This window comes from Xiphias gladius, chromosome 22 (genome assembly GCF_016859285.1).
Source record: "Xiphias gladius isolate SHS-SW01 ecotype Sanya breed wild chromosome 22, ASM1685928v1, whole genome shotgun sequence".
Classification (NCBI taxonomy): Eukaryota; Metazoa; Chordata; class Actinopteri; order Istiophoriformes; family Xiphiidae; genus Xiphias; species Xiphias gladius.
Window position 1 is genome coordinate 28,869,210 of NC_053421.1, and position 60,948 is coordinate 28,930,157.

At 43.1% G+C, this 60,948-nt stretch overlaps 2 protein-coding genes and 1 long non-coding RNA gene across 7 annotated transcripts; all 3 read left to right on the top strand.

The window, feature by feature from the left end:
- Window positions 1-1,816: 1,816 nt before the first annotated feature.
- LOC120783900 lies at window positions 1,817-2,990 on the top strand. The gene is made up of 3 exons (XR_005706392.1): window positions 1,817-1,898; window positions 2,698-2,826; window positions 2,964-2,990. It is a non-coding gene; the product is annotated as an uncharacterized LOC120783900 (long non-coding RNA).
- Window positions 2,991-6,032: 3,042 nt separating this feature from the next.
- On the top strand, window positions 6,033-17,562 carry LOC120784656 (zinc transporter ZIP1-like). 3 transcript variants are annotated; one of them, XM_040118630.1, is made up of 5 exons: window positions 6,033-6,129; window positions 8,471-10,040; window positions 11,927-12,230; window positions 12,367-12,497; window positions 16,205-17,562. In XM_040118630.1, exons 3-5 carry the CDS (start codon window positions 12,029-12,031, stop codon window positions 16,895-16,897), a joined length of 1,026 nt encoding a protein of 341 aa, XP_039974564.1. In that variant the 5' UTR covers window positions 6,033-6,129; window positions 8,471-10,040; window positions 11,927-12,028; the 3' UTR covers window positions 16,898-17,562. The 3 variants fall into 3 exon arrangements, with proteins under 3 accessions (XP_039974564.1, XP_039974563.1, XP_039974565.1); XM_040118629.1 differs by having other exon boundaries at window positions 6,080-6,247; XM_040118631.1 differs by lacking the exon at window positions 8,471-10,040 and having other exon boundaries at window positions 6,080-6,247.
- A 3,397-nt stretch (window positions 17,563-20,959) lies between these two features.
- On the top strand, window positions 20,960-58,473 carry LOC120784772 (CREB-regulated transcription coactivator 2). 3 transcript variants are annotated; one of them, XM_040118846.1, is made up of 16 exons: window positions 20,960-21,460; window positions 32,848-32,949; window positions 34,555-34,671; window positions 37,341-37,402; window positions 40,976-41,044; window positions 41,873-41,979; window positions 44,055-44,081; window positions 44,970-45,049; window positions 45,534-45,583; window positions 46,125-46,393; window positions 49,876-50,345; window positions 51,340-51,633; window positions 51,778-51,984; window positions 54,176-54,247; window positions 56,491-56,695; window positions 58,281-58,473. In XM_040118846.1, the coding sequence occupies exons 1-16, from the start codon at window positions 21,287-21,289 to the stop codon at window positions 58,469-58,471; spliced, it is 2,496 nt and encodes an 831-aa protein (XP_039974780.1). In that variant the 5' UTR covers window positions 20,960-21,286; the 3' UTR covers window positions 58,472-58,473. The 3 variants fall into 3 exon arrangements, with proteins under 3 accessions (XP_039974780.1, XP_039974781.1, XP_039974782.1); XM_040118847.1 differs by having other exon boundaries at window positions 51,784-51,984; XM_040118848.1 differs by lacking the exon at window positions 40,976-41,044.
- Window positions 58,474-60,948: the final 2,475 nt, after the last annotated feature.

The window sequence follows — 60,948 nt, forward strand, 5'->3', positions numbered from 1 at the left end:
ACAGGATACAGATGTAATAATCATTTAATTATAGAGTCTTAGAGGAATGAACCCAGACAGAAAACCTGCTACAAACAGGTCTCAGGAGTTTTTAAAACAAGATTAAAAAAAGTAACCACATAGTGGTGAAAACTGGTTTACATTTATTAAAGACAAACATGTTGTATCAAAACCGTATTTGACACAATCCTCAAAATTGACATTCACAATTATGAATTAAGCACCCCTTTTAAACAATGCTGTTGTGGATCTTGAATGCAGCCCACAATTGTCTTTCTTTTTTTCCTTTTATCATGTCTGTCGGACTCTGCACTGTGAACCCTCCTGAACTGGAGGCCAGAATCCACAGTGAAACCCTTCACAGTGGGCTCTTTCTGAGGCACAGAAGATCCAGAGACAATCATTCAGACTGTAAAACCAGAGTCAGATCAGTCGGTGTAGCTGAAGCAGGTTCCTGATGTCTGCAGCAGGGGAAGCCTGTGATATGGAGTACAGCCGCGAGGAGCAGGACTTCCAGCAGGTTTTTATTGCCAAGTCATTACACTGTACAAATAAAATGTATGTATACGTTTCATATATAAATTTCAATATTCCTTCCTTGTGGGATAATTCCAGTCTTTTCACAGTCTTAGCCATCATTCCTATTGTAACACAGTGTTCCCAGATCTCGAACTACAATCATACTCTGGATTTTTTTAAAGGACAAAACAAAAGCAAGACTTCAGTTGTAATAAACCAAGATTTTCCTTTAAGTTGGTTTAATTAAATGAACGCTCAACAGTTTATAAGAGTTGTAACAGAGTTAACTGAAATTGAGAGGTTTGAGTTACTAGAACATTGTGTTTGAGCAGCAGCTGCTGATGATCATCGCTTTTATCCATTTCAATTTTTTCTCTAAGTAGCAGTTTCGGGGTCAGTTGTTCAACCATTACATAGTATAAAGTATATACAAGTGATTACAGCATACAGTTCTCGTAATTTTTGTATTTGTGTAAATGGGAACAACCTCACAAAAAGACCGATGGTAACATTAAGGCAACGCAAACAACGTTGTTAGCATTTGCACGTGCTAGTGTTTGTGTTAGTTTTAGCATGTGCTGTTAGCATTACAAGCTTAACATTAGTATACTGACTAACATATGCTAATGTTGCTAATGTTAATGGAACGGCTCAGTTTTCCTTAAAGCAGTTAACGGAAACATAGCATGTTAACTATAAGTAGCATATGTTGCTAATAATCATATTCAAATTTAGTACATCTGTAGATGAAAAAACAAAAACATTTATAAAAGTCTCTAAAAATGTTACAGTGAACAGCAGTCAGCTTCTGTAAATACGTGTTAGACTTAAATCACATTTAAGTCTCCTTGAGCTAAAACCGCTGAGTTGACAGCTGTTAGTGTATTTGTGATGCAGGTACTGAACATCTGCAGGCCTAGTGACCACAATGGGCTGGACTACATTGCTGCTACCTTCCACTGCTGGCTGCAGGAGCCCGAACGCCTCATTTTTATCGCTAGGATGAACAAGAGAGTGGTAAGGACGTTACCTCGTTAAAAGGCAAGAGTTCTTGAAATGTGCATGTACCACCGGGTATCTTGTTATTTTATTCCTTGCATTTTATTCATATTCTTGCCTAAATTTTAAGTTTTTAAAGTGTAGTTTACCTGTAGGTGGCGCTGGAGTCTACACTACTGGTGGACGGTGGTCAGACAGTAGTATTTCAGGGTTTCAGGGTGGCACCTGATTTGAGAGGTTGTGGCATCACTGGCGCCCTCAAGAGGCACGTGACCGCCTACATCGCGCGCGCCACTACAGAAGTCCGTGTTGTCAGGCTGAGCCGAGGAGACCAGCCTTCACCACAAGTACTGGCAAAGTACAGACTCATAGCTAAAGAGGTGTGTCACAATGTGGAGACAGATATCTTCTCCCACCATACGTTGTGGGGACTGAAGTCCAATTTTGGGACAGAAATTTGGTCCCCACAAGGTAAACTCGTACGTTATGGCATAAGGTGTTGTTTATTTTTGATTAGGGTATAATTAGGTTGAGATTTAAGTCCAGAAATATCTCATCAAAGGTTGAAGGTACCTTGTGGAGTTTCTTGTAAACAAATAAAAGTCACTGAATTCAGTATTTCTCACCAAAACTCATTGTGTGTGCTGTATCCTTGAGGTTGAATGCATTTCCTTCCTCGTAAAATTTTGCAAAGCGATTTTTTAAAAAAGTATTCTATATCCTGCATTGCTGACATTTTTACTCCCTTTGTTGGCACATTGCTACGCTTTTTTTCCTTCATCACTACCAACCATCGATCAGTAGAATAGTGTGAAAACAGTGACGTACATCCTCATGTATGTTGTGGAAAAGGCTCATAGATTCCCTGATATGGACACACACTGGCCTCTGTCAGTCTCAATAACTACCTACCAAAAAACCACAAGTATCTATCAGTTCTTATCTGTTCTTTTGTGTAGAACCATACATCGGCCAAGAAGCAGACCAGTGAAGTGTATTGACTGGTGTTGTTACAGCACTGAATACAAACATTGGTAAACAATTTTATGCCTCGGTCCTGACCAGACATCTGTAGCTATTCAACAAACCAAACCAGAAATTTAAAGATAATAGAGTCAGTTCCGTGAGCAATGGAAAAAAATCAGGGACCCACCCTTAAAACATATTGTTCCTCTGCAGGCCATATTGTCTCTGTGCTGTGAGGCAACTGATCTTGGCCCCTTCATCGCTGAGCTTCAGTCCAAACTGTCCTGCCAGGCTGACTCCTGCCACAGTGCTCCAGTTACACTGAATCAGCACAAGAGAGTGGTAAGGACATTACCTCATTAAAAGGCAAGAGTTCTTGAAATGTGCATGTACCACCGGGTATCTTGTTATTTTATTCCTTGCATTTTATTCATATTCTTGCCTAAATTTTAAGTTTTTAAAGTGTAGTTTACCTGTAGGTGGCGCTGGAGTCTACACTACTGGTGAGTATTTCAGGGTTTCAGGGTGGCACCTGATTTGAGAGGCCAGAAGTCCGTGTTGTCAGGCTGAGCTGAGAGACCAGCCTTCACCACAAGTACTGGCAAAGTACAGACTCATAGCGGGACTGAAGTCCAATTTTGGGACAGAAATTTGGTTTTTGATTAGGGTATAATTAGGTTGAGATTTAAGTCCAGAAATATCTCATCAAAGGTTGAAGGTACCTTGTGGAGTTTCTTGTAAACAAATAAAAGTCACTGGATTCAGTATTTCTCACCAAAACTCATTGTGTGTGCTGTATCCTTGAGGCCCAGCAAACGTGTTGAATGCATTTCCTTCCTTGTAAAATTTTGCAAAGCCGATTTTTAAAAAAATATTCTATATCCTGCATTGCTGACATTCACGTCTGCCAACTTGCAGTCTTCTTTTTTACTCCCTTTGTCGCCCTCTGCAGGCCATCTTGTCTCTGTGCTGTGAGGCAACTGATCTTGGCCCCTTCATCGCTGAGCTTCAGTCCAAACTGTCCTGCCAGGCTGACTCCTGCCAAAGTGCTCCAGTTACACTGAATCAGCATCAGGCGGAGACGCTGATCCTGACCGATCATGTGATTTCCAACCTGCTGCCTGGCAAAACCATCATCATTGACTGGGAACCACTGAAGCCTGTGGAGGCCAATCTGGAGGTGCTACGCCGCAGGGGGCTGATGGTGATTGCAGACCGCGAGTTTGAACCCACAGTCATCAGCCTGTGCACCCCACCGTACAAAGTCCCCTACCGCCATGACGCCCTGCATCAACATCAATATCTTTGGCCACAGTTTAGCTTCGGTCTGTGCCATCTTTCTGGCTCAGCTTGAAGCTTTGCTGCCAAGTCTCCAAGGTTACCTTATCTTCAACACCTACGTGGATCCTGCAGTTTGGCCAGGGTTACACCAGTTCTGCCAGAACAACGCCAATGTGCTATTTTTCAAGAACTACCGGGAGGAGCTCATACTGGAGACAGACGTCTGAATTGTCTCAGCAACACTGTACACATTTGAGACTAAGCAATAAATAAAAATTAGGCTGACTTTTCGGCTTTTTGTGATTCTTTCTTCCAGAGCAAAGCATAATGCAGGTCCCACATAAAGATGTATAATAAGACTAATAATAAAACTAATAATTATAATAATATGGTTAATAATAAGAGGTTCAAGGTTTTAAGGTGATCCTAACGGGATCCCAGAGGTTTTTGTGGGTTTTCTAGTGGTCGCCAATCAGTTTTGGAGCAAATTTATTGGATCCTTGGTGGAATTCCTAGTGTGTCTGAAGGCTTTCCTGAGATTCTTGCAGTAGTGCAGAGAATCATGGGGTTCATCAGGGGTTCCTGAAGAAGCAGCATGAGTCTTTGAATGGTTTCAGGGATCATGAGGTATGCAAGGGCTGGTTGTATTTTGAACATTGTTCAAGAGTTTCATGGGCTCAAAAAAAGGTTTCAGTTGTCTTTGAGTTGAGTCCATGGGTGTTTGAGCCATACCAGTGGTTCAAGAGCACTCCTCACGGGGTTTCACTGGTCCGTCACAAGTTCTAACATCTCGTGATGGGGTACCAGAGGTACTTTGTGGGGGTTCCGGGTTTTTTAAATGGGTTCCAGGGATTCTTGATGGGCTTCCAGATATTGTTGAGGGACTCTTCAGTAAAGATGTTTGCCTGTAAACCAAAACTTTGAAAATAATAAGCAGCACAGTAGGTAAAGAATGCTTCTGTCACCATTTGACACGAAGGACTCTATTGCAGACTTCCATAATGTGGTATGGAGGCAAAATATATGAACTCGATAGACAACACTGTTCCAGTCGGTCCTGGCTCCGAACTACATGAAGAACTTATTGATTCCCTGTGTGGCTGAGCAGTCCCTTAGATCAGCGGATTGAGGTCTGCTGGTTCCTAGTTCTCGGACTGGAAGGTTCTTATTAATATTTAATATGTTACTGGGTTTTATCGTCTGACTCGTGCCATTTTATCCTTTTTTAAGATTTTATGATCACTGTGTTTATTTTTATTTGTTTTTATTTGGATTTGTTTAACGGCTGTTTTTTGTCCTTTAAAGCGCTGTGTAACTTTGTTACGAAAGGTAGTATATAAATAAAGTTTATTATTGTAATCATTATATATTGTGAAATAAATGAATTATAACTGTTACTGAAGAAAATATCAGAGATGACCTGACTGCTGCGTATATTCCACAACATAATGGCACTGTCAAGAAGGAGAGATGGCCGAGGAACAGCCAAAGAGGAGAAGGTCAGGAGAACAAACATTTAAAAAGAAGAGTTGAGGCATGAAGAGCGATCAGTTGAGGGTGAAGAGCCACGACAACATCTGAGAAGCTTTCCAGCCGAGAGTTGAAAGGCATGAAGATGGATGCAGAGGTTGCTCTGTTTCTGCTTGACAGGTGTGAAAATCATGAGTTTTGCTCTGTTTAACGGGGCCAGCAGGTCAGTGATGTTTTACCCCTGTTTGCTAACCTTTGTGAAAGGTAATCCCAACTGGTTTTTTAGCAGACAGTGAAACATTTGTGTGTCTGCCCATGGACATTCAGCTCACTGTCCAGTTTGCCAAGACATGGTGGTTGGTTGGTGAGATGTCAGCCACAGTAGCAGGAGGGTTGTGAGTATCGCCGTCTGGGGCTGATGTGCTGGCACTGAAAACAGAACTTTGTTGGCGCAGTGGGGTTGTTTGGATTGACGCATGAGTCAAAGTGCCATGTGAGGTAACGTTACACTGTTAGTTTAGCTACAAACCCACAGTCCTCTCCTCTGTCACTGGAGTTTTGTAAAAACAACCTAAACAGCTCACTTTGACTGGTTTTTACTCCGTTGGGTTTTGGATGCTGTGTTTGTCTGCATGTAGTTTGTTTGATGATGAGGTGTATGTTTATATATGTAGAGCTGTGTTTACATAGAAGCCCTAGGTCAAAGGTCGTCAGAGGGGGCCTCACAGTTTGGAAAAGGAAGTTAATGATTTATGACTGAAACCATATGCTAGTGACAGTTTTCAGGAAAACAACTGCCCTATTTCAGAGTCGGTGACCGAGGCTGGTTTCCAGAGCGGTTCATGGGCTTCACACCCTCTCACGAGCAGACCCGCGGGTGCTGGACTTGACGCTGTACGTCTTTGTAATAAACCTTTTATATGGAATCGAGAAGGTGTCAGTGGAGCCTCCTTCAACCTCTTCACATCATCAACACCATGTAGTAAACTACAATGATGTTTTATTTTATAAGGTTTGTTTGGCTTCAGCTGTGACATGCTCTGGATTCCACCATTTTGTGTGTGTGTGTGTGTGTGTGTGTGTGTGTCCAAAACCAGATCATTCTTGATTGATCTGGTTATCAACAAGAGACGCTTGAGAGATTATGACAAACCTCAATGATGAATATCAGGTGCATTTTTTTTCAACCAGCTCTACATGTGAATTCTGTTTTATCGTCTGCATAGCTGCCAGTAGAAAGATTTTTTTTTCTTTTCATTTTTTATTGCATATGTGGAAGATAAGGTTCACAGTTTATGATCTCACATGATGTTCACGTTCCTCAAATGTCATCCAAAAGAAAAAAACAAAAAAAGTCACAACAAAGCTTTGGACGATGTTGAGTGACTCCAGTTTACTAGTGGTTTGCAAAATATAAAAGTGTATCCAGGTTTTTAATATTAGGCCAAGCATGAATATTTCCTAAGGTCCAGACTCTCCAATAAGCAATGACCATACTGTTTTTGAATTACATTTTCACTCTCATCATCGTGAGCATGTTTGAATATTTTGTGCAATCAGCCTTTTCTATGATATTTTAATTTGACCAAACTATCTCTAAATAAAATGACTTAGATGTAAGTGAAGGCATGAGTATCCTAAACCAGGTGTTTTGGGTAGAATCCTGGAGTTCTTGAGGGACTTCCTGAGAGAGCTTAAGGGGTCCTTTGGTGAATCTCAGTGGGACTGCAGGGGTTCTTCAGGGGTTTCCAAGGTATTTGAGAGACTACCTGGGCTTCTTGAGAGATGTTTCAGGGAACTCTAGGGTTATTGATGGTTTTCAATGTCCTTACTAAACTTTTAGGGATTTACGGAAGACATTTCAGGGTTCCTGAGAAGCTTTCAGGGCTTTTTGATGGCGTTTCAGGGCCCTGAAGAACATTTGGGGCTCCGACAGAATGTCAGAACGTCTTGACCTTTAGTTGTAGAGTTCTTGAAGGGCTATGAAGGGTTCTTAGTAGTTCTTAAAGGGATTGTATGGTTCTGCGGAGACAGAGTCTGGGCACTATCTGGACACTGTTTGTGCATACATCAACATAATTTTGACCTCAAGTTTCCGTAGTTATTTCACTCAGCTATTATTGTTGGTTTTTATTTTAATTTTTCAGTTTTAGCTTCAGTTGGCTCCTACTTCCCCAGTTGGTGTGGAAGGGAACCGCCTGGTCGCGGTTTTACGTTAGTTATTGGATCAATGTGCTATAGTTGTTAGCCTTAAAAACTTGTATCGTGTTTTATGAACAGTAACCCAGTAATTTCACTACTTGTAACGGGAGTTTCTTCTACATTACTATGAATAAGAATAGAATGAATGTATATAGAATGAATAGGATAGAATGAGAACGCTTGCTTGTTGATTATAGGGCCACAGTAATTAGCAATATTGCTGAAAATGTTATGTTCATTCTCATACTCTTGTAGTTATATACTATATATTTTTCAAACTACCGAGAAGGCCCCAGTCTTTATCATAAAGGCTATTTGATTTCCACTTTATGTGAAGGACTGTCGGGGTTTGAGGTGTCTTGATTGGGCTGAAGGAGTTCTTGAGTCGTTCCTATGGTATTTGAGGGGCTACCATGGACTCCTGAGTTTTACTAGGTGTTCTCCGTGGATCCTGGAGGGTCCTCTGCAGTTTCCTGATGGGGTTCAAAGGAACAGTGAGTGACTTTTCGGAGTGTTGATGGGGTTTTCAAGAGTCTTAAGGGGTTTCCAGAAGCTGTTTAGGCTCTTTTGAGAGTCAAAGGACTTCTTCAGGTTTCCAGGATCACCTCTGGCGATTCTTGGGGATTTTAACGGTCCCCAGAGGTCTCAAAGTATTTCCAGAGGTCAACATCAAAATAAGGGATCACATAATTTAATTGGTCATTTGATATAAAAATCTGTGCCGAGACAAGATGCGGGGAAAATACAAGAAATACAAGACACAGGATGATAACACTACTGCACAGACAGATTTCCTATTTTATGTTTGTGTTGACTTTGACCATTGGCCCCTGGAGCCTGAGCAGATTTTCACAGCTACGCTTACCTGTCAAAGATAGAGCTAGATCACCTACTTCATCAGATACCTCTGGTGGTGTTTTCATGATTTTTCAGGCGTCCTGCTCTAAGATGTAGAGTTGTTCAAGTCGCCAAAGACATCTGGTATGTACCTGTATATATTTTTCACACACATATGCAAAATCCTCCATTTCAGTCCGGTTGGTGAAGCCTGTGAAGGTTGGTACGACGTCTTTAGTACTGCAGCCTGCGAGGGACCAGCATTTGCAGACACTCGGCCTTCAGCCCTCCACCTGACGGAACGCGGGGGCTCTGGCCTCTGACTGTTGGTGATGAAAAGCGACAGACACGCAGGGCTGTTCCAGGATTCGTGCTCAGCTGTGGCATCAGCAGCTGCTCGGTCCTCCTCCCGGCTGCGGCTCGTCATCAGGTTGGACACAACACCACCGGGAAACCAGCGCTTCCGCCGTCGAAATAAGAGCACGACGTGCGGTCTGGAAGGAAAACAGGCCGCGTTGGCCACTTTCCTGCTACATGCTCAGACTAAACTACATATCGACACTGTAACGCCAGCTCCACTATTTTTGGAAGTTTGCATTCAAGAAATCAATGTACAGCACCATCTATCATGAAACCGTACGTGTTGTGTGCTGACAGATGTCAATCAATTTATATAATATATCGTTTATATATAAAACTATATATAATATTTATAGTGAGTTATAGTGATAACGTGGGATGGCTTTATCTTCATAGAGAAAAGCAAAATTTCCACAACATCAAACCGATGTTTTACAGGCCCCCTAATTGTTTGGAATGACCTGGTAACACGTTCCTTTGTTTAGCATTTTAAAGCAGTTCATGAACAGCTACTAACTGGTTTGTGACAAACTGTAATGTAGTTATAAGCAGATCCCAGTGTTTTTACTGACGCCTCCGTCACCGGCTCCAACTCCACCCGTGGACACGCGTCAGCGGAGGCTGCTGGAGGAACAGACGGCGAACGACAACGCAGTGAAACACGGGATGGAGTAACAGAAAATAGGTTTTCATAGGACAAATCATGTACATTAATAGACGCTTAACGCGGCATACAATACACTACAGTGTCTTATAAACCACTTAACACACTTAAAGTTTAGTGTTTCCAAGGAATGAATGTGAAAGTGTAAACTCATAGAAAGATCCATGAAAAAACTAGTGTGTGTTACAGGGGAAATGGAGACAGTATTCAGCTGGTAAACTTCCAGATAATTACATCCCATCAATTCATAGCATAAACAACACGCTAAACATGCAAAACAACAAATACATTCAATTTTTCCACAAGTAAACACATAAATTCCATATAAATATATATGGAGAATAAATCGACAACTTCTCATAGACTGAACAAAACGACTGAAAATCAAAAGGGAGTCTCTGATTAACAGTTCTCTGCTAAATAAAACCAGGTCACGTCATATTTTGAGGAAACCTCTCTGGGAATTAAAAGGAAAATAAGAGCATGTTTCGACTCCATCTCTGATCATGGCGGCAAATGCGCACAGGAGGCTTTTATTTTGAAAACAGGAACCGTGCTGCGTAACTGTGTTGCGCTTGACGGCAGCTCCAGCATAAAGCGAGATCAGCTGATGGGAACTGACTCACCACTTCCCGGACAACATCTCAGCTCATCGAGCCGAAAAAACTACTCAGTAAACTGGATTTGATTCCTCTGACTTCAATAGAATCCGGTTCTCCTGAGGAGGGTCAATCCGGACCAGGTAGGACTGGAGATTTGGTACCGAGCGGGAAAATGTCAGAAGTGGCTCTAAGTTTCGCCAGAGTTTCCATGTCTGTAGGAAAGAACGCATGCGGCGCTCGTTCCGGCCGCTTTGCCGTGTCTCCCCCCGGGGACCCGGTTCTCCTGCTCAGGTGTGCTGGAGACGTGATGGGGGATTAGTCGACTGGCTCTCAGAGGAGGATCCGGCGGGGTTTGAGTTCCCACGGTCCGGTTAGAGAATTCCGTCGGACCCGGTCGGCGGTTCAAACTGAGCAGCGACATTCATCTGATCTGTCGGAGTTGTTGTTGTTGTTGTTATTATTATTATTATTATTATTATTATTATTATTATTATTATTATTATTATTATTGTTATAGTAGTCACAACCTAAATCCTGTAACTCAACATATTCATGGGAATATGACTATGAACAAATCATGTTTTCCAGCCCTAACAAAGCCTTTTTGTATTTATGTTATTTCTATAGAGACTAATTATTATTATTATTATTATTATTGTTGTTATTATCACTATTACTCCTCAGTACCTTGAACTACGTAGACCTACTACGCCTCGGCCCCCCCCTCGGTCTGGTTGTGGTCTGTGGTCTTTCTGCTCCTTTATGTGGAGAAACTCTGGGTCCCAGCTGCAGTGACTTTGTTCACATTTTTCTACCTTTACAGAGGAATTTTATTTTTGTTGCCTCACGTACAAACATCCTGAGGTTTTCTCTTGAATTCTCACATCTTCATCCTTCCACTTACACCTCAAACTCTCTCTCTCTCGCTGTCTCGCTCCCCTGTCCTCCACGGCCGTGTTTAAATTTCGTCCAACCCTATTGCCATATGCTGTATGAAGGGACGTAAGACGTCCAAATCCAGCTGTTACCACAGCACCTAAAGTAGGACCGATTTTAAAGACTTTTTCTAAGCTTAAAAAACATGGCCGCCGGCCGCTCAGCTGCCTTCGCTCCGCCAGAAAACGTTTGTTCACCTGGAAGAAATTAACGGTTAAGAGGAGGTTTTACTTGGAAAAAGTAGCGGATTTGAGAAACAGAATTTGTGAATACAGTCGACATGTTAAAGCCACCGTCCACGAGAGCATCAGAGTCGGGCTCAGGGGGGGTTTCCTTGGACAAACAGAAAAGACCGATGCGGCAGCTCTTCAAACTCTTTCCCTCCTCGACACTGTTAGAAAAACCACAAACCGTGCTTTGCTCCGGTTTTCCTTTGGTGCCGCTGAACGGTACCACAGAAAACATGGCTCTTAGTGCTGTTAGCCCCGGCGGATGGGGGGGGGGGTCTTCATCTTTGTAAAACCGTACAACTCGCTGGACTAAGAAACCTGCTGTAAGAGCAAAGTAAAGACGGGCCGACGCTGGAGACCAGTCTAAAACGTCTCCAGGTGCAGCGAGGCTCAGCTGTGCGTTAGGCTGAGTACAGGTAACTCTCCTCGGCACGTTACCAACGTGTTGCTACCGAGACGTGCCGCGCTGCAGTCAATCTCAGAGCACAGCGAGTGCTGGAGTAAAATCTCTCAAACATCTCGTTCCACCGGCAGGGAGCAGAGCACCTGGACCCGGCCCGAACTGTGCACGAGAGGGAACCAGGCAGCTCCCTTCAGTCACTTAAGGAGGACCCTCATCACGAGACGTCCTCCCTGGACCACGAGTGTCTGTAGATGAATCTCACGGCAGTCCATCCATTGTCGTTGAGTTATTTCAGTCGGGACCAGTATCCCTAAATTTTAGAGGAATGAACACGGGTGGATATGGCGAGCTTTCGTGGCATAGAGGTCAAGGGTCAGAGGTCACAAGGTTTCAGGTGATGGATGAAACTTCTGTCAGGGTCCATGCCTGGTTTTATCTGTATTTTGTTTTCTGGCAGACACTCATCTCCATGTGTGAATCCATGGCGGCCGTTTGAGGTCTCCTCCCCCGCTGCCTGACTCAGAAGTGACGGAGGAGGTGCAGAGAAACCAGATTAAAGATGTCTCTCGGAGGTAGAGTTTCCTCCTCCGTCCTCCGGTCTCCTGGGAGGGAAACGGTGGCTTTGCAGGCCAACCCGGCCGACATCCCCGTCCTGGAGATCAAACTGGGAGCGCTGGTGGTCCTGCTGTCCGTCACGCTGCTGTTTGGATTCGCCCCTCTCTGCATCGTCCGGGGGGCGGGGCGCTGCAGCATGGACCCAGGTGAGGAACCGGGGGAAGCTGGTCTTTGTAGGGGTGAAGGTTCAGCTCTATGGGTCATACTCGTAGATCCAATGCTCCAGTCTGCACAGTGAGTCCGCAGCGGGTGTCAGGCTGATCCCAGTTCTTGGTCTTGCAGATATGCGGCGCAGGCTGCTGAGTTTGATCAGCTGTTTCGCCGGAGGAGTTTTCTTGGCCACCTGCCTGTTGGACCTGCTGCCGGACTACCTGCAGGGCATCAACGAGGCCTTCAGCAACGCAGGAATCACAGTAAGACCCGACAAGTCCAGACTTCAGACCGTTTAGACTTGTTAATCCACATGCAGCGACATGAACACGTGGGCCATCGTTCACATGTCAGAAAACCATAAACGGCCACAATGCTGCGCTGACAGAAAGAATCGCGGTGCCTCATAAAGACTCACCTTTCTGCTGAGTCTGCTCTCACTGAGCGGAGACCGCTGAGGCCGACGACAGGTCAATGACACCTTTTTTACTCTTGTGATAAAACCACTGAAACCACTTTACCTGTGAGATGTTAAAACGTAGCGTCAGAGACAGTCAGCAAAGAGACTCAGTTAACATTAGCTCACGCTAGCCGCCGTAGCCACTGGTCATACCAGACGATCTGAGGCTTCAAGCCAATAAACCTCTGAGAGTAATGAATTCAGTAAGGGGTCCTTTTACCGGTCGAGAACTCTATTATTTCAATTATTTCTTCTTTCAAAAGCGACATGGTCTGGTTTTAAAGTTCAGTAGGACACCGTCAAGAGAGGGATGAAATTAGTTTAAGAAAAGTACAATGTTCCACCTTCCATTTATGTATATTCTCTAAATCATTTACTGTAAAGTATAAATGTTTCTAAGGCGACATTCACTCTTCCAACACCACTGGAGTTTGCTCTTTATTAAAGAATCGAGCAAGAGAAGGAGAAAAATAGTCAGTGTTTCCCAACCTTTGGCCTGTGACCCCTAAAAATGAAGCAGCGTCTACGACGATATCAGTGTTTGTGAGCGGTTTCAACCAAATATGGATTTCTGTTTCCTCGTTCTGCCTCCTTGTCTGCGCCGGCGACAGCCGTGGCCGGAGGCATCGTGTTTTCAGGTTCTCCGTCCATCCATCCATCTGTCCGTCTGTCGGTCCATTCGTCTGTCAGTTCATCCGTCCATCTGTCAGTCTTTCGGTCTGTCGGTCCATTCGTCTGTCAGTTCATCCGTCCATCTGTCAGTCTTTCGGTCTGTCGGTCCATTCGTCTGTCAGTTCATCCGTCCATCTGTCGGTCTGAATCTCGTGGACGCCATATCTCAGGAACGCCTGGAGGGAATTTCGCCAAATTTGGCACAGACGTCCACTTGGACTCAAAGATGGACCGATTAGAATTCGGTGGCGAAAGGTCAGACGTCACCGTGACCTTTTTGGCCATAGCTCAAGAATTCATATGCTCATTATGACAAAATACACTTAATACCTTTTTACTAAATTCCATCAAAGTCTTCATTACATATATTATATGAGTCTGGACAGACTGGGATGTAAACTGCAACTTCACTGGTTGGCCGAGGCAGACAACTGCAAGGTGGTGATTCCAGTTTTTTTTCAAACTCCCGATGAAGTTAAATTATCCAGTAACTCACAAGATAAAGGCAAAGATTAGAAAAAGGTCTGAAAGAAAAAGTATGTTTTTATGGAGCAGAAACCTGCTTTACCTGCTTTGCATGCTCCCCTTTTCAGTCAAGCCCTCAGATTTATCTTAATTTGGAATTTTGACCTGATGATGGCGCTAGATGAAAAGTCATGATAACTTTAGTGATCCCCTAATTTATTAAAGGTATTATCCTGAGGGGAGCACAAACATCAAACGCCAAATTTTCGTGACAGTCCATCCAACGGTTGTTTTGACATTTCACTCAAAAAAAATGTCAACCTCACGGTGGCACCAGAGGAAAATTCAGGGGATCACCAAAGTCATTATGATTCATCATCTGGGTTCTCTGGGTGTCTGTAACAAAGTTCATGGCAGTCCAGGAACAAAGTGCTGGACTGACAGACGCTGCCGTCTCCGGAGCCACGGCGCTAGCGGGACTAAAAACGTGATTTTTAATGTGGCGTTTGTGAGAACTGGGTTTGGATGGGAGGAGGGTGGCTGAAGGTCACTGCTAAAAAGAGATGCTGCTGGGAAACTTGTTGTTTGTGTGTGAGTGAGTGTGAGTGAGTGTGAGTGTGTGTGAGTGTGTGTGAGTGTGAGTGTGTGTGAGTGTGTGTGAGTGTGAGTGTGAGTGAGTGTGTGTGTGTGTGTGTGTGAGTGTGTGTGAGTGTGTGTGTGTGTGTGTGTGTGTGTGTGTGTGTCCAGAGGGGCATGTTTAACGGGAATCACTCTCCTACCTCCCAAAACAAACTGCTGGATGAACCTCCAGCAGCTTCAGTGCTTCCAGACACAAAAATTAAAGACTCCAATGACGCTGTGTGTGTCTGTGTGTGTGTGTGTGTGTGTGTGTGTGTGTGTGTGTGTGTGTGTGTGTGTGTGTGTGTGTGTGTGTGTGTGTGTGTGTGTGTGTGTGTGTGTGTGTGTGAACCTCTTCTCTTCCCGTCCATCTCTGTTTGTTTTCAGGAAGTTGTAAATTCATCATGACAGGCAATAAAGTGCTTTTAATTTGAAAAAAAAGAAAAACGCTAACATTTATTGAGCTTGTAATTTGTTTTTGTTTTTAGTTTTTTTTTTAGTTTTTTGTGTTTGTTTTTTTTGCCATTGGCCAAAAAACATTAACGCAGCTTTAATTAATTGACTGAAAAACGAGTAAGAATTGAAGCATACGGTGCAGCAGCACCAGCGTTTGGATTTAAGGAATAAACGAAATGTAGTTTTTAAAAGTACATTTTCGTCATTTTTAAAATGGGAAACAACTGGGGCTCCATAATTTGACCTCCTTATGTCTGCTGTCTGTGAAAGTGGCGTTTGTATTTTTGACACCAAGTCAAGACATTAGATGAAACTGACTGTTTGTGTCTGTGCGGGTTTTTCTTCGTCCTTATCTCCGATCTGAATCTTCTCCACATCCGCTGGTTTCCTCTCCTCAGCAGTTTGTCGTCCTGTGTTGACAGAGATGATGACGGCAGATCGATCGCTGCAACTTTACAGACATTAGCAGTTGGACATTTAGAAAAAGCGCAGAATACTGTCTTTCTATAAGGCTGCATCAGAGAACGAGAGGAAGTTGTGAATCACTGAATCATGCTACCGCTACTTTTTAAAATTTGAGTTGTGTTTCATCAGATCTGCCGTTTTCTAGAAATGAAAAACTTTTTTACTCTTAAAATGTCCACATTTCCCCTCTGATGTTAGTTTCTGCATCAGAGTATCTGACACCAGAACCTCTTTAAGAGCTTCAGCCTAAAGGGAGGGTTCAGGTTTTTGGAGACCAGTCAGACGAGACCGTAGGCCAGGTTATAGCTGGTCTGTTCAAGCTGCATAAAAAGCCCACAGTGCGAAGACACTGTCCTCCCGGTTCCAGTCTCTATGCTGGGCTACGTTAGCCGGCTGCAGGTGCTGGCTTCTTACTTAGTGCGCAGTCGTTTGAGTGGCATCAATCTTTTCATCTAACTCTACCTCTCTGCCGGAAAGCAAATAAATCTGTTTACCTAAAACTATTTCCGTTATGTGGTTCAAATGATGGCCAAAAAAAATCCACATCAAAAGTCCTCCAATCTTTTTCTTCCCCGCACCTTAAATCATTTGACGGTTTCTGAGCCACGGTGGTTTCCCCCAGTTTGTTCCCCCTCATCTCTGCCCAGGCTTTGCCCTCGGTCTTTCAGATCTGAATGTTCTGTCTTCGGCAACAATAGGAAGGTGCTGGCGGGTGACGAACCCAGACTCCAGCCTCCAGAAACCTGCGTGAAACCGCAAAGACCCACCAGACAGGGTTTTCTGCAGTTTGGGATTAGAACTGGTCTAAACTGTGCTCTTCTTCTCTCCTGACAGCTCCAGTTCCCTCTGCCTGAGTTCATCGTGGCCATGGGCTTCTTCTTGGTCCTGGTCCTGGAGCAGGTTGTCCTGGCCTTCAAGGACCAATCATCCGTATACTTAGAGGAGCGTCGGTCTCTGTTGGTGGACTCCAGCATCCAGACAAACGACAGGAACAGTTACCACCACTCCCATCACCAGCGTCACGGACCAGAGGAGGCTGAAGGCGGGCACTTCCACGTGGACTTCGGCTCTCAGTCCGCCCTGCGAGCCTTCATCCTGGTCTTCTCTCTGTCTCTGCACTCTGTGTTTGAGGGTCTGGCGGTGGGGCTGCAGGAGGAGGGGAAGGAGGTGCTGGAGATCTGCCTGGCGCTGATGATCCACAAGAGCATCATCTCCTTCAGCCTGGCCTTCAAGCTGTCCCAGAGCCGGCTGCGGCGGTCTGTGGTTGCCGGCTGCCTGCTGCTGTTCACCATCATGTCCCCGCTGGGCATCGGCCTGGGTATCGGCCTCACCGAGACCAAGGCGCTCCCGCAGCACCAGCTGGCCCGCTGCACGCTGGAAGGGCTGGCGGCGGGAACCTTCATCTACATCACCTTCATGGAGATCCTGCCGCACGAGCTCAGCTCCCCCAGGCACCGCATGCCCAAGGTGGCCATGCTGCTGGTGGGCTTCGCCCTGGTCACCGCCGTGCTCTTCATCAAACTGTAACCATGGCGACGCACGTACACAAGCCTGACAACGAGCTTGTCCGTCTGACGCCATGCACCAGAGTGTTCTCGGACAAGGCAACAAACCTCTGCCTGCTCATCCATCACGGTCCGCTAAAAGCTCCAAGTCTGTGTTTCAGAAGATCCCAGACCTGAACACAGGTTGGGATAAGGAAACCAGTAAAACCAGTCCCCCTAACATTTTGGAAAATAATTCAGATGTTCCATAAATAGATATCGTTTCTACTCTCTGTGCTTTTTAAGCCTCAGTCATGTACAAAGCTGGAATACCAAAGGGAAAAACAGGCAATGGCCCCAGAGGCCTCAGGGGCTCCAGGGGCCTCAGGGGCTCCAGGAGCTCCAGGGACCCCAGGGCCCCGGGGGCCCCAGAAGCCCCCAGTTTACTCCACATCATTTGGGTCGACATACTTTAATTGATCACAGATCTGAAGTAAAACATCAGCTATAACAGGTCCTCCATCCTGCAGCTTGTGGTCCCGGTCTTGAAGAGGGACTGTGAACCGCTTCTTGTAAAGTGTTTTATCAAATTGCTTCATTTTTTTTCCTGTTTGACAAGTAATGGAACAGACAGGAAACCTCGAGCAAGGTCGTACGAGTCCGTCATAAAAGAACTGTACGGCTGCAACCAGCAATTATTTTCATCATCAATACGTCTTATTCTTCAATAACTGATTGACTGTTCAGTGTATAAAATGTCAGAAAATGGTGAAAGAGACGCCTCGTTATTCCAGCGAAGCCCAAGTGAACGTATTCAAGTAGCTTTTTCTTCTCTGACCAACGGTCGAAAACCCAAAAATGTTGAGTTTAATTTCATAGAAAACTGAGAAACTTGAAAGTATTCACATTGAAGTTTTGGCTTTTTTTCCCCACAAAAAATGACTCAAAAATTAGTTTTCTGTCTGCCGCTCCGTCGTGGATCCGTGTTCGGTTGGTTCCAGATTGGCGCAGCTTTGCCAACAAATGGACAGACACATTTCAGGAAGACACGAAGGGGCGATACTGAGACGTGAAAGTCGTGGGTTGAAGAGAAACTCAGCATCTTCTGCTCCATATCAAACCCGTCGGAGGAGCGGCGGAGAGGTGGATTCTGCGGATTCCAACGTTGATTTTAGACGGAGTACTCCTTTTAAGTTTTTAAAGTATCTCATGTGCAGAAACCAGAGTCTGCACAAAGCCCGACACGTGGACAGTTCAGAGTCCTGCTTTCCAACCAGAGACGTGGGACGGATCTGAGTTTCGGTTGCTCTGTGATCGAACCAACAGGATGCGGAAAGTTGCCTACAAAGGGTCGACAGTGTTAAATTTATATATTATTTTAATTTTTTAATAATCTATTGATTATTATTTCAGTGTTGTTGCAAAAGGTCAGAAAATGGTGAAAAGTATCCAGTACAACCTCTGAGACCCCAAAGTGACGTCTCCGAATGGAACAAGTCTAAAAGCCAAAGAGATTCACGAGAGCAGCAGGAAACGGACGGCGTTTGTTTTTTTTTTTACGCCTGACACAGGACTTCAGTGATTTTGAGTGACCACGCGTAGCTGTTAACCTTTGCCAAACTCCAGACGTGTGCGTCTCAGTAGAAGCAGCTCGTCGGTGGCCACCCGTCCCCTCCAGTCCGAAACGCTGATTTCGCGAGCTAAAACCGTTCGGAGGATATTCTTCAACTAATCCTGAACCGTCAGGACAGCGACACGTTTTAAACAAAGACTCTTAGAAATGTATTTTTCTAAATCGTATTAAGAACCACAATATTTTAATCGTTGTGATGAATGTGTGAAACACGCGTAATGTTTTGTATTGTGATGATACGTGAAAAAGACTGAATTAAACATAGTGTTTCAGATCGTACAGCGACTGAGATTCTGAATTTGTTTTCGAATGAAAGGTTTTCACAATTTATAAAAGTATTAAAGGATTTATCCTCATTATTCCTCCATAACTTTGTCTTCCATGAACTATAATTATTTTTAATTATTAGCTTTATTAGAATGAATATTGTGTCTTGTGTAAAATCTCTGTCCTATTTTTGATAGCAAAACTTTTCTGTTGATTTTGAAAAGAAAAAAAAAAGCGGTACATAAAAACATTAACTAAATGGTTAAAACACATTGTCATGTAGTTGTGAGCAGTTATAAGGAGATTCAAGACAAATTTAATATTATTACAGTCGTGTTTAAATTTAGGTGGATGCCAGTTTCTCTTTTCCCCTTTTTCATAACATTCATCCAGGTTTGACTCCAGCTGCTGATGAAGACCAGGGAATGTGGTTGAAAGCTCAGGAAAAAACTGGTAACCTGCACCTTGAGTCGGGAATATTTTATTACCAAGGTCAGTCAGTTGAAATTTAACACTCAAGTTTTTTTTTTTTTTTTCATGTCCCTACAATATGTAGGTCCCCAAGACCAGGAATGGAATTGTGGTGTGTAAACAGTGAATCTGTTATTTATTGATTATCTATTTTGTTGGATTAAAAGTGGTCAGATTGTCAGTATTGGAATCCACAATCCGACCTAAAACTCAAAACAGATTCCCATTAAAATATACGGAGGACTCGGACCTCGGTCCTCCTCCTGATGGCCTAGGCCCCGATTACTGACCTCACAGCCCCACGGACGGATCACCGGACGGGTCCAGCAGGCACGGGGTGTTTACACGGAGACTGGGATTATCTGGTTTTAAAGTCCCGGGGCTCGGTTCACGGAGACGCGAAACGACCACACGGGGTGTCAATCTGACTACGAGGAGACGTGAGGTTAACTGGCAGGGAGGCCTGTTACCCTCCCACCGGTTTTACTCGCTGGCCTCCTCTGATCTCGGGCTGAGTCGGCCCACGCGTTCTCTCCAGGAAATTCGTGTGTTCTTCCGTTTTAACCGCCCATCAACACATCACGCTCATTAACACTTCTGGGGGCACGGGGGTGCACTCCCACCAGCCCCTGACCCTGACCTCTGACCTCCCCGCGGGAAAGGTGGCGCGGGCGAAGACGGGAACCCGCGCGCGAGGATCTCCGAAGGAACTACATTTTGATCGCGACACTTTAATTGACCCAGGAAGTTGACTTCAGCGGCGTCTGCTGTTCGCGGTGCGGCGGCCGGGAACCGCCGGCAGGTGGCGCGCTGCTACTTTCTCCCCCCCCCCCGACAACTCGAAGCTGGTCTGCGGGCGACAGGACGACTCGCTCCGCCGGTTTAGTCGCTAGACGGAGCCGTTCTCTGCGAGGGGGCGTTCCCCGCTCCCCGCTCCCCGCGCGCCTCGTACTCTTTTAGCCTCCGACGGACCCTGCAGGTGAAAAGCTGTTGCCATAGAGACCGAACTACACAGACCCGACACCCGCTCCCTCCGGATATCCGACATTTCCGACGTCGATTTCTAAAGGCTGAACCAGCTTCTCTTCCCCCCGGTCACACATCAAACTGATATTAGCTTGACAGACACTGATACTACATCATGTTGACGGTTGGTAGGTGGCGAACGAGGAACGATGCAAGGTGCCTGACACGATATCCAGGTGCAACCATTTTAAAAACAGGAAGAACTTCATCGATAGTTTGGGAAAATATCGACAACATGGATTAATTTACTTTGTCATAATTTTCCTAATAATCGTTTCCTTTTATCGAGCATTTGAAAATGACGAAGAAGACAGTTTTTAAGAATATTACGTTTATTTATATTTTTTTAATATACTATTTAGAGTTGGATTTTTTCCAGCATGTAATAACATGTTACGGCTTTGTCTCATTTTATCATTATCATCATCACTTTGTTTGTTTATTTATTGACTTTTATAAAACTTTCAATACAAATGGAAAAAAACCGTATAACAAACTCTTGTTTTTGTTAGGATTTCCTTTTTACATTTTTTTTTTTTAATTTATATGTTCGGGGTCTGGAGGCTGTTTGTTTTCTTTTTCTTTTGTATACGTATGTATATGTATATATGTGTGTGTGTGTGTGTGTGTGTGTGTGTGTATTTATTTATTTATTTATTTTAACTCCATCAAACTAAACCAAACCACAGAGATTCGACTCAACGCGTGGAATTAAACAAGGATGTCCATGTTTTGCTGTTATTGCTTGGGTACAACAATCATGAACACTCATATAAAATGAATCGAGTGACATTGAATTGAAGAGAAACGGAATGTTTACATTTTGTGCAACTAGTGTCGCTATTTAAAGCAGAATTACTCTCTCTACTCTTCATTGTCCTTAGTCTGAAATACTGATGTGGACACACTTCGGTGCCCACTGGCTGACGTTTCTGGTCCCTGGAAGTAGGTCCAGAGTGAGAGCTCTTCACTTTCTCGCCTCTCTTTGGTGAAAATCATTCCACTACGTCAAGTCGTCCCGTCCGCTCGGTGAAGATGTCTGCGACGGGTACAGGCGGCTGTGGACCCGGACCCGGACCTACCCCTGGCACCGGGTCCGGGGCTTCAAACCCCCGAAAGTTTAGCGAGAAGATCGCGCTGCATACCCAGCGGCAGGCCGAGGAGACGGCCGCCTTCCAGGAGGTTATGATGGACATCACCTCGACCAGGGTAAGTCTGAGACGGAGGCAGGAGGAGGAGAGCTGCCCGGAGGAAGAGAGGCCTTGCCTGGGCTTGTCAGGCTCCAAGATAACGTTATCTGTTGCCTCTACATGTCGCTCTGCTTAGATTTGGTGCATTTACAGCGAATAACCAATCACGAAGACAAAGTCTGTAGTTTTTGTTAAATGTACAGTGTCAGCAGAAAAAGTTGTTGCCTCTTGTTGTCCATTTCCGATACGTCGTTAGCATAGTTAGCAAGCAGTAGCTACGACGGCTAACTTGGCTTGTTTACTATGTTACGTGAACGTCGCGTCGCTGTCACCCTGTTTGCCCCGTTACGTTCGGCTCACTGCGGGGAAAACGTCCTGCTGAACTCCCTTTCAAAATCTGGCGCTTCAGTGTGGCGTTGCTTATTTCTCACGCATATACTTGACGAGTACAAAGCAAATTAATACAGTTTGTGAACGATGCTGTTCTGGTAAATTCGGCATTCAGTCGAGGCACACAGTAGCAGTTCATTTTCATGACAATCACAGCTAACTTTTTAAAACCGTCTACGCCTCTCCTATAGTAGCTAACAGACAACGTTAACTACACGCAGTAGAAGGGTGTGTGTGTGTGTGTGTGTGTGTGTGTGTGTGTGTGTGTGTGTGTGTTGTTTTTTCTAATTGGAGCTATCCCGTTTTGACTAATATACTCCAACGTTGTACTTTACGAACGTTAAGTTGGGATCTATCTGGTAAACATCCTTAACGACAATGCCTACTGCATAATTTTCCTTTGGCGTTTGCGGCTCTTTGCGGCAGGTGAGGACGTGATCATCGGGGTTTATGCTCAGTTATCTCTCAGGTGTCGTTATTTCAAGTCCCTCCACTTCCACTAGACGGTCAGTCAGCGGCGTCAACACCGGGGATTCAGCAGTTGTCACGGCAGTTGGCCCAACCAGGATGCGATGGTTGGGGTCTGTCGGCTTCAGGCTCCTGCTAAAGGAGGAAGGATTATTGGAATCATTTATTTATGGCACTAATTACTTAATGAAGACTTAATGGACTATTTAAAAGTAGGCACTAGGGGAGTATGTTAAAGCTTGACTCCGGGTAAAATGTTGGGCAGTTATCTTGAGTCCTTACAGTGGAACATTTAGGGACATTGACTGTCAGCTAAGCTGTTGTTTGTGTGTGTGTGTGTGTGTGTGTGTGTGTGTGTGTGTGTATTTTTTTGGTCATGTATCGTGTAAAAACCAAAAATAACATTTGCTAGTTAAAGCCGCACAAATGCAAAGCGTGTGTGCTGGTTTTTCTTTTTCCTATCTGCATGTCAGAATAGACAATGAACCGGAACAGAATCCACCAACTATATCAGGTATGAGAGTAGGCGTCATGTGATGTTTTGTGAATGTGTGGGTTGACAGGTAAACTGTTGGGCCAATCACAGCCTGTGTTTACTTCAGCTCGCTGTGATCACCTGCAGTCTTGCTTCCCCGACACAGATTTGGTCTCAGGCGAGAGCGTTTCTTCTACACAGACAACAGACACGTAGACAGGCGTAATCCTCTCTGCGGGGATATTTTTTGGATTAATATCACTGAGTTTGCTGTTGTTTATATTTATCCGAAAAGACACAAGGCTTGGGCGATATGTTGAGAGTTTGTTGTCATGTTTATAAAGTGGTGCCTCTCCCTTTACTATCTCTGTGTATTGGAGCATTGCTTGCAGTGCTGTAAATCAATATGCAAGACCGCTTTTTTTCCATTCCGGATTTTTATAGGCTCCTTGCATCAGTGTGATTAAGTACTTTGATGTGTCAGGTATTGGACTTGCTGGATTTAGCGAACCAGACATTCTTGGCTGGTTCTTTTATCCAATAATAGTCAACAGAAAATTAATCAGCAGCTGATTTGATGATCGATTCATCTTCTTATTAATTTTTTGTAACATTTGCTGGTTGCAACTTCTCAGTTTGAAGGATTTGCTGCTTTTCTTTGCAATATTTGAGAGTAAACTGTTTCTTAATGGGTTCTAGACTGTTACACGGCAAGCTTTTTAAATACAAAACAAGTTTGAAATTATAAAGGGCATTTTTCACTGTTATCTGACATTTTATTGACACAACAATTAATCGAGAAAATAATCCCCAGCTCTATCGATAAGGATAATAATCGCTCGTTGCAGTCGTAGTACTATACAGCACTGGACGAGACCGACCGACACGATAACAGCCTTAAAGTGGACCCTCGTATCAAATCTAGTTATAAGACCTGCAGTGTTTTAATTAAATTACCACGCAGCAAATCTGAAACCAGGCAGAACATATTACAAGGAAAAGCATTGCGTTTTTGCCCCTGGGGCAAACTAGCAGGCACTTAACGAATGAGCGATAAAAGAACGAGTGATAAACGTGACTGAGAATCTGACTGAGCGTTCACCAGCTGTCAGTGCTCAGTACCCCAGAGTGTTGAGGTTTTGCCCCACGGCCCTGCTCATAAATGTTTGTGATCTGAGTGTCAAGGAAATGACCTGAGTTATCGCTTGCGTCATGAATTGTTCAGCTCGACCTCTGGAAGACATATGTCTTGGTTCTTGATGGCAGGAAGAAAAAAGTGATGCAACCTGGTAATGTTTTTTGTTTGTTTTTATTTTTATTTTATTTTTATTTTTTATTTTTAGCAGTAGAAATCAGCAGATCCACTGATATTCAACACACATAAGAGGGAAGTGACTCCAAAAAAAGCAGTGGAGCTGACTTCCTAAATGAGATGTGTTGAAGTTGTATCGGCTGGTGAAGCAGCAGCGTCCCATCTTCATTAACCCGTGTGTTACTGATGCAAAGCTGAAATCATTATCCCGCTGTTATTAAAGACATTTTCCAGTAATGATATACAGGACACGAGTGGCCAGTTTATTAAATACACCTGGCTAAAACTGATGCGGTCTAACCCAGTAGCCCGGCAATAAATCCTTCCTTCACGACAGACACAATGTTCGGTTTTTGTTGAAAGTGTGCTGCGTTACACCGCGAGGTGTTTCCAATGTTTTGTTCGTCCCATTTTATGTTAACGAGAGAAGCATAAATATCAGAAAACTGGTGCTGCAACGAAAATTAATCGGCAACTATTTTGATAACAGAACTACACAGATAACTGAATAACTGGGTTTAATCGTGTTGGTCGATTTTTAAAACAAGCGGCTGCTATAAATCTTCTCGGGCTGTGGAAAATTGTAACAAGCTTTTTTTTTTTCTTTTTTTTTAAACTTTTTTTTTTTTTTTTTTTTGGGTCGATTAGCAATGCCATAGTGATGCTAACATAATAACACAATACAGTTAAACAGCAGCACAAGCTTAATACAGCTGTTCAGCATCTGATCTCAAAGTATCTTTATCACACTAACCCCAGCCTGGTGTCTGACCTGCAGTGAGGTAGCGAGTTATTCAGATGATCAAAAGGTTTTATTTTTTGGATGAATCAGACAGATCCTGACTCATCCCGCCTCGCTTTTTTTTTTTTTTTTTTTTTTTTTTTTTGAGATTAATGGACCAAATGATTCATCGGGGTCTTGCACAAGTAATTGATAATAGAGCTGCAACGATTAGTCGATTAATCAAACACAAGAAAATGGATTGGGAGCTATTTTGATTATCTAATAATTGTTCTACTAATCTTCTTTTTTTTTTTTTTTTTTTTTAAACAAAAAGGGCAAACAATTCCAGCTTCCAGCTTCTGAAACGTTATGCATTTCTTTTTTGGTGGTAAAAATGATAGTAAATTGAATATCTTTGGGTTTCGGACTGCTGGTCAGACAAAACAAGACGTTAGAAGACGGCACCTTGAATTATGGGAAACGATAACGGGCATTTTTAGCTGTTTCTCGACATTTTATAGACACAACATTTAGACTGATCGAGAAAATAATGGTCAGATTAGTCGGTAATGAGAATTAAGTCGTTTGTTAGTTGCAGCCCTAATGGATAAGTTTAATTAGTAATGAAAAAGATTCATGTCAGTCACAGCCCTCTTTCAGATTCATTGTCTGAAAGGGGCTTTTGACACACACACCAGCTCCCCCTCTTCCATTTACTGACAGTACCCCCCCCCCTTGGGGCTGTCTTTTCTTAGAATTTGTCTTGCCCCCGTCCTTTACTTACACACACACACACACACACACACACACACACACAAAAAGCAGCAGCAGCAGGAGTGTGTGGGTGGTCCAATCAGCTAATAGCATCAGGGTGTGTGTGTTGGTGGCAGCAGTAGCTCTGTGTCGAAGCTGTTCAGTATTGATATGCAGTTTCTTCTCAGACTGAAACATCACACACAGTTTTTATTTTCTGCTGGAAAGAACAGAAATCAGAGACGCACAATACTGCGTTTAAAACACAGATTCAGTGCGACTGTAAAGTTTAAGGAAAGTGTGATAACATAACATGGCTTCATCAGCACATTTGTTATAACGTTGGTTTCAATGGCCGATGCGTTACGTGTGCAGCGACTGTTCTCCAACTTGATCCGTACTCTTTCATCTGATGGTTTCATCATCAATACGTCAGCTATCGACTGATTGCAGGTTATCACATCTATTATTTAAGTAACGGCCGCAAGCAATGATTATTTTCAGTGTCAGTTAACCCGACAGTGATTTTCTGAAAAACAGTTTGAAACCTAATGGCATTGGGTCTACAGTGATGTAAAACGGAGAAAGGCAGGAAATCCTCACATTTGAGAAGCTGGACCCAGAGAAAGTTTGGGTATTAACTGCTTGAAAAATGACTTCAATGATTCATCGATTTACAGCTGCAACTGATGAACATAGTCGCCGATTAATTTTCTGTGGATAGCGTAATCGATTAATCGACTAATCATTGCAGCTCTAATTTAAATTACAGTGATGCTTACTCTTTATCTACTTAATGTTCTGTCGTCTAAGATGATGAAGTTTATTATTTTATATTTTTTTTGAATATATCAATCACAAGATGTTCATGTTTGTGTTTTTAAAAATATATCAGCGGCTGTAGTGTTACTAGGTTTTGGGGTTTTGATTATCGATTATTGATATCTCTCTCCGCCTCAGAAATCCAACCATATCATATCTGTCAGGTTGCAGATATGACGTTTAATATCTCAGTGGTGAGGAAAGTTGAAGACGATACTTTGTGCGTGTTCAGAAGTTTGATGGTATAAATGGTTGTTAAAATATTACTACACACTGTGGTTAGAGAACCACCGTCAGGTCACATGTTCTGATAGTCAGTCTGTCTGTCGAACACTGAAACATTTCAAACAAAGTTTTAAAGGTTAAAATGGAAACAGTGTGGGCATATTTTTACTCATTTTATCTGTTGTTGGGGTTTTAATTTAAATCAAGCGTGTCACTAAATGTCTGTGCTTGATAAAGCGTAGATACTACCACCTTGAAAATATGACTTTCTTAATCACTGTGGTCCAGTTACATCATTTATTTCCATTTATTTATTTTTTATTTTTTTTTAGTTTTCAGATGGGTTAAAGACACTTCTTTATTAGAGTCATTTTTCCTAATTCTTTGGCTCATAGAGTCAGTAGACAAACTTTTAATTAAGTCTATTTTAAGAGGTTTTTCTTCTCACAGGCAGAATACTGACTTCTGGAGCCTGAGGGAGGAACAGGGACTTTCAGAGGTTTCACTGGTTTGGTTAAATTGGATTTAATATGTTGCACACTTCAGGCTGCTGTCTTTGTATTCCTCTGTCCTCACTATTAAGATAGGAAACTGTCTGCATGATCTGTAAAAGCTATGTTGATCCAGAGAAGGTTGACCTTTTGAATGGTGTCACCACATCAAAATGTATTAATCCTTCCATTCATCTATACATTTTTTGCTGCTTAGCCAGGTCTGGGTCGTGTAAAATGATTAATTAGTGATATTAGTAGGATTTATTGTTATACACAGCTGGGAAGTAGTGAGAGAAATGTGATATAAATGTCAATGAATTCATCCCCTTGGTAAATAATTCAAGGCCATATATCCCAGATTGGTTTTCATTGATGTCTTTCATACCTCAGTCGGTATAACTGGTTTTAAATTTCGTTCTGTGTGGTATTAAACAAGACTAGGTCAAAACCTAGTACAGCTAGGTACATAAGTATTTGGACAATGACTCAGTTTTTATAATTTTGCCTCTGTCCACCGCCACAATCCATTTGAAACGAAGCCATCAAGATGTGATTGAAGTGTAGACCTTCATCTTAAATTCAAAGGGTTCAACAAAAATGTAGCATTAATTGTTTAAGAATTACAGTCATTTTTATACATACTCCCTCATTTCCAGAGGCTCAATTTGTTTCTAGGTGCTTTTGTGAAGAAAAGTCGCTAAAGGGTCCGAAAATCAGTAAATCTAACAACAGATGCGCTACGTTCGCAACGCTGCCTGTAAACGACCCCCTGATGACGCAATAGAAAGTGTTTGTGCCAATTCATTTTGAAAAAGCAACAGCCAACTGGGAAACTCCAACAATGGTGTAGCGTCAACACTAAGTCAAGCGGCATTCAGCTGACCAAAGGTGTAGCTTTATCGCTCAGTCAGTCAGTCAGTCAGTCAGGGACATTCATGTTTATAGGGCTGGTCCCGCTGTTGCAGTGCAGCCAAAAAGTCTCAAAAACTTTAACCTGGTGAACCCTGCAGAAACTCTGTTCAAAGTGCAACACACACCAGCCATGACAAAGTGAAAAGTAGTCAAGGTACAGTGGGCGGGATGTGTCCAGCCAGGCAATGAATGCGATAAAATTGCTGCTTCCATACGCAGCTGACCTGAGTTGGTGCTGGGGAACAAGGCAGCGTCCTGAGATGCTGACATGCATCAGTCCACACTCTCATGCATGAAAATGCTGCTGGTGTGTGGGCTGATAAGGGAAAACAATGCGTGCCGTGGTTTTGCTATGTGTCTTACGGTGCCTGATGTGTGTTGCAGTTGAGGCTTGTTTAAATTTTGATTTTATTTTAGTTTTTATAGAAGGTTTATAAAATGATGTTCTAACATTTTATAATGGGAGCTTTGTTTAAAACACAGCTAGGTTAATCCGCTTGTTTAATCGAGCTGTGTTATGTGAAAGCTTGATTTTTCTCTCATTGCTCTGCAGTTATCTGATTTGTGCCTTTCAATCTGGTTTCAAACTTTAGATTTTATGTTGCTCTGCTCGCTAAGAGAGCGCGGCTCTTGAATAAGGTGGGGAGACTTCTCATGGAGCCATCTTCTCCAGACTGGTTCAAGGATTCAAAGGTTGCTGCTGTCCACCATATTCTTACTGTGTGTGAATAAGCAGTCATTGCGTGTTTGTCACTTTGAAAGTATTGTGTTTCTGTATTACATGCATTGCCCTGCATGCAAACAGTGGTTACTGTCTGTGTTTGGAGTGAACAGTTTGTAAGTAGATGGGTTTTTGTATGAGTCACTGTGAGTTTTGTTTTTCTGTTTTTTCTTACCTCTGCAATTGTTTTAACCATCTTTAGCATTTCCGAAGCTTAAATGTTGGAAACTTGACAGATTTCGTTGATGTGTTTTCTGGAGTTGGTGTAAAACTTACCGGGACAAAAGATAAAGCCTTTAAAATGTATGCGTTCGTGACAGTTGGAACAAGTGGAGACAAGTAAATTTCCAGCCTATAGCGTAGACAATGGAGCTGCTCAGAAAATGAGTCAGCTCCTGCGATTTGTCATTCTCCCCCGTCATATCAAAGCTCTTAGTCGGCAGTTTCTCAGAGACCTACATACTCCTTCTCAGAGCAACTCTACAGCTAAAGCCTTTATTTATTTTTTTTTAAAAGGATGATTAAACCTAAACTTGACTGTGGCCAGACCTCGTCACTCGTCCACCGGTTTACTTTGGAAATGATTCGCCTCTCTGGACAATGATTACTTCACTGGCAACGGCAGCCTTTCAACAGCAGGACTCACACAATAAAGCTTTTATGATGGCTACTGCATTAACATGGGCATCGAAGCAGCTTTCAAACAAAGCTGTTAATTTGAGTTTATTAAGTGTATAAAGGTTCTGTACTGCTCGCCAATGCGTTTAACAAACAGGATTTTGCAAAGAACCAAGGACACACAAAAACAGATAGAGAACAATGACAGGAGAGACTGGAGATTAAATGAGTTCATCACACACTCAAAGAGACTGGGCCAACTGTGTATGTGTGTGCGTTTCTGATCGCGCCCACATGCTGTTAATATACCCGTATTTATGGGTTTGCAAACTCCTGTCTCTTAAACTTCTCTTATGTTTTATTTATTCAGTCCATTTATAGTTATAGGGAATCTGGTTCACAGCAGGATTAAAACAAACCACACAGCATTAAGTGACCGTCACACACAGAGCGGCCTCGTTCTACCATATGAAGAGTCCATACTTGCTTCAGAGGCTGTGACGAGAAGTCAAAGGTCAGAGGTCAGCGGTCGAACTTGTTTTGTCGCTATCTAAAGCTCCGTGGTCTCTGAGAGCTTTTTTTCCACCTCTCGTCCCATGTTGTGATTCGAACGTGACGCAAAAAACACTGTAAACAAAACAAAACAAAACAAAAAACAAACAGCAATTAACTGTTAATAAGTAAAGACTTTCCCGAATCCTTTGCATCGAGGTTTACCATCAGTAAATCGCCCAGGGCCTCGCGTATCATGGCTGACACGATGTCTGCCCTTCGCACGGTAACAGTACCATACAGGGTTTTTCGTCAGGAGGCACTGCCACCGCACCTCCCATCTGATCACAGTCGTGGATGACAAAAATCCAGCTGGTTAATCTGACGATTATTTTCTCGATTAATAGTTTTGTCGGTAAAATGCAAGAAAACAGTGAGAAATGTCTGCAAGCCCGAGGCAGTGTCAGCACACTTTGTTTTGTTCAACCAACAGTCCAAAATGTAAAGAAAATACTGAATTTAACATCAGATAAGACCAAGAAAAACAGCAAATCCTCACAAATGACAATCTTTGAGATGGTTACTTTAAAAACGGCTCAAACGATTAATCGAATATCATTGATCTGTCGATAGAATTGCTTGTCGGTTCAGTGTGGTGTCCGACCCACCCGACTGTGACTGACGTTTGAACTGTTCTTTTCTCTCCAGGCCAAACAGATCCGGTAAAATGAAAACGGATTCAAAGTAGAATCAGAGCAGCTGGAAGTGAACGCACTGTAATTTATCAGCCACAAAACGAGGCTGACCGTAAGCACCATGTGAAATTCTATTTTTCCTGTTATGCGCTTCTGTCCGGTAAAGCGCTTCAGAGGAAGACCAGTATACCGATGGTGACTCCAGGTTTCCTTACTGGTCTAATGTTGTGCTTCTGTGCCATTGAGGTTTGAATTCAGCAGTGGGCCTTAAAATCAGTTGAACTTTCTGCAACGCCTCATTTCCTGCATTTTGTCAGCTGGTCATTTAAGCTTTCTTTTATAAAGTAATGACTGAGCCCGACTGGTGCTGCCAATTTTGGGGCTTCGAAGCTTAGGGAGACGAGGACAAAATTTCGACTTCAGCGTTGCTCAGCTGTTACTTACACTTCTCAGGTGTTTTACCAAACTCGTATTTTTGTGATTTCAGTTTCCTTCCGTACATCTGGCACTCGACTTTTTCGGGGATCATCTTCGGATACGTGGACGTTATTCCAGACGCTTGACCTTGTTTCCACGTCTTGCTAGCGTAGCTGTAACTTGTAAGCCTGCCACGTGGTCACGTGTTGCTGTCCCAGTGTCAGTGCTGCTAATGTCAGATGAGAGCTGTGACGCACAAAACTATCACTAAGATTAAATGTCCTTGTCTGAGATTAATTTATAATAATAATAATTAATGTTGATACATAATGAATAATGCTGGATTAGTATTTTTTATTTCGTGGGCTAACTGGGATTTTGGTGTTAATGCATAATGATAATAATGATAATAATGATAATAATAATAATAATAACAATAATAATAACAATAATAATAACAATGCTGCTCTCGGACTTTCAGAGGTACCCACACACGGGAAACACACTACAGGAAGCAGCAATAAAAACATAACACAGGTTTAGGAAATTACCAGTGGATTACCACAGCAGACTGATAAGAATATTTGTACAGATTCATGAATACTTTTACCCCACTGCATTGTCTTAAAATCAGCAGGAGCATCAGTGGACGTCTCTTCAGGCGTGTTCATCAGAACAACCCAGACTCCATCACTGTGGAGCATTGGTTTTTGTTTTGGAATCAGGCCTTAGACCCGATTAGCCTGTACATTGATGTACAATGATTTTTTTTTTTCTTTTTCTTTTTCCCCCTGGTTTTTCTTGTACAGCTATGGATTATTATCACGACACTGCGACCCCTAACCCTTGGCATACCTACTGCTGCTTACTTTCCTATATGCAGTATTTAAGCAATTGTTAGTCAGTTATGTGATCTGCGTACGATGTGTTGAATTGTTAGCCTGGAGCTAACATTGATCCGCGTTTTAATGTTGGTAACTTCTGAAGCGATGCTGCTGCTGACCTCACTGTCAGTCACTAAAATGTGAACGATTGCAGGAGAGTCATTTACGCTGTCTGCCAGAGGTGACCTCAGAGTCCAGCTCTGAACAGTGAGGTTAGGACAGGTTGCTTTCCAGTGGACGTCGTCTTAAGGGACAAAATCTAAAGAGTTTCTGGTGTCAGAGACGTTGGGTTCTAACTCTGATCGATCGATCAACTTCATTCTCTCCAAAACGAGCTTGAGTGTGTGTGTAACAGGAAAATATAGTACATATCAAAACATGCGGTTAAAAAAAAATTACATAAAAAAAAAAATTGGACAAAATAAAAAGTTTTAAGTTTATATTTATTTTTAAAGTTTTTTTTTTTTAAAGTTTAAAATATCTGGGGATTGGCCTCAAAAATCCGGTTGTGGTCACGTTGTAATTGACAACTTTTTTGCTTGTAAACTTCAGCTTGTTTTCCTGGGGAACACATATATGTACAATCTGTTGATAACTTTGTCATTCTGCTTGTCCATGCTGTAATTTTACTGTGTAGCTCCATTCTGTACACACATCATCCATTGCATGTTTTACCATCCTGGAAGATGGATCCCTCCGATTTTTTTATTAATTTTTTTCATCCTGTATGCTCCACAGATTGTAAATCCCCTTGAGGCAAATTTGTTATTTTGTGATATTGGATTATATCAATAAAATTGACTTCAACACTTTGCCTATGATCTGACGTCATGTCAGGCCGAGGGCAGTATTACAGCTTTATAACTGACATGACGTCAGTGCAGTAACAATATCAACAGTTTCTGGGTTTTAATCTTGGTCAGGAACTGATTGGTTGTGTTCCTCATCTTTAACTGTTCCTTTCTCTTTTTTCTTCTTCTTCTTGTCTGTCTTTGTCGCGTCAGCTTCAGGCTCAGAAGCTCCGTCTTGCCAGGAGTCAGGGTCCTTACTACGGTGGCTCGTTACCCAACGTCAACCAGATCGGCAGGAACCCTCAGGACTTCCAGGTGACAACCACCACGCTCCCACTCCTCCCATTTGTGTTTCTTTTGTTTTTATTTTTTGTTACTGTTGGTACTACATCTTTCACTACCACTGCCATTTCTACTGCTACTACTGCCCCAACTGGTACCACTACTACAACTGCAGGTTGTGCAGCTACTGTAATTTGTACTGCTACTGCTACTACTGCTCTTAGTAGTTACAACTGCTACTTCATCTGATACTTCTTATACTGGAACCACCATTCCTACTTTGAGCAGTAGTAGTTTAAGTGATTTGGTATAAATAATACTTCTGTTAGAGCTACTACCACTACTACAGCAACGACTGCTTTTACCAATGGCATCACCACTATTGTTGTTGCTACTACAACAACTATTACGTCACCTAATGTGAATAAGGAGAATGTGGCAAAAAATAGGAGAAGAGGAGGAACAACACTAATTAAGGAATAAAAATTCAGTTGTTATCTTTATCAAGAAAAAAAGCAGTTGTTGTGTTTTGGGTTTGAACTTGAGGTGTTCTGAGGACACAGTCTACTGTGTCACCGCAGTCTGCAGCCGTCAGCTCTTCATCTCTGAGTCATCAGAATTTCCCATCAGCTCCACAGAGCCAAGCTCGTTCTGTAATGGAAGTTTTTCATCAATATCCTGGTCTCAACCTTCCTCTCCTCTGCGGATATCGCAGATGACTCTCAAGCTAGACTTGTCTGCCTTCCTCCTCCTCTGTCTCTGAGGTCAGACCAAGATGACATTAATTTGGCAGCAGGTAACAGGATGTTTTTGGCTGGTCAGCTCCAGTGAGCAGGGGAATGTGGGAGGTCGAAACCTCCACAACGTGTTATCGCTCGTCTTCCAGGTTTCGAATTTCCAAGAAATTACTCTGTGAAGGCAACACTGTTAAGGAGCAGATTTGGGAGAATGGTCCAGCTGTTGGCTTTTCACCAGCACACGAATGACTGGAAATCACAGATCCTGATCTATGGACTGTCTCTCCACCAAAGTTCAGCCAAATCTGATGCAATTCTAGATGTCTCACTGACAATGAGCATATAAAGCTTTTAATTCTTTAATTCAACGTTCTAGCCATCGGAAAGGCCTAGAAGATGACAAAATTTCCCTGACTGTCATGGAAAGTAATTACGCTGTAGCACATAATGCTGTATTTTACCAGTCCTCCAAATGAAGGCTTTGTCCGATGTCCCCACAGCTGATGGCAGATAACATTACGGCTGCGTTCAGGAAAAAAAAAATGTAAGGAGAAGTTCTGTATCTCTTCTCTGAACACCCTAGAATAATAACGGCCCAAATGCCCCATAAACCGGTTTACAAAATCATCTGAAACAAACCAGCTCATTTTTCATAATTGAAATCAAAGTCAACCACAGTAATTGGTTTTATGGCAGGCGTGCATTGAAACTAACAGGTCTTTGAAAATGTCCTCCAAATTGAATTAGTGGCAGTTCTGATAATGAAACTGTATCACGCTTCCTCCATGTTGCTGGTTCCTGTTTTGCATTTCTTAACACCAGTTAGGGTCTTTAGAAATGTTAAATGAATGTGTGTAATCATTCAAAAACAGCCAGTCTCCTTTTCTCTTCTCTCTGTCAGGGCTCCTTCCCCTCCAACATGGAGTCCAACCGGTCGACTCGGCATCACGGTCTGGTGGAACGAGTCCAGAGGGAACGCCGTTTCATCTCGCCAGTCCGACCGTACCGCAACCGACAAGTATCCTTTAGTTCATATTCAAAATGAAAATAAAAATGAAAAAGATTAAAACCAGCAATGTGTTAGTCTGTCCCTCAACAATCTCCGACTGCCCTCCTCCCTCTGTGGCTCTCAGCTCCGAGCCCATTGGATCATATTGAAAAAATACTGTAAATCTTTAAAAACCTCTCACAAATATATCGTTTCATTTTTAAAAACTCTGTGATTTTCTAAAACAGCCGCTCAGCGTAGTTTCTATCAAACAAAACGGGAGGAAACGGTGAATTTGTCGGGGACTATTTTCAGCGGCAGATTAATCTACATCTGGTGCTGTAGTGAGTATCTGGGGCACCAGGATGGTGTGTGTGTGACTGAGTCTAAATTAACCACAGTGCGTGTGTTCATGGGGATGCACCCAGTGCAACAGTGTGGCTCACTGATGGCTTTTTAATAGTTTTTGGACAAAAATTGAGCTCTTTGGCCCAGAGGACTCAGATATATCAGGCTCTGGATACACACAGTAGTTGTTAGTAAGAGACAGTCATTGCTGATTTAAGTCTGCACATGTGATATGTAGAGAAGAAGATGATAAATATAGAATAGCATTAGACTGATCCTTTAACATCAGATATCCTCGATAAGAAGTAGATTTCTACCTCATTCATCCCCCAAACAACTGGGGCTTTAACAGTTCCACAGTCTGTGAATTCCCCTGTCAGTTTCATCTGAATCGTCAAACAATGCACTGCTGTGAAAGCTCATACAGAGATATTATTTTATCATGTGTGAAGTTTGTTTTATGACATCTTGTCAGCAGGACTGTTATTATGTGTTTTGAGGTCACAGCAACAACACAACATGCTTTTGTTCCAAAAATCCTCTGCGGGCTTCTCGTCGATCTGGACGAGAAGCCTTCCTGTATTACACGATTTTAAGGAGGCAGCAGCTGTCGTAGGGACTTGTATCACTGAGTGGACGTTTGTCTTTATATCCTAAAGAAGACACACACACACACAGGGCAGTGTCGGTCTGATTGAAACTGAAAGTTGTCGACTATAGTGTGATTGACCAGAAACGTTACAACAGAGGGTTCTAGCGGTAAAAATGACTTAAGGAATGACTTGAAAGCGACACGGAACAGTAAAGAATAAAACAGTAAAAGTTTTATTTCTGATGTGTCTAAACACGATGTCCGCCTTTTGTCCACTCATGACAGTGAATATCCTCCCATTTAGAGGTGAATTTAGAGGGCGGATTTGTTTCTCTTCTGTCTTAAATGGGAGCGAAGGAACAAAAAGCAAATTATTTCCAGTGTCACGGGTTGTTCTATTGTTTCCACTCTCCTCCGGCAGCTTTGGGAACAAATTCGTGCTGCGCTCAGGAGGTGTTAATAACACATCACGCATCACAACAAGAACGACGACAAACACAGCAAAAGTAACCATCATTTTACTACCGCATCTGTATGGAGCACCACATCCAGTCCTTGAAAAAGAACAGTGGAGGACCATTGTTGGACAAAGGAACATGTCCTGAATTAATTAGGGTTTGTGGAGAAGAGACCATTCAGACCATTCACCCCCATTTTGGGGATGTGCACCGCCAAAGCATGACAGCTCACACTACAAGATGGGTCTTGGTTTATCTTTTAGATTTTGTCTGATAATAATTTGATGAATCTGTTAGAATCATGGTCCAGAGCTGCTCCATATGAAAAGTGCCCTGAGACAACAACTCTATGAATTAGTTGCTATATAAATGAAACTGACTTGACTTGAATTTTGTGGTCCTGTTATGAATTGGATCCCTGTGTAAAATCTAGTTCTAATGTCATTCCGAATTTAAATTTTTTTGCCAGTACGATATTCTTGAATTACTGTGTTTAATCAAGTTACCGTACAACAAAGCTGGGGCCAGTGGTATAATAGCACAGAAAAGGGGGGTAGGATCCAGGGGTTAAAAAAGGCCGTTGGGCCAAGTTTTTGCCCTGGGGACTCTAGCGGATTAATCTGGGCATGTCTGGTTTCAGTGTGAATTTGAAAATCAATGACAATATAAGGTCAGTTCAGCCGTTGCCTTTGTAATGGTGTCTATCCAAAATGCCCTCGATAGTAAAATAAAGTGGAAACACACAGGAAGAACCGCATTTCACAGCCTTACATAGTTAATAGGAAATTTAGGTTATGGGAATTCCCAGGTTAAACGAAGTGAAGTTCCTGCGGTGAAAAAGGGATTTCAGAGGCGCTGACGACAAATTAAATACTGTATAGCTGTAGCCTTGATTCAGGCACAGAAAAACATTGAAAGTCAATCATTTAAAGGAAAGGAAAGAATAACATTTGAGCTAAAAGCTCTAATCACCCTGAAAAGGTGCCTCAAGCACCAAGTCTGTTCGGTAGAGCCGCAGGAGAACGTGCGAAAATGTGGAACTGGAAACAGTTTGAGTGTGAGGCTGTGCAGTTGGTGCTGAAAACTGTTCTTTCAAGGGAAAAATAAACTGTTGATTATTTTTAACTGCCCCTTATTTTTAGAAAGAAGAGGAAATAGAAAAAACTACAAGTTTTAATCTTATTGAAACATGCGGCTACAGTCCATCGTATTAAATAGAAACAGAAAGTGAAAGAGAGATGACGGGGATAATATGTCCTTTGTGGTGGTGGTGGTGTTTCCTTAACCAGTCGTCTCCTCAGATGGAGAGCTCACAGTATAACTCTGCCTACCTGTCCCCGCCTCCCGACCCCAGCTGGAGAAGGTACTGTCTGTTGACCTCCCTTAACCGCCTCCGTCCCCCCACCTCTCTCCCCCCTTTCTGTCTCCGGGGAGACGTGGCTGTCTGCGGGGACGCTTGTTTGTTATTTCCAAAGCATCTTGTTCGAGTCTCCTCTGCTCCCGCTGCTCCTGAGCCTTTCTGAAGCCCTTGTCACACCTCAGATGGTTTAGAAGAGGAAAATGACCCAAAAGGAAAAAAAAAAAAACAAACTACATGGGTTTAGAAATACACCACAGCTTGATGAGAGAAAGACAGAAGTGTGAAAAAATGATGACAAAACGTAACCATATTTCAGTCGTATCTCCAAGCCCTTGAAAATGCATCATCTTAACATACTGTGAAATGTCTACAGATTTTAGTGTTCTTGTACTCTCCATGCCCTGTTTCTTGGATGAATCTAGAGGAGATTAGTAGCACAGTCTGTATCCTGGCTGCTACCATTAACAAAATACTACATAATCCACAGTTTAACTTCTGAACTTAGCTCATAAATACAGCTGGAGATTGTTTGAAATTTTTCCATACTAGTGCCAATAAGATACTTGAGGTTTTGTTCCAATACCAAAATGGTATTGGAACAAAACCATTTTGTTTTATGCTTGTCTAAATGCAACCAGCCACACAAGAACTGTCCAAATAGAATACAGACTAAAAAGACTCTGATCATTGTCAGTGATGATTTTCATCCGTCAGATCCCGTCTGAGAAAATGGCAGCTAGAATAAGTAATAGACGGCTTTGTTGTAAAGTCACAAACTGTCTTGTTACGAGCTGTTAGTCAACAAATTCGGTGTCTCTACTTACCTGTTTTTTGGGGGATTTCATACATTTTCATTAGACACCAAAGACCATCTTCAAATAGAAACAGGGGTTACTATCTCATTCCCAAATACTTGGATCACGTACACCAGAGCTGCCTCGGTTTGCTGATAAAGGCCATGAGACATGGTTGAAAGCTGAGAAGAAGCTACCTTTAGTTGGGATTATTTTAACCCGTATCCACTGATATTTTTGAATAATTGTTTATTATTTATTTCATTTTTGGGTAGTATGGGATTTTAAATTGCGTTTTAAATTTGGCTTTATGGAACCTGCAGAAACCGTATGCTTTGTATGATATCCCCTTTATTTAACTAGTTACTCTTTATCAGCAAAAGCAGCATCAAAATATAGAAGTTTCAGAACAAAACAAAACATGGACTTGAGGCGCTGTTACTAGAAAGACTGTCAGCTTAGGTTTGTCCCCCAACTCACTCCCTCCTGCTGAAGTGTCCTTGAGCGGGGCATTGAATCACCAGCAGTCTCACAGGTGCTTTCTCTCTGACCTTTGACTGAATTTGCACAAAGAAACAATTGATCAGAATCACATGAGGTGACACCGAGGCTTCATAAAAGGTTTTTGTGGATCGTACTGAGGCTCCCGCTTCAGTTCCGTGGCTCTCGAGCAGCTACACTAACCTCTGCACAGCTAACGGGAAATTGAGTTGACTTTAGCTGGCATCCCTCCAAACCTGAGTTGGTTTTGAAGAGCCCTCAGTTCTTTTTTCCTCTCCTTTTTTCGCCCTTCCTCCTTCTGGGAACCTCTTTTCTTTTTTGGCTTTTTCTTCTGTTTTCTGCAACGTTCCAGTCGTTTAATTTTTGCCCGCCTGCCTGCGTTCTTTCTGGTTTTCTTCTAACAAGACAACAGCTACCCTTCAGAGAGAGACTGGCCTCGGTCTAAAGTCAAAGAAGGTCCACAACACATCACAACACACACACACACACACACACACACACACACACACACACACACACACACACACACACACACACACACACACACACACACACACACACACACACACACACACACACACACATTAGTCTGGCAAATGACCTCCAGCCTTTTCCTAAAATCTGAAAAGTAAAGACTGTTTAGGTTTGACTGCTTCAGCTGTCACTTTGCCAGGTCACCAATCAGCAGTTGGAGTTTTTCTAAACATTAAGCTTTCTGTTAAACAGTCAAAGTTGTTGGAAAGCTTGAGCGAAATCCCACCTGCACTTTGTCTTTGTTGGTTTGTGGGGAAAACGTTTCCTTTCACATTCTTGTTTTGGGTTCAATCTGCCTAATTTCAAGAGAAGCAGAGTTCGTAGACAAAAAGTCAAAAGGAGCATGTTGATTCAACAGAGATTTGGTAACCGCTCGTCCTGCCAGGTTGGAGGTTTTGGTCAAAACAAATGCGAGTCCAGTTCTCGTAACTGCAACTTAGCAGGACGGAAGCCAACTGTCTGCGCTCTTCTTCTGTGATGCTCATGCCAGATAAACAATATAAGTCTGGAGTTATTTCATATTTTTCTTAATCATAAACAAATGCTGTGAAAAGACCGAAATCAACAACTTGTTTGTCCGTCTCTCTAGTCCCATGACTTCCCAACATTATCCAAGACAACTGGTAAATATCGAGGCGCCAGTGAGTTTGCATTAAGAGTACATTAAAACAAGGAGAAAACAGGAAGAATTCTTACTTAAATGTGATAAACTGTAGTTATAAATATAGGAAACGATGAAAAGTGGTCTGTCTGTCTCAACTCTCTAATATAATAAATAAAGGTCTGTTTTCACTTAAGGCAAACAAAGGACCTACTGCATAATGATTTACAGTAGAACTAATTATAGGCTCATCTTGGCTTCTGACAGCATAACATGTTAAGAAGCCTAATGACAACTATTGGCAGAAATGGAATATAATACTAGTAATAATGTTTTCATTAGTGTATAATCCCCTGAAATTAAGAATCGTTGTGTTTTCATTAGCTGAGAATGAGCCCTTCATACCTACAGAGGGAGCGGGTTCCTCTTCCACCGAGCCGCCATGTCGCACCGCCATGTTTCTACGGTAGCCCGGAACGGACAAACCAAACGCTGGCTCTAGGGAGGGCCTTTCACTTTTTTTCGTTACCCGAAGGCCACCGTAGGTTCTCCTACACGCCTGGAAAGGGAGGGGTGAGGGGAGGCTATTCAGTCGGTTAAAATCTGCAAGCTCACCACTAGATGCTCTAAACTCTTCCACACTGGTCCTTTAAAAGGCTAAAAGCGAGAAAAGTTGTTTTTAGCTTCTCTGACTGCGTACGCCACAACGAGGGCTTTCTCCTTCGTTTAACGTTAAACCAAGTTTAATATGTTCTGTTGTCGTGGACCGAGCTAACTTTCTTCCGTCTCTGCTGCCAGCAGACACCTATGACTTCTCCGCTATGAGGATGTTGGACTATTTTCAATTGTTTTCTGAAATTTTTATAGATATATTGTAGGTTTTGTTTTTTTTTAGCCGTTTGAACACATGCTGGTACACAAACACACACAGAAACTCTACACTGGCTTAACAAGCCTTCATCTGTCACGTCAGGTGACACGCCAGGCTCCCTCTGTCCTTCGCTCGCTGCCTCCATCTTCCTCCTTCCTTCGTTTGCTTTCTGAGCCTGCGCTTTTCTTCTTCTTCTCCCCTTTTTTTTTCCTTCTCTTTCGATGTTCTTGCCCGGTGGAGGAAAATAACTTTTTGTTCTTGTCGATCACGAAAAGGAATTGGTCTGGAAACTTCCCCGGAGATAAAAGCCAGTTGTTTCGTCTCCCCACCACTGCACTCAACAGGTGAATCCTCCTCATCCTCTTCTTCCTCTACCTCCCTCTACTTCCTTCTTTTCTTCCTTCTGCTGGCCATCCTCCAGCTCCAACCACGACAGTGGAAGCGAGTCTTGTACAGACTAAAAATTTGTGGGTGAAAACAAGAATGTATCTTATAAAACTTTACTTTGGATGTCATTTCTTCTTTCTTTGAGTGACTTAATTAAAAGATAGAACCTTTTCTGCCTTTTGAACCATCACAAATCCTCATCCCTTTCCTGTAACTCTCTACATCTTTGTTCATTCTTCCTTCCTCGTCTGTTTTATCCGTCACTGTCTCTCCTTTTCACTTTGACCATTCACATGGTCTCACCTTCTTTTTGGTCCACTCTCTTTTATATGCAGTACCTGATCTGTTAAGTAAATGTTTCTGTAAACTACAAGACACACCAAAAGTAGAATCAGGCACGTCAGCAATCGGCTCACTTCAAGAGACCAAAGAGGTAATTTTCTGTACCAGAGTCCAACCAGAAACAGCTGCGTTTTTAATCACTGTGTTCTCGGTTAATGCTGAAACCATTTCTGGAGTTTCTGGAGTTGGTGTATGAAATTCTTCAAACAATTGTTGTATTTCAACAACATGCATTTCGGTGGTTGTTGGCATTAGATAAGAGGTTAATTATTTTCTAATCTCATCTGGCTTTCTGAAAAAATCTGGGGAAGATGAAATGTCCTGATCTCGTATGTGAAAAGAAAAAGAAAATGTCTGTCGGCTTTCATTTCTAACATGCAGCTGTGGTTGGTCCCTAAAATCTGTGTGTGTGTGTGTGTGTGTGTGTGTGTCCTGGCCCTCAGGACCAACTCCGACTCAGCCCTCCACACCAGCGTAATGAACCCTCCCACAGGAGACCCCTTCACCACAGGAGGACCCACCTTCACCCCCCAGAACACCAGACGCACCGGTGAGAGAGCTCCTCGAAAGAAAAACACAAATACTCAACACACTGCAAGAACGTCACAATAAATTACACAACCTCCTTTTAAAATCTACATGTTGAAGCATGTTGGTCAGATTTAGATATTGAAATGTGCCAATTAAACTTCCGTTGTGTAATTTTAATGACTACAAAGCCTAGACCAGCCAAAATGCCCTGTTCAGCTGTCAAGTGTGAGTCCTCACACAAACCTACACAAGCAAAATCTCAATTTTCCCTATTAAAAATACAAAGACACAACAGCTAAAAGAGAATCAAGGTTAATAGTTGTCAAGTGGTTGAATGTTTACCATACAAGTGAAACTAGAAGTGACCATAGCACATAGAAAAAAGATGGGTTTTAAGCCTAGATTTGAAAAGGCTTAGCAGAACCAGCCTCCTGCACTAAGGAACACTTAAAACTTAAAAGAAAGAAAGAACCTTGAAGGAACTCTGCACAAATTGGTAATAATTATAGGGGAAATAGAATGTGTCTTCAGTTAGTTAGTTAGGTCAGCAGGTCAGCTGAACATACAAGCTTTCTCGAGGAAGTTCCTAATTTCTCCATAATCACACCAAAATGCACTTTTTCCATGCAATAATTGGGAAATTATTTGGAAAATGAAGCATTACCGGGAATTTTCTGTTAAAATCTAAGAAAATTTAAATAACCAGCATCAAGAGAGCTAAAGGCTAAAGTAAAGTAATATGACTGGAGATGTAGTGTGAAGAATCTGTTTAAAACCATGTAAATTAGAAAAAGGATTTTAAATGAACTCTGGCTTGTATTGGCTGCCATATCAAAGATATCAGGTCAGATGATCTAGTTTCCTAACATCTACTGAGTACTTAGGGTGATGCATTTTAGACCAAATGAAGGCTCCTCGTTGTTGTGATAAACAGGCCAGATAAAAGCCACTTGCAGTAATCAATTCTGGATGTCCACGAAGGACTTAAAAGGATTTCAGTATCTGTATTGGATAACATGGGCCGTTCCTAGCTATGTCACATCAATGAGAAACGGCAGTTTTGGTAATTTTCTTGATGTGCAGCTCAGAGGAAACAAGGAGAATTATTCACAAATTCTTGTGTTCAGAGAAATTGTGCAACCGTCAAGGTTAACGGGAGACATCCTTAAAAACTGTTCTGCGTCCGGCTGGACCAACAACCAACACTTCAGTACTCTTGGCATTTAAACGTGGATGTTTTTACACAACCAACAGCGCTCTTCTGACAAGCATTTTTACAGTTTCAAAGGCTGGAAGGAATAATTGGCTGTTGCAGTACAATAAATTTGTGTCTCGTCAGTATGACGGTGATGATTTACTCTGTATTTTTTTGAAGATGTGACTAAGTGACAGCATGCATACACAAAAGAAAAGATGTCCAATTTCTGATCCCTGAGGGATGCCACAGCCACATCACATCTTGCAAGCTCAGTATTTAAATAGATCATCGATCGTTGCTAGGCGACGATGTGACTCACTGCCTCTCCAAACTTACAAACTTTGTTAATAACTATCAAAAAAACATATTATATGCATGACATTTGCGGCTGCTGCGTCTTTCTACTTTACAAATCAGAGGCAGGTGCCTTGTTGGTTCAGTCAGGACCAGGACGGGTTCATGTAGATTTTGACTGAAGGAGAAGTCTGTTGTTGTACTGTTTTCTGCCTCGTGCTGATTCATACGGGGCCTCTTAAAACCACAGTGACGGAAGTGAAAATGGTGTGATGTCTTAAGGCAGTCAGTGAAAGCAGGTTTGTTTTTTGTTTTTTTTGTGTGTGTGTGCGTGTGCATGGGTGTTTGTTTTTTTTTTTGTTTGTTTTTTTTTACTATGATGCAATGCAGTGATCTGTTCATTGTTAAACTAACTTTGGCCTGGCCCTGACTAAACGCCTCACAGTCCCTGAGGATAAAGATCTCAGTCTAAACAGGTTTTCCTCTGGCTGCCAGCAGAGTCGGGATGTTCTGAATATAAAATGAAGATGATATTTCCAACTCAATAGAACTGTTTCTTTCTTTCTTTCTGTCTCTGCCTGCCTGTCTTTCTGACCCTGCAGGTCAGAGCGACGGAGACGGCAGAAGAAGTGAGTTACTGTATATTCAAACGCATTCACACAAACACTGCTGTTAATTTTTAGGACAGTTTTCCTTCATTGTCAGATTCTCAAAGATCTAAACTAAAACTCAAATTTTTGAAACACAAACAGAATCACCTGGACAATTTATTTATGGCAAATATATTTGTGCAAGTATTTTGTTATGGTAACTGTTTTCAAGGTCCTGACTCAAAAAAGCGTCAGTAACATTCTGAGTTGGTGAAATTATGTTCAGAAATAATTTCAGGGCCTGTACTTTGATATCAGTATTTGTAAATGTAAAAAAAAAAAAAAAAAAAAAAACTCCACAGGAGCATTTCAAATTTGTCAATTTTGAGAAAAGATTGATAGTTTTAAAGAAAAGTTAAGAAAGTTTATTTTATGAACATTTCAGTACAGATTCAAAGTATGAAACTGAGTAACACTGAAGTCGCACGTGCACACACACGTTTAAGTTCAAGTCAAGAATTTGGCCCTTTTGTTCAGCCTCTTGTAACTTAAATGTGTGCCTATGTTTAATGTCAGTGTCATACACACTGTGGGAACTTTGAGTGCCAAGTTTCTCATGTTGGTTTTGTGCATATTTTATTGAAACACTGTCAAGTCACAAATCTTTCCTACACATTCGAAAATTTGAGTTTCTCACTGGTCAGTTTCCTGTAGGTTTTTTAAAGGCTGATGTACAACCACAGGTTTTGAAATTATTTCTGACCATTTCACAAGTTCAAACTCTCATTTAAACCCATAAATATGCGCAGATGAAACCAACTAAACTGAGAGAAATGGGCTACAACCTTCAGATACATATGATGAAGCTTAAATACTTGTATATTTAAACGTATCTTCAGATTAAACCTCCATTCTTTTGTCCCTCAGTGTTTCCGTACCCGGTTCCTCCCATTGAAGAGAACGTATTAGATGAGGGGAAACTGCTCAAACCCTGGGACACCAAGAAGGTAAAGTCATAAAAATCAGATTTATTTTTGCTCTGTTTTCTCGTTTTGTTATTCCTTAGATATATTTTTCATTACTTTAATTGATTGACATTAATATTTTACTGTCTGATTGAACACATCAGTTTTCATAGTAGCCACTGCCAACTTTTGATATAACTGTAAAGTCGCCATTTCTTCTTGCTGGAAGTGTGTTATTTGTCAAACTGAAATTAAAAAAAAAAAAAAAAAAATTTAAGACTTATTCTCCAAAAATGTGACATTTTACTTTAACTTAAACTTTATCATAAAGTATTTACAAACGCGAGGCTCTGGAGTGTACATAGTTGCCAAATTTATCCACTATCATTTAAAACCCTGCAAGTTTCGCTCATTTTTAGTACGAGACAAAAACGCTGAATCAGCAGTGTTCTTCACACTGATTGTGTGTTATAACAGAGCTGATTCTGTTTTTTTCTACTATGTTATTTTATTTTTCTGTCTCCAGTTGCCTCTGTTGTCGTCCCGACCCAAGTCCTGTGAAGTCCCTGGCATCAAGTAGGTCTAACACTACTAAACATACACAAGTGCAGTCCATTCATACAGCACATCACACATTGCGTTATGTCATAACCACTTTTGTAAATTACTTTGGTGTGTGACTAATCCGAAATTGGATTAGTCCTTTGAACAACGGTCATGTCAAACATGGGATTCTTTCACCTTTGACTCCCAGCGTACAGTAATCGGTCCCTCTACTGCTGATGCTGCTGCTGCTGCTTTCATTTCACATCTTTAACTCAAAAGTCACCACAAAAACCAAACAGTGTAAAATATCAAATGTTCTTTTCAACCAAAGAAAATCATAGTACCGATAGTACTTCCCGGAATGGAAAGTGTGGTCGGTGTTTCTTGGAGAATTGAACTGCTGTTACCACAGGGACAGTAACCAGAGGGAGCAATGAATTATATGTGATTGCTGCCTGTGATATTATTACAGAAATGGCTAAATTATGTCACATCTAAATCTGTCATTTCACAGTATATTTCGATGCCCAGGAAGATCTAGACCTCATCTGTTTTTTCTCTCCCCCCTCAGTGTCTTTACGTCCCCAGAGCAGCCGTCCACGCCGGCTCACGGGGTCCCATCGGCTCTCAACACCGGCGGCTCGCTGCCCGACCTGTCCAGCCTCCACTTTCCCCCCCCGCTACCCACGCCGCTGGACCAGGATGAGCCCGGGTACCCAGGATCCTCGTCTCTGAGTGGGGGGAGCAGCACCGGGAACCTGGCCTCCACCCTTACCCAGCTTGGCATCAACGCCGCCAATGCAACAGGAGGCAACAGCAACTTCCATCACCACACGCCAGGTCCGTACAGTCTGCCAGAGTGTGTGTATTGATGGATGGATGGATGGATGGCTTCAAATGAACACACATTAAGACTGGTCAGACTAAGATGGAGCGAGTCTGTTTCAGTGTAGTTTAGTTCACAGTTGGCAGATAAAATATTTTTTGGTTTTTAAACCGGCTATAAATAATCTTTTATAATAACAGTCTATCAAATGACAATGTTCAGGAGTCTCTAGTAGTGAAGAACCAGAATCTGCAGCTCCCCTCGGCTTCACAGAGCTTTACTGTGAGTCTCAGCTCGTTGTTTATTGTTTATTGTTTATTACCGGACCACAGCTCTAGGTTCACTCTTTTCGCTCTCTTAGCCTCATTTTCTGCCACAGTAGGCAGATGTTTTCAGAGAAAAAGGTGTAAAAAGCCGCTGTCCACTACCTGCTCAGCAGCAAACAGCGAACAGACTCAGTCAGAGACCAGCTGGTGAACATAGCGGAGCATTTGGCCGCTAAGGAGCCAGATATTTCCCTCTGGAGCTGGTGGAGACCAAAACCAGAGCTAAAAGGGAGTCACCAGATCAGTCATATTCTTTATGATGATAACATTTTTAATGTGGCTTTCTGTCACTGTCTTAACTCGAATGTTAAGGTCAGGTCAGACACGCACTCGGACTTGATAAAGAGACCAAGAGACCTGCATCGAGACACTGTAACCAGAAGGTGACAGTTCAGTCCCTCTACTGACAGTTCTGCTGAAGTGTCCTCGGGCAAGACTGAGCTGCCTGCCTGCTCAGTTGTTGTAGATCTGTCTGAATGAAAGCCTCAGCTCAGTGACTAGAGTGATGCCTAGCAGAGGAAGTATGTGGGTGAGAGCGGACATAATGAAACAAAGGGGGATGTACAGCGGGGCAGCACTTTAAATTTAGCCACATAGCCAGAGAGAGAAGAGAGAGGATTTTTTTCTTCGTGGGTGGAAGTGGAGTCACACAGCGTAGCCGGGCTTTGTCGTTTGTGAGGTGACTGTACGGACCACATGTAGGAAGGTGCTGGCAGCTCAGCCGCCGGCTGCAGCCAGCCTGAGTCTGGATCGTCATTTCGTCTTCATAAGGCTGTAAACCAGATGGTCAGACAAAGTGTCGCTCTGAACCACGAGGAGAAGACCAAGCTGAAAGGCTCAAGTTGTCAACTTTTAGTTTGAAGGTTTGAGGCAAATATCTTTAGTTATTGCAGCTGTTATAAGTATTTTATATTTTCACTTTTCCCAGGGCCAAGGAGTGTGAGGAATTACTTTTTAATTTTCAGTTCCCAGTCTAAAAACACAGCTGTCATATGTCAAACAGCTTCCAACTTTAACTGCTGACTTAACACGTGCTAAGAAACACTAAAAAAAAAAAGATCTGCCAAGAGTAATTTTCCACTCCAGAATAATGAATGAACAACAGTTGTGATGAAGTTCCTCCGCCAGTCTAAGAGCAACTAATGGTCAGGTTGACATGAACATAGTCATAGATGTTAATGGTCTTGATTCATAATCTTTAGAGGAAATTTTCCACTTTTACTCAAGATATATGAAATTTAAAATTCATGCTTCCCTGAGGATCTCTGTCCACGTTGGTCATCTCATAAACGTTTCTGCAGCACCACCTGCTGGACGAGTCAACAACTTTACACAGATCATCCAGGGACGTTCATGCTTCCCAGTGCGTGAACCATGTAGATTTTTGGTAATCTCCTTTCCTCTTCTGTAGCACTGGTCTTAACCAAAATTCTTACCAGATGTGAAACGCCAGCGGCACATAAATGCTACTGAATCATCAGCATCTCTGTCCTCAAGAGCAACAGAGAGGACGGAAGGAGGATAACAAACTGTCTTCACCAGGCTGAGGAACATCAGAAATTTAAGGAATAAAAACTGTGTTATGGTCAGTTCAGTGAGGAATATACAGGAAGAAAATTGCCCTGTTATTATTTATTGATTCCTTTGATTTATTGCGCTGCCCACCACAGTTCTGTATTCCTTGATTCATCACTATAGTCACAGTTCACATGTTCAAAACTTAGTCAGTAGGAAATTTGTGTGAATGGCTACATTTTATTATGTTTGTGTGAGCACACCAAAGGGAAAATAGTAGACCTGGAGCATTAAAGGCATTGAGGGCGCTGCGTATTGACGGGTGTCACGCACATCCAAAACGATGTGGACTGATACAGTACATCGGTAGAAATGGATAGTAGTAAGGTAGTAAGGAAGCTTAGAAGGAGGTGAAATGTGAAAATAGCAGGGTGTTTGGGGACAGAGCTGATGTTTTCTCCTGCTCTGGTCACCTGGGGAGGAGCTCCGGTGAAAACAGGCCGTCGTCTCCTTGTGGCGCTGATTCCCCAAACAGGCGGTTTATTTAAAACTGAGGCCACGGTGACGACGTTTGTGCAGAAAAAGAGAAGAGTAGCGCTCCTGTGGTGCTTGTTGCTTAGTAAAGATAAGGGCGCAGCATTATATTTCATAGTGTCTCTTCATTCCCTTCCCTTTTACCACTTTCTCATTTTAATGGTTCTGTATTCTCTTAATTGAAGGTGTAAGATGCAGCTGGGCCTCATTAGGGCTGAAATGATTAAATCGGTTTCTTGATTAGTCAGTCAACACAAAGTTAACACTTTTACTTGTTTAAAGGAGCACTCCACTAATTTTACACGGCGGTCTGTTTACTTGTTGTGGTTAACACTACTTAGCCCGTGAAAAAATAAGACCATAAGGTCATAGTTATGTCATCAGGGTTCTGTTGGATCGGGCACAAAGACACCAGTTTATAGCTGAAAGCCTGCGTTACAATCTGGAGGTCCGGAGTTTGGAAGACATGGCTGTTTGCAAGGCAGAGAGGGACCCAACGAAAGTTTGCCATCGGGGGACGTTTGGGATCCAGTGTAGGGGAAAAAATTTCTCAGCCTCTGCTGCTTCGATTTGTTTGTCAAATCTGGCTCTCAACTTTATGGATGTGCATCACTAAATACTAATCAAATGTGATTTTATCATCATTTATCAGGATCATTATTAATATTTTATCAGCATTTATCGTTATTGGATAAAACAAGACATTTGAAGTCATCACCGTGGCTCTGGGAAATTTTGATGGACATTTTTCACAATTTTCTGACGTTTTATAGACCATTCGATTAATCAAAAGAATCAACATGTACGGATAATAAAAATAATCATTAGTCATAAATATTACTGTGTGCCGTAGCATTAAGATTTCCTTCCATTAGAGCTAAGAGACCTAGACCAAACCAGTAAAAACAGATCAAAAGTAAACTATTGGCCTGATAATCTAGTTTCTTTCGTTTATTGAAATCTCTCACAGGTACAAGACGCAGTCTCTCCTCAAACATTTTATTACCTGATAAGAGCATTTTTCTGTTTGAGAGATGAAACCTGTGACCTCATCCGGATGGATGTTGAGGATACGTCTGAGTTCATTGTTTTTTGTTTTTTGTTTCGTTCTCCCTCATCAGGTCTCCTGGCGTCTCTACAGAGCACGCTCAGTAACCCCTCCCTGCAGTCGTCACTAAGCAACCCCAACATCCAGTCATCGCTCAGCAGCCACTCCTTTTCCAACTCTCTGAGCTCTGCCTCCCTGCACTCATCGCTCAGCAACCCCTCGCTGCAGTCGTCCCTCAGCTCCTCCCCCTCCCTGCCGTCCTCCCTCAGCAGCCAATCGCTGCACTCCTCCCTCAGTAACTCCTCCCTCCAGTCGGGGTCCAGCAGTAACCCCAGCTACAGCAGCGGAGTGGGCAGCTCCGGCTCCTGCTCCTCCTCCTACTCGCCGCTGCTCAGTGGACAGGGCCAGCCGTCGCTCAGCACGTCGCCGCGGAGGCGGGCCCAGCTCTCCCCGCTCATCCTGCCGATGGGAGGGGAGTCACGGAGGCATCACTCGAAACAGTTCTCCCCCACCATCTCCCCCACCCTGTCCTCCATCACACAGGTAACGCGCACAAATATTCACTCCTCCGTAAGGCCGAAGAAATACATGTTGCAAATGTTGCATGTATACAAATATATGTTGCAAAAATCAAGCATGTTTGATGCTCGGTCCATCACTCCGGAGCAGCAGGGAGCCATAGGTGGTGTCCCTGGCAGATGTCTCTGCCCAACAAGCAAACCGAAAAAAGTTCCGTTTTTACTGTCTGACGTCTTACGGTGGTCTTTCGTCCACAGTGCCAGTTTTCATTCCCCTCGGGTCGAGCAATATGAAGGAATCGGTTAGCTTCATTTTCAGATCCTCAGTCAGCTGCGTAGAGGAGCCCCTGGTTGTTGAGTGTCGGCAACAGGTTTGAAGAGTCAGAGAATTTATCATCAGCTGAAATTTCCTAATGACAGTTCCTGAACTGCCTCACAAGTCCTAACAGGTTAATGAAGGCCTAAGGAGTTAATGAAATTCTGTATTTTACCCATTTTTTTCTATTTTTTAAGTTCATGAAATAAAAAGTGACAGCGCATTAACATTTTAAGGGCTCATTTTTTATGCCTGTTTGCTGCAGGGGTTGGTTTTACTTCTTTTCAAATATGAAATTTACCCAGAGGTGCCCAAACTGTCTGCTGCTCCAAATCGACCTCCGCCCTTCATAACAAGGCCCCTATCCGTTTAATATGGATTGATTTGTGACGAGGGTTGTTGGTTTGTTAGGTATTCGTTGGATTAGACAAATACAGACATTCCCGTACAGTTATTTTATCTCTGAACTGTTTCTCAATTTAATTTTCAGAAGGATCGATGATACATTTTATTCATGTTGGCCGTTGCTATTCTCACTTACAGCAGTCAAACAGGCTGAACTTAAGCAGAAAAGGCTCCAGAGTTGCAAGTTATTGTTTCCTAAGCATCTCGGCTATGAATCTTTGCGAACAAATTCGACACAGAAAAACCTTTTCCAGTATTCTGGTTATGACTGCTGCTGACATCCCGCCTCCCTCCACAGGGCGTCCCCCTGGACACCAGCAAACTGCCTCTGGAGCAGAGGCTTCCTCCGTACCCGCTCAGCCAGTCCCACCAGCACCAGCCGGGCTCCCACCAGCCTCTCCCCGGTATGCCCAGCTCCCAGCCCGGCCAGCAGCCGTCTCCGCTGGGTCAACACCACCATCAACAGCTGCACCGCCTCCAGCAGCAACGGCCCAACGCCCAACAGCAGCAGCAGCAGCAACAGTCACAGTCCATGCAGCAGCTCCACCTGCAGAACCTACGCAACCAGCACATGCAGCAGCACTTTGGAACGGTAAAATAAACCCAGATTCATGGCTTACATAAAGATGGAGATAATTGATTTATTAGTTTTCTTATAATCCTCGTAGCATAAAATACACACACACTCTCCTACTTAGTTCAGCCCGCATAGTGATCGTGCTGCGTTTCTCTGCAGCAACAGAAGCCGATGGGACTGCATGTGAACACGACGAATACGTCGCTGATTAAGAACGAGAGTGCGTTGGATCAGTGCATCCAGAGCTCCTCGTCCTCTCAGTGTCAGGTCAAACAAGAAGCGGAGCAGCAGGCTGAGCAGCAGAGAGTCGGCGGCCTCCCACAGCTGCAACAGATCAGCCACAACCTGGCCACAGACCTCTACAGCGTGAGTAACTACAACACTGTGGGACTCAGTTACAGCTGTTGATTCACAGTATAACAGGTTTGACCATGGCAGCTCCACCGAAACGACAGAAACAGTAAAATCCCGCTTGCGCATCCTAAAGGCAACAGTGTTTATTGCAGCCATAATATGAAAGAATTGCACAGAACAAACAAAATACTGATGATGTTTAGTATCTATATCCAGACTTTGTCCTGAGAGTGGCTCTAGTGGAAAGGTCATGGAAACATTTCAATCTAAAGGAATTTTTGCTCAGAATCTTTCATGTCAATCTGCCCATTAAATTTAGATTTTTATTTTATTTTATTTTTTTATGCACAAGTGAGAGTTTTGTCCTGATAGTGACGCGATAGGAACGGTCAAGAATCAGCCTCTGGGAACCGTGAATATCAACAGGAAATGTCAGCTAATAATTAGGTAATTATTAGCTCAAGATACCTTATCAAAAATCAAAGTGTAGGTTATAGAGGTCAGGGGGGGGGTCACCAAAATCACGAGTTCATCCTGTTGTCTAGTTGTCTAGGTATAAGGGAAGGAAGCATGTTTGTGTCCCAAAGACAGGAGCTGACTGTTCAGTCAACCATCGTGATATCCTCTATTCTCATTCTGCTCGCTCTGCCTCGGAACAACCTGACGCCGTTTGTCACTGTGCTTCGCATTTTATCACAGGAGATAAAAATCACACTTGTCACTGTGTGCTAGATGAAAAAGTGCCGCTGGTCCTCACCAGCAACAAGACCAGAACCCCATTCTGTATTTTTTTAATTTATAAAAGTCTCTTGCAAAAGCTGCCTCAGTATGTCACCTCTCTTGTCCCATTTTCAAAGCAGAGCTCAGGCCTGTTTAACTCCAGTTAGCCCTCAGGTTAATACTGAACTTGGGAAGACTACCTTTCCCTACTTCTTACTTTATGAATCCAATGAATTACAGAGGATTTAAACCTTCTCATCCAATGGCATGTGTTAAACTTTTATTTGAATCTATTAATGATGCCTGTGGTTTCTCTCTGGTGCTGTGTCTTTTGTTTGGCTGTGAATTAGTCCTGTTGCTTAGTCCGGCTACGTTTGTTTTACTTTTTCTCATGTCTCTCTTTCAAAAGACATTAAAGACATTAAATAAGGGTTAAATATACTCAGTTGGCAGTTTATTAGGTACACCCAGCTAAAACGAATGCAGTCCTGCAACAAATCCTCCTTCATGAAGGTTATAAAGTTCAGTTTGTGTTGAAACTGTGTTTGTTTTGGAGGCCGCAGTTTGTGGTGCTGCTGAACTGCGTTGCGTTATACGAGCAGGCGTTTCCATTATTTTGTCCACCCCGTTTATATCAGAGAAGATCTGCTGTTCAGACAGACCCGATGGCACCACGAGCTCCACGAGTACACACTTTGCAATCACCCATTTAACCAGTTCGTATCGAGCTCGCCTTCTGTTATTTGGACAACCGGCAGGGAAAGGTCAGACAGCACACACTCACGGCTGCCAACAAACTAAGAAGTGTCTGGTTGCAGGACAACCCTTCATCAAAGTTAACACATAAAGGTGAATATTACGGAGCAGACCTTCAAAGGCACCAGTACCCACCGCCTGTTTGACTCCAGCTACAACTTCCAACCAAACATCACAGCTTTAATAAGCAGCTTTAACCTGTTTTGGTCTCCGTGTCATCTGAGGATGGCTTTGCGCTATGTTTAGTAAGTGGAAATGTTTTGTTTGTTTTAGCTGATTGAGTCATTTTTATTTGTTGGGTCATGCTCAGTGTTATCGTTCTGCCTGGTCTGCTGAAGAAATACAGACCAGTTCAGTTGTGTTTTTCCCTTTTCTTCCAAAAATACTTCTATTGTGGTAGATCCCATACACTTTTATAGACCAGTATTTACACAACTATGTGCTTCTGGGTGCCACTTAGTTTTTTGTTTTTTTGTTTTTTTGCTTCAACGTAGCTACATATTAGAAAAAAACAGTCACTCATGACACTGACTTGAGCAAGAAAATCTAAAATTGTTCCGTAAGCGATGAATGGCTTTGAAAGATCAGTAACATCTGCACACTGTGAATCCAGTCATTTAAAAAATAACAGAACAGAACAAGTACAAATTAAGAAAACATGCAAGCAAAATATTATTAGGATGCAAGTAACCAAGACTTTCTTTGTTTTTTGTTTTTTTTGCCCCAGGATGCCTTGTTCAACTCTCTGCTGGACGACCCGTACCTGAGTCTGCAGCTCACAGGCAAATCCAACCAGCAGGTAGCAGCTTGCTTACATACGATGTCATCCGAAACTGCAAGTAACCCTGGCAGAGGGGAGACCGATGTCACCCTCTGGTGTCTGAACCGATCCTTGTGTTTTGGAACATGTTGTCCCGTTTCTGGCACCAGAGCTGCGGCAGGCGGGTGGCAGAAGCAGGCCAAAAATATCCATGTCCCATTCTCTTCATCGGTAGTTGTCTGGGTTTAAAAAGTTAAACGGGGAAGTCCCGGGGCTTTAAGAGGTTTCAGCATCCAGAGAATAAACTGCAGCATCGCTGGTTCAACTCAGCCCTGGGACCGCTGATGTGCCGGTGTTGTTTGTCAGTCAGGAGCTTCGTTGTAAATTCACATTTTCATCCAGTGTTAAGCCGCTTTTCACGCTACACTTTCAGACTCTGGTTGTTACGTTTTAACACGTTAAAAGATTTTTGTCATCATATGCCCGGCTTTTTTTAGCATGGGTGCCAGCTAGCCGACGGCGACTACCAGATGTCAAGACGCTACTAAATACCAAAACTTCTACAGCGGGTCCACTTGTTAGGCCCGTGTCTAGTTTCTCTGCTTGATGTCCTTTCTGTGGGGCCCGTTTACAAAAACCATATCAGCACTGTGGACTCTGGGTCTGAGCACCTGCGTGTAAGTGACCCAACCTTGATCTCCACGCTTTCCCAGCACTGGCTGGCGACCCCCATCCTCCTGCGCTGACATCTGTGTCCCCGCTGTCTGCAATTGCCCCTGGGCTTCCACTCCAGCAAGCCAGGCAAGCCCGGCCAACCCAATTTTCCCAAAACTCACCACCCCCAAGCCGTACTTCGCTGCGGCGAAGCCACTGGTTCACTCCCCGGCCCCGGCCCCGTCACCTCCCATTCGCTCCTTCACCGCCACCCCCTCTTCCTACCACAGTCGTTGTTGGGGATTCAGTTGTGAGGACTATTGAGAGTAGATCGTGGAGACCCACTGCTTTCCAGGCGCAAAGGGTTGCTGAAATTCTGTAGTTGATTCACGGTCTGTTGACCGAATACCCCGTCCGGAATGTAATTATCCCTCCTGGCTGTAATGACATTCCCAACCAGAGGTCTGAAATTTTAAAGCTCGATTTTAGCAGGCTCTTAGACTTTCTTAAAGACTCTGGTAAACGGGTTTTTATCTCCGGACCCACTGCTCCTTTCAAGAGAGGCAGTGCTCGTTTTGGCAGGACCCTTAGCCTCCACACCTGGCTTCAGTCTGTCTCTTCGGAGTATAATGCGGTTTTAATTGATCGTTTTAACCTGCTTTGGAATCCTGCGTCCGTCTTCAGGAATGACGGCATCCACACCAATGGCCCGGGCGCTCGCATTTTAAGGGACGTGTTTTATACTTAGTTTTAAAAGCCTCCTCAAACTGACCGTCCCCTGCCCCATGTTCGGACACGACTACGACTTATCTCCGTCACCCGACCGAGCCTGGTACTGACTCACTCCCCCCTGCTGGCCAGAAGGGAACCACCTCCCTGGTGGTATCAAAAGGGGACCAACTGTAGCCGGTTTCAAGTTGTAGAATTAAAACCCAGTTCTTCTAAGATGCCCTTTGTTAGCGGATCGAGTGTCCTCTGCTTTCTCTTAATGAATGTGCTCTACGTCTTTTTAATCTATTATTTCAATTTTTTTTATTATTATTTAGAATTATTAAATTATAATAATATAATATACGTTCTTCTATTTGCTCATTTGTGAAGCACGTTGAGTTACCAATGCGTATGAACTGTGCTATACTTGCCGTGCCTTCTAACTCCTACATAAGCACAAGCACCATCTTGGAGTTTCAGCACAAATTCCGAAGATGACGCTCTGACGCTCTTCTGGGTTTTTAGAGTATCCTCGGTTGTTATTTACCACGTGCTGGACTTTGTGTTTGAGCACTTTCATTGTTACTGATGAAGAAATAAATCTAACTCTGTATATTTACTGGCATTTGGATGTGGGGGAAAAAAAAAACCTCGAAAGAATCCCGCACGCGATGGTCCTAAGACTTTCACCAGGTACAATTCATATAAATTTCAGGTAAAATTGCGGGAGTTTTTTTTTTTTTTTTCACAGTTAAGTTTTTGATCCAACACACCCGTCAAATAAGACCTTATGGTGTGCAAGAATTTTGTGGTACATTTACATTTTCATATGAACTTTTCAGCCACACAGCAGTGAATATTCATATCCTTGTGTATTCTCCTGTCCTAAAATTTGGATCTGATCTCTCCCGTTTCAGTTCACGGCAGAGAACCAGGGCGACGGTCTGTCCCTGAACCACAGCGGTCTGAGCTGCGGCAACGCGGACAAGAGCCAGTTCCCCTCCAACACCCAGGGGCCCCTGGGCCTGCAGGATCCCGGCGACCACCAGCTCGTCAACAACCAGAACCAGAACTACAGCGGTGGGGACGGACGGCACAACGTGCCCAACATCATCCTCACTGGTCAGTATGAACTGATCCTTATGAGACCAGCTGGTGTTTAATTGGCAAAATTATATGATTTAAATCAGGAGGCATCTGATCAAAGAAACTGCGATATGAATGTATATATAGACAGTTTGATACTCAGTGCTGTTAACGCATTTCAATACCAAAAGGTGTCGAGGTTCAACACCTCACAGGGGGCCTAATAGTGCAAAACGATATCAACAACATGCTGGTCATGTCAAATTGAACAGAAATTGAAACGTTTTTTTTCTGATTATCTTCTGTAAGAATCTAAAGTGGATATGAATAATATGGTTCCTTTAAATCTTGCTAAAAATTGACCTAGGGTGTGTGGGACTAGGCGGGTCTAGTTAAAGAGAAGTGGATCTGTGAATTCATTTGAAGATGAGACTTGAAACAGTGTAGAGGAGTTCCCCTTCTCAACCTATGTCTTTATATTAAAGTACATATATGAAGAACCTCACTTTCATACGGGGCAAGACGCTGAAGTTCATCAGCAGATGTGGTACAAAGCTTTAAATAGTCTGTGACTCAAAGAAAAAAACACCCACAACATACTCCCTCACAAAAACGGACTGATGTGAACTTCACTTTGTCTTGTTATATTGATGTTTTTTTTTGTTTTTAAACGAAGGTACACACCTCATTTTTCAGTCCCTATTTTTTCCTGTGATTTCTACTGTTAAGGTTAAAGCACCGCTAATGACAGCGGAGTTTTACATTTAACAGACAGTCCTGCATTTTTCCTCTTGTCCACAAATTCCATGAAAAAAACCAAAACCAGCACCGAATGTCTCCACCTAACAAGTACCGTGTGTGTGTGTCAGAGCCTGATTCATCTGATTCTTCTGTGCCATCGAGCTCCATTGTCATCCAGTAACTGTAAAAAAACACCTCAACCGCCCTGCGGCCAAAAATACCCTCGAGACCACCAAATGTGTCAGCCTTTTTAAAAAACGAAACTATATATTACTGAGGTGTTTCTAAATATTCACGCTGAGAGACACAGACAGAGGAGGCAGGTCAGAAGGTGCTGGGAGACGGCCTAACACCTTGTTGGTTTGTGTCTGTGCGTGGGGTTTGTTGAAACTCAAAAAGTAGAATATACAAAAGCCTTATATCCATACGTTGCATCATTAAAAATACGTTTTGGGATCGCAGTATACTCCATCACTCTTTTTATTTATGTGCTCCTTTGGTCCTGCAACTGCACCGACTTCTTCTTTCCAGTCAGTTGTTTGAGTCATTTATCAAGCACAACCCCTAATCGTTCTCTGGTTCCAGCCTCTCACATATGAGCATATGCTGGTTTGCTCTGTTTTTAATCGTTGTAAAATTAATATATTTGGCTGCTGGTCAGACAAAACAGGCGACTTTTAAGACGTCACTTTGGGTCCTGGCAACTTGTGATGGACAGTGTGTTGTGCCGAGGCGATGAATCAATAATGGAAAAAAAACAAAACAATCAGCAGGTTGATCGATAATAAAAACACAGCAGTAAAGTCTTATGATCAAAGACTCTGGAGGTGTTGTTTTTTCTAAAAGTCTTACCATGTCCACCATCCCTCCCTCCCTGCAGGAGACTCTCCACCAGGTCTGTCCAAAGAAATTGCCAGTGCTCTGTCCCACGTCCCCGGCTTCGAGATGGACCCCTTCTCCCTGGACGACCAGCTCAGAATGGACCCCCTGGCTCTGGACATGCTGGACGGTGACCTGATGCTCGCCGACCCGGCTGTGGAGGACTCCTTCCGATCCGACCGGTTGAAGTGATCTTTCTCCCCCGCCCCCGCCCCCCCACCCCCCCACTCCAGGAGCTCGGTGGGAACCCGGCGAAGAGACAGCCACCCGGACAGAGGTGCAGAGTACGCCGCCCACTCACAACTCCCCCAACCAGACGGTCTGCAGAGCGAGGTTTGGACATAACTCTGGAATCTCTTGGTCATTCGGCGATGAGGTGTTGGAGAGACGGACGTGAGATTGTGGTCGTGTGTCAGGATGAACTGATGGAGGGGGAGCTTTTCTGTCGAAGGCACTTAACTGAAAACGCTCTTGCAATGCTTGAAGTCAAGAAAAACCAAGTCGCTTCTCTTTTTAGGCATTAGCTTGTCCGAGTCTTTATCTGCATGCGAATGAAAAATGCACTCGCGTAAATGCAAACACGCAGGAATAAAACGCTCACGTGACGTCGGCTTTGTGTAAGAAACCGTCTGTAAAAACCAGCAACGCTTTGAAGATCTTGAAAAGCATTATGCATCTTGATAGACCTTCTCTTGAGCTTTCTGACTGTTTCCTGTCGCCCGTTCCATCCAGCAGCCACGTTGGCCATCACTCCGCAGGAAAGACGACGTATGATTGGTTCGGATTATTTTACCCCAAATGGCCATTAACTTAGGAAATAACCACCACTCAGAGGCCAATATTTTGGCTTTCTCTGCTTTATCAGCCACTTTGACAGGAACTTAGCCATGATCTAGAGATTTATATATTTAGAAGAAAAAAAAAAAAAAGGTTTTCCCGCTCTGACAGCCACAGATGTCAGATCAGTGGCCTTGCGAGATTCTCCTCAGGCCTAGCTGGTCTGTTCTTCTTCGCAGGAATCAGTTAACTAATGAAAGGCAGTTTAAAGGTTTGGGATGAAGCCCCCTCAGGAGCGAGTACCGTGCTTAAAGCCCCCGACATGCTGCTTCTGATCAGGTCGGACTTAAATAGTCCTGATGTTGCACCTTATTTGACAAAGTTGTCTGATTAAAGCAGCTTTGAATCCTGAAATGACACTGTGATCACATAGGGCACTTTCTGGAACACACCTGAGCCTCTCCTGCCAGCCGCTGAGTCGACTGAAAATCTTTTACTTGATTTGTCTTTTGGATGTGAAATGAGCTATAAGTCGTCGCTGAAAAATGACCGCCACCTGTGGAATCTCAGTAATACTCACACTCGAGCTTTGGCCTTTAACAAGCAGTAGTTTTGAAATCACGTGGTTCTGTAAAACACCAGAGAGACTCTTCACTCTTTCTGAGTTAAGATGGGGCGATCGATGACTCAACTCATTAGGTACTTGTTGAGGTCGGCTCCACGCTGCAGTTTTTTAAGTACGTCACTATGTAAAAAAAAGTCAAGCTTTCCCCTTCTAAAAAAAGGTTTGGACCTTTACATATCGTCTTTGTGCATAACTTTGAGGTTTAGTTCTGTTTAAACCGTGACGCCTCATCATCAGCCGGTCACCGTTCGGCTCAGCCGTCTGACTCTGATCACACAGGTGTAATCCATAACTGGTATTACAGCTGCCCGGGGCTGTAGTCAGAAGCACTCAGGTCCAGTCGGGGGCAAGTTCAAGTCCAAGCAGTTCGGAGATGGAGTCCAGACTGAGTTTAAATGTGAGAAGCGGGGACCAAAACTGTGAGAGAACCTCCGTCACTCAGGGCAGTTCTTTGGATTTGGGAAAGTTTGAAATCTGATCGGAACAGGCATCAATGTAAACCTGCCAAAATGTTGCATTTTTAGCTGGTAACAAGTCTGAGTAGTAATATTATGACATGAGGAAGGAAACATTCATGCACACTGCTACTACAGTAGCTTCCTCTGAAAGTGTCATACACTGTGTTTCCGCAAGTCGGCGTTTAAAACTAGAAATAGAAACCTTTAACTCCACCTGTAAATGACATAACGAGCATAACGGCGATGTGTAAATCTTAAAAGTTTCTCCCTCTACATAGAACTGACAGCTGAGCAGGAAGGCAAAACACGTTTAAACAGCCAGCTGGACTCTGCCGAGACCAGAGTGTGTGTGGGGGGGTCTGAGACTCGGAAAAGCCACGAGTCCAAGACAAGTCCAAGGTGCAGAAACATCTCTAGACCGGGTTCGAGGCTGGCCTGGGGTGGACTCGAGCACCGCAGCGCTGCAGCAGCCAGAGGGGCCTTAGTGCTCCTCGTGTCCCGAGCTCTCAGTCTCTCCACGTAAGCGCCCTATCTGATCACAGCTCGTCGGCTCATCCTTTAGTTTCTACGTCGCTTCAGCAAGACGAGTGTCACCGGTAAAGATTCATCAGAGCCCAGAGACTTCACTTGGCTGAGCCGCAACCTGAAGCCTGAAACACGTGTGTGCACGACAACGGAAGGTAAAGAAAAGCTTCAGGCGGTCTTTTGTTTCATGCGTGTACTTAATCGGCTCTGACGTCTTTTGCCTCCCGGATTGTCACTTTGCCGCATCACGTTTCAGCCTTCAGACTGCGACCGGTGTTTGTGAT

Coding starts and splice junctions, on each gene's coding strand:
- LOC120784656 (XM_040118630.1), top strand. CDS start 12,029: ATGTCTCTCGGAGGTAGAGTTTCCTCCTCCGTCCTCCGGTCTCCTGGG. Junction 12,231..12,366: donor GCGCTGCAGCATGGACCCAG/GTGAGGAACCGG, acceptor TTGGTCTTGCAG/ATATGCGGCGCAGGCTGCTG. Junction 12,498..16,204: donor TCAGCAACGCAGGAATCACA/GTAAGACCCGAC, acceptor CTCTCCTGACAG/CTCCAGTTCCCTCTGCCTGA.
- LOC120784772 (XM_040118846.1), top strand. CDS start 21,287: ATGTCTGCGACGGGTACAGGCGGCTGTGGACCCGGACCCGGACCTACC. Junction 21,461..32,847: donor TGGACATCACCTCGACCAGG/GTAAGTCTGAGA, acceptor TTGTCGCGTCAG/CTTCAGGCTCAGAAGCTCCG. Junction 56,696..58,280: donor GCCCAACATCATCCTCACTG/GTCAGTATGAAC, acceptor CCCTCCCTGCAG/GAGACTCTCCACCAGGTCTG.